The sequence below is a fragment of the Strix aluco genome, chromosome 2 (assembly GCF_031877795.1).
Source record: "Strix aluco isolate bStrAlu1 chromosome 2, bStrAlu1.hap1, whole genome shotgun sequence".
Classification (NCBI taxonomy): domain Eukaryota; kingdom Metazoa; phylum Chordata; class Aves; order Strigiformes; family Strigidae; genus Strix; species Strix aluco.
In genome coordinates, this window is record NC_133932.1 from 76,537,254 (window position 1) to 76,593,015 (window position 55,762).

Below are 55,762 nucleotides of genomic sequence, written 5' to 3' on the forward strand. Positions count from 1 at the left end.
GCAATTCATTAAGTCCCGGCAATGTAGCAATGTTCTTGGGAGAACTGCAGGGTGTAGGGCACCCCAGTGAGACTTGCCATTTTTGTTATACCTGGGGATTTTTCAACGTTATGCTAAGGACATCAGCACTCTCCAAAATAACATCAGTTTGAGGAACATGAGCTCTTCAGTGCCTTCAAAATTATGCAGAAATACTTTCCCCTTAAAAGTAAAGTAACATAGTAAAATAACTTGAATTTAACATGTGCTGACTTGCAAAGGCAACTACCACATATTGTCTGGTTTGCTATTGAACTCAGAAATTATTCTCTCTGTATCTGGAATATCTGGTGATCTGCATTTAGTTCTTCCACCTCAAACTCTCAAACATTAATGTATTGTTTTCATTACTAGAGGTAGGGTGCCCCATGACAAAGAAAAATGTCAACAAGACACTGGATGAGATCTGCTTGACACAAAGAAGATCAAAAATAGCATTCCTACCTTTACAAAGTCTATTGTAAAAGCAGGGATAATTGGTCATCCTTCCTGGGTGCCCCCTGAGCCAAAAGATAAAACAGTTAGATATTAAAAAGAGACTACATAAATCAGAATTTAATAAATCGTCATTTTGGGATGCAGTTGCTGACAGACTCCTACAGATGTAGAGCTCCTGTCTGGGGTAACCACCTGCCCCAGCCCCTCAAAAACAGAGCAGCAATGCATCACTTCTCCCCCCATTTGCCATCCCAGCAGCTCTGCCTCTCCTGCTCTGGAACTAGGTTTTTGGCAAGGAACCATGGATGATAAATTTACAGTAAAGTACTGGACTCTCGCGTTTGTCACAGTTAGCTTAATCTACAAACCATATATGACAGAGAGAACAAAAACAGTCATAGTAGTTAATGTGATTAATTACTATTTAAATCAGCAGGCCACCGGTAGTGGTCCTCCCAGTAGTGTACTAGTAATGGGTCAGAATCTTGTCACTAGAATGTGGCTAATGAACGTGATTAATGGCAGAAGGGAGTGACATACTAGGCATTCATTTTTCCTTTACTTCATAGTGTTAAGCAGTTTTACCCACATCCTCAAAATGATAGATACACTTAATCAGTAGTAGTGGAAGTCCCATTAAGTTCTCATTAAACTTCTATATCCTGTTGTATAACCTTGAACAATACATTAGACACTAATGAGTATATTCTCCTTTCACTGTGCACACAACTGTTATTAAAGCACTCCACTACCACGGCGATGAGTGTGGTGTAAATACCCAGACAGAGATTATTGGAGCAGGTTTTCTCTGCAAGCCTTGGAATAATTTCTTTTGACTAGTGGAAGAGAGACAATCTTAACACTGGCTGCACAGACAGTCTGTGTGTATCTATTTGCATTGCACTTGAGTCCTAAAGGCCGCCCAGGACCTCGCTGTATTACATGCTGTACAAACACACACAGAGGACACTGGAGCTAGGCATGATCTAAAAATAGCAATGTTGCAATACTCAGACTCCATCTCTATTCTTCCTTGATTAATAGGCTAGGTGCAAAGATAAAAGATGGCATGCAGGTGTCTTTTACACTATTCTTCTTAAAATTAGTTGGTACCACTGTTAAGGCTCTAATTAGATATACAGTGCAATTTTAAGCAACAACACTCCAGCAGGCAAATAAAAATAAGTATTTCACAAGCTGTTTCTCATACAAAAATGTTACTGTTAATGTTATAAAGCATCAAGAATGACTGAGAAATCTCAGTGCTTTCCAAAATAATGAGGTCAAGCTGATACCATAGGGATTTCAGCTGTGATCAGATGAGTTATGTGCTCAAAAGCTCACATAAAGCCTTACTGGTTTCATTAAGCCACTGAGTTGGATTTCACTGAGCCACTGAGTGCTTGGGAAAGCAGTAACATAGCTTTCTTATTTTATTCAATGCAGAATTTTATTTTCATGAAGGTAGGAAGAGACTGATTTTCTTTTCTTTTTCTTTGAAAATTTATCCCACAGTTTAAAAAATGTCAACAAGGAGGGAGTAACTTGTGTTAACACCTATCAGTTAACTCAGTTCAACAAAGCGTTAAGTGCATTCTTAGATCAAAATTTATCCTCTTTGGAGAAACATTTTGAAATCTAATCAAAGACTAACAATCTGCACTCTCTTCAGTCAATCCAGAGAGTCATGTGGTGATTCATATCATGTACTGGGTAACCTTTTTCTTTCTAGGGGATAAAAGGGGGCTTAGACCAATAGGTAAGTTAAGAAAATTGAAAAACTACTTCAACATAGATCTGGCAAGATCTGGAAAGCAGCTGAGGAAGGATCACAAAATCTCAAGTGCTTAAATTAAAAGTGCTAATTTAGATTAGGAAGGTGCTATTCTTTCAGCTATATTTAGAGTGCCTTCAAATGGGATATGAGTACTGGTCATGTTCATCTTCTAGCACTAAAAGTCAGAGCTTTAGAAAGTGAGGGTGACTTCTACAATTAGTTGTCACTTGAAATATTTTGAGTACTTTCAATAAGATATTTATCATTGCAGGACAAGAACTATATATAGTATATAGAACAGCACAAGAAATTACTGAGGAAGCAAGGAGCACCACTGCAGTATTAAACAAGTGGACAAAAGAACAGCGTCATATGGGAGTATATAATTATCTGCATTTCTTTTTCTGAAATACCTTTATTCCAGTTTGTCTTGAAACCTTATCTTCTAAAAGATTCCTTCAAAAGATGTCCTAAAAAAACCTCTCTTCTGTGACTTTTCAGCCACATTTACGTCTCTTGAAGATGATCCTTGTACATCAGAGATAAAAGCAGCCTATTACTTTTTCAAACCTAACGAGATAATGTATTGTTTAATACATTTTAATGTAACTTATCTGATTTTCACAGTGGATCATATGTACATTTTGACAACAAAAATTTATGATGATTTTCAATTTAATATAGCTATTCCATAAGATGACCTTCATTGAGTTAATAGAGAGTTAGGGGTAATTTCAGTTTGTATAATTCAATTTGCAATGCAGATTAAGAACTGAGAGTTTGCATGTTTTATATTTTTCTAATGATGCTGGTTTTCTACCAACATCTGTAATGTATTTCTATTTCCACCACAGAATCAATATAATACTTGGTATTATGCACAGTCCTGAAGTGTCATTATTAAGCAGCACATCTAGAAGGTACTAATATTTTCAGGCTGATTTTTAAATATTTTCAGCATTTTCAGTACTCCTATAGTATTTCTTGGGTACCTTCTCATGTTTTTTCAACATTGTTAGAGAAATATTTGTTTGCACTGTTCCACAGTTTATTGGAGAAATAACATAATTGTGCTTCTATGAAAAACATTGTCCTATTCACCTTTGAATAAACTTTATTCTGTGCAGATAGCTTCTGTTGCCTTAAACAGTCCGAATGCATCATAGAGATGTATACATTTCACATGAATTAATTCAGTTTAGAGCTATCCCTCTAACCAAGACCACAAGCTGAGGTTATCGAAGTGAGTCATATCAGTTCTTTTGCTTAAGCTTTGACATTCCTCAGGTGCCAGGCCATGGTATGTACTAGCCTTCAAAACTAGAGCGCAGCTGCAGACAAAAGTGATGCTGGTTCCTTTCTCCTCAAAAAAATTATAACTCAGAGACTTCTCGATTTAAAAAAATTAATTCATGTTTAAGATCCTAATAACTTTTACACAAGTAAGCTAAATTAAAGTTATGAACTCTATATACCAAATGACTTCTATCACAAAGATGTTTGCTGGGTGCAAGTTATCCCCAAAGTCATTCCAGACCTCACTTTCGTACAGTGTAGCCAATGCAGTTGCAGATAAAACAGCAGAACCTGAGCCACAAATCTCTAGTCTAAATGATATAAAAGGAGACCTTGCTTTCCTGAGGTGCTTCCCACCTAAACCCAGTTTCCTCCTCCTGCTGGCCAGGATGAGCAGTCTGATATAACACATGTGGTAACTGCAGAAAGAAATGGTTAGATCCTCTCCGTGAACAGTCTCCTAAAATTGTTACCTGACTTTGCTTTCAATAACTGTGAGTTCCTTCTCTTATATTATTATTGCCCACAGTGAAGGACAGATGAAAAACATGAATAACGACAGTCTGTTTCCATGTCTTAGACAGTCAATACAAAGCATCTGTTCTACTTTAATATAATATAGCCAGAGGAATGAAAAGGTGTGAATAATACATATTAATTGTGATTTGAAGTGGAAAATTAAAATAAGATGGGATTCATTTAACAAGGATGATTTCTCTCATTTGCACTTTTCTTTTACATCACATAATACTTTGCAATAAAGTCATAAAACACAAAGTATTGTGTTAATGGACTGCTTAGACACCTATAGGACAGACAGCTCATCTGTGCAATGTTAATCTCCCTTGTTTTGATTGCAGTGTTAGTTATGTTAATATTCAAGCATAAGAACCATTGCAGACATTAGTTTAAAGCTGTTTTAAATAGCTATTAGAAGAGTGCTACAGACATATTCAGGAACATCTGAGTTGAGATCTAATCCTGCTTCAGGACATTCAGGTAGGAGAGTCAATTAAATAGCAGCTGTGGCCTTCTAAGAACATGCTCAGTCTTAATCCTGTTACAGAGGGATCTTGGGAACAAATAAACCCTTTTCCAGGCAAAAGCATTGTCTAGTACTTATTTCATCCTGAAGTAAAGATCTAAAGAGATGAAATTAATCTTATTCTGAAATGACTTAATTTCTCTCTGTGTTTATGAATTAAGCTAATGATGGCTCATCACTCACAACTATGTAAAGGTCCTTATTGCACTGGCATCTGAATTCAGGCTAAATTAATCCTACACACGTTCAGGAAAAAGTGTATCAATAACAAACAGATAGAATGAAAAACAAATATCAGGGAACTCTGGCAGCAGGCCATGAGGTAACCTGGAGTCAAATGGAAATGTACTTTACTTTTAAAATACAGGAAAACAGTCTGTAAACCTGTAGGGGGAAAGAGAACAGAAGTTTAGCTGAGAAGCCATGAGCACAAACTTTAAACACACAACCACAGCAAGAGGTGCCTTGTATATATGAGCAGATTTGGGACAAATTAAGATCGTTTATAAGTATCTTCATCTCCAGTGAAATGCCATTGGTTTGGCTGCTTACGTGCTTATGGTGTTGCATAAATCATCTGAGATTAAAATCAATAGAGGTACATAAATGAAGATGCACTAGCAATTAAGTGGATGGTTGAATAGGTCTGCCTGGGATGGAGTCCAAAAAAGATTGCTTAGAGTTTCAGTTCACTCAGAAATTTAGCTGATTCATCCAGCAGCTAAGAAAAAGTTACCTAAAATCAAACCTAAATCCATCCTTATTAATTTTAAAAGCATATGCTCCATCAGAACCCCTCCCTTTTATTAGCTGGAAGGCATCCTGAAAGCCTGTGTGTTACTGGACTGTGTCAGGGAAGAAGGAAAAGTAGAGGTTGGGACATGGAGTTGTTTCTTGATCCTTTTGGTCGCCAGTTATCGAACTCCTCCACAGAGAGAGAACTTCAAAAGTTTTAGTAGCACATAGTGATTGTGCAAAATCCTGACAGGGTACCTAGAAAGAAGGCTGTTAATTTGAGGTTTTTCTAAATTACAATAAATCACAACAACAACAAAGGATTTCCCAGCATGTGAATGTATCAAAAAAAGCAGAGAGTTGTGAACAAATTTTCATAAAGATTCAGGTTACTTCCATGCCAAATCTAAACCATCTTTAGCAAACCCTCCCCAAGAATGTGGCCCCAGATTGTAGATGGGTGATGTAGATATAAGATTTGAAATAGTGCCAGACATGCCTCATGGTTGAGGGGAAGGAAGGTTAGTAACTAGTTCAATATAATTCATAGGCACTGCAATATATTTCACAGGCATTATAAAAATTTCTAGGCAGAAGTATATGTATTTTAACTCATACCAAAAGCTGTTGGAACAATGTCTGCACACATTTGAAGGAAAAAAAAATCTGAGCATCTAAGTTTCTAGCATTAGAAACCCATGTTAGAAAAATTTTAAAAACTTAAGCTGTACAAAATAGACACATTATTCAACATTAGTATTTTTCACCATTTCAAAGTCCTACAGTAAATCTCCATGCTGATTAATAAATAAAAGCTGAGCCTTTCTGGGAATATGGTGACCACTGGCCTATCACTTCCATGTATGACAATGTTACACATCTCTTTCAAAGCAACTGGTATCCAGTTCACTGTATACATTTGTGTGATAAAACAATTTCCCCCAAAGTACTTTTAAAAAAGGTCATAAACCAGCATGCCTTTCAGGTAGTAACTGCACAGAGAACTGCATCAAAATCCAATCCTCCTCTTTGTGAAATTTAGTATTAGAAGGAGCATCAGTATATTTCTTCTCAGCAAGCAGGTCTTAAAAGCCAATCATGTTGTCAAAGCCATTCCCAAGGTTTTTTGTTATGGGAGCTGGGTGTCACAAATGATTTGCAGATGGAAATCAGACAACATAATTTCTAAGTCGTCAAAAAAGAAATATAGCAGAAAAAAAAAGTGACCAAATAATCCCATATCCAGGGCAAATTTAAAAACAAAGAAGAAACTTTTTGCATTCCATCCTCTAATTTGTAACACAACATAGAGAAATTACAGTAGTGTTCCTGCATTTAGCAAATGAGAAATGTCAAAACAAGGAAGGCACTAAATCTATATAGGATCATGACAAATTGATTTTGAATTCCTGTTTTCTGCAATCAGATGCTGTTTCCATGATTGATTGTTTCAAAATTTTACGCAGATACAAAGACTTAGGCTTATGTTTTTGAGAGGAGAAAAGCAATTCAGCAATTCCAGAGAGCACTTGACATAAACTTGCATTAGTTTATCTTTTTGTCATCATTACCAAAAATATGATACTTCATGGAGCCCAACAGAATCATTAGTAAACCTAAATTTTTATATGCCAGGTTGCTTTATACTGTTGATTTCACTTGCAAATAAATTTATTTATTTATTTATTTATTTGTTTATTCCTACTGGCTATCTATTCCATAATAGATACCTTCGAGAGCAATACTGGTTTCTTCTTTTGTAATGACTAACAATTGTTTAACAATCTTTAAAAATTGTTGGATAATAGAATAGAAAGCAAAAAAGTAACACTTCTACATTCCATAAAACTAAGTTGCCTTGCATGTGTCCTCTAACTCTTAAATTAAATTTAGCCATTTTATATAAGGAGAAGATTCAAGATAAATGTGTAGGACTATCGTGTTAATTCTTCATTAATAAGAACTGTGAAAATATCCATAGAATATTTTTTAGCATCAGGCATTCCTCATCTATCATATAGAAAAATAAAAAATCTGTAACATAAATCACAGTGTAACAAAATTCAGGATCAAGTGTCTACTCTCTATACAGGTTTGGCACAATTAAATTTTTACAAAATTAGCATACTATGGCAAAAATTATGGAGTTCATAAATTGAACAACAGACTGAATAATTTCCCTGAAACTTTTTCATAACATTAGGAATCAAAACTATTATATGTAGAAACTATTGCCAGAAATTATATTGAAACACATTCTCCAGAAATCCCTATTTCATCTCAGTGTCCATAGAATAAGCATGTTTCTCTAACACTTTGGACTTCACCAGAAGCTAAGACAAAAGGACAGGATTGCCGAGAGGAGTAATATACTGCAGATAAAGTGGTGCAGAGAGAAGTAATATACTGCAGATAAAGTGGAAAGGTAGTGATGCCATTTTTTACTTGCATTTAGGACAGTCTTACAGTTTTACCCTTCATAATGAAATGCCGATTTGGTACTAGAAGTGACACAAACAACAAGCAGTTTGTGTAAAGATATATAACCCAGGTGATGAGGGGATTCTTGTTCCTGCTCATGGGAGGTGTCATTTTCCTCTGTTGCTGAAACCCTCTGGAGGGTCATCAAGGTGGGGCAGTCCAAAAGGTCTATCTCACTAATTTTCCATAAAACCATCATTTCTGGCAAGAAGGGTCTTTTATAACCAAAAAGCATGACCAATGCTGTTCATTCACTTTTACTCATTTCTTCCTTTCCTGAGCTAAAATTTTGATGCAACAGCTTAGAAGTCCCTGGTGAATAGGTAGAATCTTTGTGCTGTACCAAATGGGAGGGGAAAGGATCTAGACCAGAAGCTAGACAAAAAACAGTACTCCACATGAATTAAAAAATGTGTTAGGTGCTTAACTAACTAACTGTTAGGTTTATAACTAACATTAACATCACAAAATTTAAAAAAAAAAAAAAAAAAAAAGAGTGAACACCGACTGGGACAGGCCACAATAACCAACAGAGCTACAGGCTGAGCTATGTCAGTAGGCAAAATGCTCTATCAGGCTCAAGATAAAGTCCTTTTAGTCTGTTCTTTCTCCTTCTCCTCCTCCACTGCTCAGTGACATCAGTAGCCCAATGCTTTCGTACTGCATGGGGTGACAACAGTTCCCAAGATGAAAAAGGCTCCAGCCAAGCTTCCTAGTACTTTCCCTCTAGAAATTCCACTTCATAAAATACTTACCTTGAATTACCATGTTCTGTTTCCAAATTTCTCATGGCTACATACATCTTCATAGTTTGTCACATAAGGTTTTTTCTATCAAATCAGGGTCTGTGATGACAGGGAGCCTCTGACTCACAGGTGGACAAAAGCATTGCTGTAGAAGGAATAATTTCAAAATTCAAAATTTATAGTATGGAAAATAATGTAAGATATGTACTCACTGTATAATAAGATACTCTAAAATATACATTCAATGACATCTATATACACATTTGCTCCTACTGCCTCACATTTCCTATTAGTTTTCAGTGAAACTATCAAAAATATTGAAGATGTTCTGTTTAGCATCTTCCAAGTTTATCTACTGAGTGCCTCCTAGAAAAGCTCTCCCTGTCCTCACAAGCAGGAGAGGATTTGTACAGTTTATTGCATCTCAGTGGAGTGGGCCCTTGCAAAAGCTTTTTTGCACTCCTTCACACCTGAGGAGTGGGGAGGGGAACTTCATCATCCACAGTTGCAAAAATGTGAATTTGTGTTTCTCTCAGAAGGTAAAGTGCTTTGAGACCCAGATGACTTTGCTACAGATCAGCAGTTTTCAGCCTGCCGTTCTCAGACCCCAAAGAGTCCTTGAACTGCTTCAAAGGGCTTCAGAGAAGCTACTTTGAACCAAATGAACTAAGAGATAATGTCACCATTGCCTTTTTATGACGAGTGTGAAAGGTGGCTGGTCAAGTATTTAATGGTGATGTAGTCATTCTGCTTGATGTCTCCCTTCCTACTGCTGATAACTGTCTAAATTTTATTATAAACAAAACTGGTGGGCTACTTTTACTGTCAGTCACATCTCTTTTACCACAAGTTATGCACATGATATGTTCAAGTAGTCCCGACTTCCCAGTCACAGAAGATGGAGAACCACCATACAGATGTAACAAAATATTATTTTAAGTACATGCACACTACCTTGAAGACTGTAACACAATCTACAGGTTATACCTATGGATGTTTCCCCCACACTTATTACCAATGAACTTGGTGTTACTAAACTAAAACCTGGAATTTCTTCATGCTAGAAGTATCTGGATGGATGGACACAGAGTCCAGCCCCATGCCCCATGGGGTGTAAGCCTTCTGGGACAGTCAGAAGGTTTTGGGAATGAACAGTGTCTCTCATCACCACACTATTTGATCACTATTTGTGTTTCCAACATTTCTTGCTGTCCAGTGTTGTTCAATGTGAAAACCAAATGTCAAACTATTGCTGGTAATTGCCTGCACCCCCAGGTTTGATGGGCTGTTGCAGGCATGTCATAGAGCCTAATTCAAACATCATTTAGTCAAGACATTTGTGTCATTTACAGTGATTACAGGGGCCAATAATAATAATAAATATATATGAAAAAGCCAAAGAAGTGAGTTTGCCTTGCCTTAGAAATAATCAAGTACTATATTGCCCAGTTTTGAAATAGGTGATGGATAATTACCTATGGAAATGCTGTTTATTTATCTTTACCTACAATTTAGGAGATTAAGTTTGATTCTCCTAAACTTGACTGTGCTGATATATTAACAGATTTTTGTTTTCTTTCCCTCGGTTATGAATGTTTCCACTCTTCATATCACTTCCTTACACAGCTTTGGGCTAAATAGTTTCCCACACTGGGAAAGTCTGAGCATGCCCATGGTTTGAGCTGAACAGAGTAGTGGATCATTAACAGCTCTCCACAGTTACTGCTCATCCATGCACTCGATGTAACTTTCTGAGGAATTTAAAGTCTATTTCTTTAATTTCTTGTATGCTAATCAGGCTAGGTTGAAGGCACAAGGCCATCATGGTTCTGAAAGTGTATCAACAGTTTTCAAAAAGTAATAGAGCTGCAGGTCTGAACTTTGTTAAAAGGACTAATGTTACTCCAGAAATCAGACAAACACATACATTTCATTGGTCTGAATAAAGCATGTAAGTAAACAATAAGCATCAGAAGTTATGGATGATGACAGGTTAATAGATGGCTTTTCAGTATACTCCATTCTTTCACGTGAGGTAAAAATGACTCTCCATGGTGACATATCGCTGAAAAATGACAACATGAAGAGACATACCCATTTCAATTTAACTGCCAGTCAATGAATGTCGTATGAACTGGCTGTTCACACTTAAGTGTCTGGGGTGGAAAAGGCAGTCTCAAAACAAGGAATAGCTAACTGAACCAGATTTTTGATTAAAAAAAAAAAAAATCTGTTGTTACTTACACTTATGTAGAGTAAAAAGCATATTAAAAAGAAAATCCTTGGCATTATCAATTTATTTATGTGCTCACTGTTTATGCTCCTCCTCAAGCTCAAGAAAGCAAGCTTCCATGTCTCCCCAGAAAACCCTTCCACAATTACCCTCCCCTGATCAGTTTAATTTCACCAACATGTTTTCACTCCTAGCCCTCAGCCCTAGCTGAAGCTTACCCACTACACTCACAGCACATTGTTGCCAATGCCAGAGGTCCTCTTTTTATGCGAAAAAAAGAGTAAAAATAAAGGACAAAATGACTTGTCAGCTTTCTCATCAAACTGGCAAAACCAAAGGGTTAAATTCTCCTCCTTATGTAGTCTCCAGTAATGAACTGGAAAGGCTGTAGAGAAGAGGCAACTTCTAGTGCAGAGAGGTCCCTGTTCCTGCAGCGGAGTCCAGTTAACCCTTTGTGGAGTTGCAGCTACTCAGAGGGGTTTCATTTCTAGGGATCAGAAAGGGAAAATGTCTCATTCAGATGTGAAGTCATCTCTTCCTATCTCATCCCTCCTCTCACCACTGTGCAAAAATATCCTGGGCCAAAGACAACAGGTGACTTCACAGAGAGAAAGGGCTCAGAGGATGAGGCATTAATTATCATCTCTCTGTCTTTGTCACTATTGTTCCACAAAGGACGAACACAGAGGGCAACAGTAGGACCATTGGATTCCTGGAAAGTTCTGTCTATCAAACATCTCACCAAGACCCATTTACTCAGGTGTGTTCAGTGCTGATAACACAAGTGCAAGCAGCTCTGAAAACAAAAGACCTTCAGACTCATTCATTCATTCACTCATTCACAGAATCAGGAGAAAATTAATACCGCCTAAGAACCACTGATGACCTGTAGGAACTGAAGAAAGGACGCTTCCTTATTAGAAAGAGAGTATTTTGTCTTTCAGTTGAATAAAGATTTCCCGATTTCCACATAATGCTATTGCTATCAAGTCTGTGCTAGCAAGTCTGTTATTTGGCATGTTATGGTCTCTCTCTTACCTAGGCTTAGCTGAATATAGGTGATAACATTCATACAGAAACATTTTTCCCCTGAAGTTCTCAGCTCCTGTTGTTTACATTATCAGGATACACAAGATTTGGCAAGCACAGGTGTATCTAAAGCTTAGTTGCATTCACATCTTAGCACTGAAAATTCCAGATCATAAGGGTCCTTTTTTCCATGGTTCTATTTGTACTATATGTATAAACATGAATTTATCTATCTCCTACTTCAGACACTGCTTTTAAAATCTTGGTTCTAGGAATCTACAAAGTTAATAATGGGTTTTCTTCATTTTTGCCAGTGATCAGAGAAGGAGGAGTTCAATACCAAAGGAAACACATAAGATAAGGCAGGTTAAAGACATAAAGGTCTATCTCCCACACACACTCAGTGTATATCAAATCTCAAGCTCAGTACATAGCCAACAAAAAGTACATGCAGAAAGTCAGCCTACACCAAAGAAAAGCTTTGAGCTGCAAGACCTTGGTGATCTTCTCATTACTGTCCCTCTCAGTGCAGTCTGGTTCCCATCATCACTGCAGCCTGCAATACCCTCAAAATGTGTCACCAGCACCTAGCCTTGAGCATCTGTCCCTGCAGGGGTACCAGGGCAGGACATGTCCTCCAGGGAACACACACAGACAACATTAACAAACTGGTCACCTGACAGGACTGCTTATCCACATAAAAGCTACAGAAATAGCAGCTTTTTTGCAGAGAGAAAAAGTAAGAAGAGTTAGTTCAGATGCTGGCACTAAACCTGAGTTGTTCCTTTTTTTTTTTAACCATATTCTTGGGTGATCTAAAAAATTTAGACTTTTTGCTTTCATTTACAGTGGGGTTTTTTTTCCTATTTAAAAAAATATGTACTTCTGACAAATATTTTATAATGTAAATGGACTTCACCAGGTTGCGTGTCTAAGATGGAGCTGCTTTTTTATTTCAGCTTGTCCACTAATGGTATTACTTTAGTCTCCAAGGATCTACCTTGTACTCTTAAGTCTTCCTTTTTCAATATTTTTATTTCTACTGCAAGATACCTCCAGGTCACATTGGTTTAAAAAAAGAGGGGAAAGTTAAACCCACACATTTAGAGATGTAGATTAAAAATTTTTAGATCATAACTTTGTTATTTGACATAAAGTACACGAACTGCTTTAAAAGACGGTTAATAAAATTTTAAAATTTTAATACATTGGTTAGTATGGTGCCGTCCCATTTTTTCCTAATGAGTTCTACTCATCAATTTTATATTCCTGACTGTTGCAAAAGCCACATCTACATTAGTATTTTGTGCCCATGCACTTTTATTTAAAACTCATTTGAAAGGTTTTTACAGATAATACTGCAAACAGATAACTGGGTTTTGTCACCAACTTATGAATTTCATTGAAGTCCCACAGTAATGTTTTTTTCCATGCACGAGCATGTTAATTCTCATTTTAAGATAATTTCCAGACTTCATGAAGGAGAGTTCAAAACAGCACTAAAGCGTAGTCTAAGTGTCCAGGAATCAGAAGACAAAGAAAGCAAGTTCCTCCAGTTAATACCTGAAGCTTTTAAAAGCTTTCAAACATGTTTCAAACATTTTGAACTCGAATACTGCGTATGTAAATACATTTAGATTTGCAATCTGAGGCTTGGAGGACAAAGGGATATTTAAACTACACTGAATCACACAAGAATCATTAGGAGCATAAAAACCACAGTTTCGAGATTGCATGTCCCTATTTCTGATAAATGTATTCAAAATTACATGGGAGTTTTTTCCTAATTAATGCCACTTGACAGTAGGTCACCAGGTTTTTGACTGATCACAAAAATCCTCATGAAGAGAAAATAGATGTTACTGAAATATCTACAGAAGATCTCAATGTACAGAAATCTAAAACTGCCTATATGTATTTCAGCAACAGGAAAAAAAATTAATTTCTTAAGCATGTTGTTTACTGAAGGAGGCTAGGAAAGTTTTTAGAAGAATCATATCAGTAACATGGAAATTCTCAGAAAGCACAGGTGTTCTCTCCAAAAAAAATCAACACCTCCTTGCCTATATTTAATCATTATTCATGTTGCATATAATTTATATAGAAATGTATATATGTAGTGGTTTATATATGTTTATTTTTACATATTCATATAGAAATTCCTTTTGTTATAAGGATGGAATGAATCCACCTTTTTGATTCATCACACTCCAAATAGGAGACATTCAGCTGTGTTAGCAATAAAAACAGTGACACAATTTATACTTTCATGGAAATAATTTCAAGACAGAACTGATGGAAATAATTTTGCTAAGCATTTTCAAAACAGATATCCACACTAGCAAGCATGCATGTTTCAAGAAAAGCTGTGGGTACTGTACTAACAGGCTGTCACTGCAGGACCCTGACTTCAGGTGAGATCCTCGGGCTTTCACTGACCTGTCATTTATGCCTGACTGTGCCCCAGCTCCACTGACATTACCAACAGGCGTAAAGCACAGGCACGATGCACTACCATGAAAAAAACGTGTCTGGCATCTCTGCTCTTTTTTCTACCACAAGAATCACTGGTTAAAAGACTCACATGAGCTGAACAGGGAGCAGAATTAAAATTCCTGTCTGCCCAGAGAGACCTGAGCTTGCATCAGCCCGATCCCAGGCGAACCATCTGCAGAGTGCTCTGGGCACAGCCAGCGGGCTGCTCCGGGCCAGCGCTCCTTCAGCCCGCCTCAGTAACGATGCGGTATGATCAAATATTCACTAGGACAGAGAGGGGGCTTGAGCAAACAGGGCTCATGGGAAAAAGGATCTAGGCTCCAAGTCCTATTCCAGCTCTTGTATTTTAGGAGGCAGTGCAAAAGGGGAGTGGGTACAGGTCACAGACCTATCCCCTGGCGTTTTCAACTGACTGCTGTGCACAACTCCCACCCTGCTGTACTGCTTTTGTGGGATCGCCCATTTTGATGGATCTTGCACGAAGACACCAAGCCTCTAAGCATAGATTCTCCTACAGGTTCAATGGTGTTAAGCTTTTGCATCTTCAGCATTGTGCACCCAAATAGGAACTTAAATGGCTAACTGAAGGCCCAAAACATTATTCAGGTCTGATTAAATAATGAAACATCACCTCTGCCATCTATTCTATTTGTATAGATCCAAGGATCAATCAAGAATTACACCCATATTTCCACAAGCCCACGACACAGATACTCACGCAGAGACTGTACCATCATCATGTACCATCAACTGTGTCAGCATTACGGTACACCAGATCAAGGGCACCACATTCTCCATACTTTCACAACCAAAGAGCCGCCTGTCTGAATTTCCAAAAGTGCATTGTTAAAGTAAATATCCAATATCCAGGTGGGTGGCTTAAATTTCACAAGTGCTGAGAGTCCAGCAGCTCCCAGATAAAGTTGCATCTACATAGCATTCTTGAAGATTTTGTGACCATATTTGACCTTGTAGATACTGTTGAATCTTAAAGAACTCTTAAACAGTGCCTCCTGGTAATAAAAGGTATTCTGAAAACAAACAGCCAAGCAAGTCACTGAAATCAGTCTTATCAAGAGCAGAAAGTTTTAAAGGCCTAGAAACCTTATGCAGTCCAAGACAGTATTACCCACTATAATGAAGATGGGCATTCTAAGCAAATTAAAGTTCAGTTAAGAAGATGGGCACGAAGATAAAATTTTTCCCTGAGGAGAAGAGGGTAATGGTTTTAGACTAGGTTTTCAGAACAGCTGTCCTGTTATATGTTATCTATATATGCAATGGATACCCTTTTACATTTTGATTTTTCTTCATTTCTGCGCCTGTAGTGTTGGTGTTTTCCATATGTTGAAGGAAGATGAGAAATATTAGAAGAAAAACCAGAAGTGGTGGGATGTGGCACAGCATCTAGCGCAAGTGAGATCTTAAGCTTGTAACAACTACCATTATCTTATTTCCCTCCCTCACACCTCATCATATGCAATCAAAAAGCTCTAGAATCAGCATTAGTTAAATCTTACCACCTTTTACCTCAGATGGATCCAATACAGTTTTAATGAAGAAACTATTCTTTTATATTCATCAGAAAAATTTATTTCTACCTGACCCAGAACTTTCTATAAACCTGCAGGATGTGAGAATAGTCCCTGGTAATTAGGGTACCAACATAAGAGATGGCATATATGGGTCCCAGGTCTGCCCACCGAGCTGTACAGGTAAAGCTGCTTCCCTGAAGACAGCCTGAGGCCAGCACCTCCCAGAATGCTATGTGAAAGTCCTGAGTTCAAATATCTGCTATAAATCAGAAAAAGAAATGCTAAGGAGCTGCTTCTCCCATATTCACAGAGACCAGCACAGTTTTGAGAAGGGGGCATAGCCTCCTCAGTTAATGAATCTGTTGTGTTCATTAATAAAGCCTTAATTCAAAGCAAAACATCTGTTCAATAGGAAGAAAAATGAAACAAAACAAATTAACAAAAAACAACCAAACATAAAATTCCCCACAGCTTTACTTTTGCATTTCCTCTCCTCCACTTCTTTTTCCTATTCCCAGCAACACTCCTCAGTGTTTACATGAAGCAATTCCAGCTGCATGGCTTTCTGCTCCTATTCAACTCCCTGGGCAAACTAAAAGTAGGAACTTAGCAACCTCTCTTCTTTTCAAATTTCTTGTTTCTTTGTTCATTAAAAGATATGTTCTATAAAACCTGTCTCTCAGAATCCCCACTGTAGCTGTCTGCTTCAGAGATGTTCACACGAGACTTACCTTATTCTCAGCAGAGAGTCTCAGGCACATCAGGGCACAATTCACCTTCCTGAATTCAAATCTTTGCTGTAAACCAGAAAAAGAAATGCTAAGGAACTGCCTCTCCCATATTCACAGAGACCAGCCCAGTTTTGTAAAGGGAACATAGCCTCCTCAGTTAATGAACCTTTTTGCTTTCATTAAATTAAATATGTTACATTAATTAAATTTCATTAAAGCTACCCAGACTAGGATTCAGCTGTCTAAATGTAGATGTCTAATGGCATTTTCGATGCCCTAGGAAATTCCACCTGGCCAGTACCCCTGCAGGACACAAAACTCCCGTGGCCCATGACACATCAGCCAGCCAAGTGCAGATGACTGGGATACCCTAAAGCTCCACCCCCTTTGTTGTTTTGGCCTGAAGCACTATAGACCAGCGTTGAAGTAAATACCCAAAATGTTCCCATTTACTAAGTGTCAGATTGTTTTGTAGAGCAGTTTTGGTTATAACTAAGTCAAAAACTCACTTCACATTTGCAGATGCACTCCAATATTTAATAGGGACTTATGGATCCAAACCCATGACTGACCCTTCAGACAGTTTCAAGGGACACATGATAGGGACACCTAGACTGGGGACCAGACTGAACCTATTCTGAAGTAAAATACCCAGATTACATGTAGGAAAATTTTAAAGTCCTCAGCACCAGATGCTTTCATCTACAGATCTGCTTCTCTCATGCTGACTTAGTTTTTTGTTAGGCTGTGTCCTGTCCACTGACAAATAAATGAATGCATGGGCATTGTTCACTTACTATCAGTTTTATTCTACTTTAATTCTGTGCCTTCTGTGCTCTACCTTTACCTCTCAAAATAACAGATAGAACAACTAAAATATTTTATTATTATCATTATTTCAAAGACAGAATTATCAAATTCATTTATCAATTATCTAAATAAAAGCTTTAAAAGGTGTAGCTGAGTACCAGGCTTAGATGATGGTGGAAAAGGACATCAAAACTACAGGCAAAGACACCAATTTCCTGGTATGTGCCGGAAGATAAATGACATAAACCAACACAACAGCAAATGAGAAACAGTATAAGTCATTTCCCCTTCTGATGGAAATCAGAAGAGTCAGTTTTGGTCCCAAGAGAATAAAAATTCCTATAACAACTTCATTTTTCTTTAACCTTTCAGACTTTAAAATCAATCAGACCTTTGATTTAGAATTTAAACATCTAATTTTTTTGGCCACTTACCCCAAATTAAGCCTTACTACTAATTAAAATTACAACTTTGAAAGGACAGGTAATGGCACTGAGATATTTGTGTAGTATATTAGCCCTTGAAGTCTGAAGTCAATCCTTGCTGAGGAACATGAAAAACAAGCTTTCACTAAGAGATTCCACACAATAGAATCATTCAAAAACTTACACTTTCATAGGTGGTAGCATGAGTCTTTTATTTGATTTAGTATTAAATTATCTATCTTTCAGATTTTTAATCGATGTCAGAGGTCACCCTGACAGTTTGGCAGCTAAAAGGCTGGCTTACACTGCTGGCAGACTTTTGTTATTTGTCTCATAGCAGACAGTCCTTGCTAAACAGCATGGAAGTGCAGATTTTTCCTCATAGACGCATCAAAGAAGAGTAAAGTTCTTTAAAGTCTAAGGCTTTTACTTGCTCTTACCTGCAGTTGCATAGTAACTATGTGTTTTTGGGATAAGACATTCTGTTCTATCAAAAATGCTTGCATTTGGCTACTGAAGATGGGTACACTGAAAGATTACAGTTTCTGTCATGATTTAGATAAGCAGGGGTGAAATCTATCAGCAAATACATTGCACACACAATATTTAGAAATCTGACAAATCATAGCAGAACCATATCCCTCAAACCTAAGACAACTAGTGTGTGCAGGAGTTCAGCCATGGGTGTAAAGTGCGTCTCTCAGGGATAGTATACCAGCAAGTTAAATTTGCCTGTAATCCAAGTACGTAACACATCAGGTTTTTTTCCTAGCTGAGTTCATCAACAGCCAAATGCAAGAGCACCAGTGCCCTTATTGTTTCATTTGAGACTCAGCTCAAGAGTCTAACAGACAGAATGCAGACATATGCACCAGACAGTGAAATGTAAAAATGTAAATGTAAACACTCAGTAAGTCAGCTTTACAGCTGACTTTTCAGTATTCTTTAGGAAGCTATCCTGAGCTACATGTATTTTAATGTTATAAGTTTCTCCCCTGCTATTCCATGGAGATTTTCTTTTCTAAATGCCCTCTATAAACTTCCAATCGTGTAGTACAACTTTTTCCAAACAAACAACAACAACAAAAAATCTTCCATCTATAGTTATACTAAACTTTAAAGTTATAAACAAGGTCACCAATACTAGGTATAACCGCTGTCTCTCTTTTAAAGAGGGTGGTAAAAAGCAGGCAATTGCCTTTAGGAAATCAATTATCTGAAAGAAAAGATTCTTCTAACCAAGACATAAATATACTGAGAAACATCTCAGAGTCTGAATTAAGTAGACAAGGAAGATTCATAAGTCTCATTAAGAGAAATATCACAGAAATAAGCACCAGACAGCCATAAAAGACAAACTGTTAAATTGTCTCTCCCAGTGTAGGGCTCTGTATGCACTTACTGCTATTCATGTTTTATAACTGCTCGAGTTAATGGATAAATTAATTATCTAATTGTCGGCACAGGGACAGATCCTTACAGGTTTCATCTGCCTGGATTTGTTTGCTGAAGTGATGCTAAACTCACTTGCATAAGCTTGCAACCTCATCACCACCAAAATTCAAGAAGACAATTCAGAATATGGTAATTTGGTAGTTTTGGGACTTAAACATACAGTTAGGCTGGTATTTCTCTATTTAAGTATTGATTGTTCTCATTTTTGAAGTATGCTGACAGTGTCTAGAATCAGATTGGGGATGTTAATCATTACCAAAACACCACCAGGCTCACTGCCTCTTTCTTCTCTGAGTGTCAGTGACAAATGCTTAAAATCACACTGAATAACACGCGCATAGGCAAAAGATGCCAGCTGGGTTCACAGAGCAGTACATAGTCCATCTTGCCAGTCAAGCACCACAACCTGTGTGGAAAACAGGCAATAAAACAGAATCCATACAGTTCAGTGCCTCTGACTACCATCTCTGAACTGCTCCTTTCCTTGAGGATGTCAGGGAAACTTACAGAGAGCAGCCAAATTTGAAGTTGTTGATCTATTTTCTCCCACTAGTCTGCATGTGGATTAAATCCCAGCAGCACACTGTAAAAAACAAAACAGAAATCAGGACTCCTGAAAGAGCTGCCTCCTTACTTGATAATACTGTACCTCCTGCAACATGCCAAGTTCTTAACTGTGCCTGTTAATATTTCATTGTCTTAGATGTGGTTTTAGTTCCCTAACAACACATGAGGATTTCTTGACATAGATATTAGCATCTGTGATAACTTGTGGCATTGTCAGCTTAATAATAATTTGAATTTGGAAGGGCTCAGTTCTGTTTCCAGAGAGGATTTTTTGGGACCTAAGGTTTTATTCAGTTAGGTGATGAACTAATGACTTGGAACCATCCCTTTTACAATAGAGGAGAAAAAACAAAGGCAAACCGAGCAATAAGTACAGATTAAGTTTAAACAACCTGCTGACCCATAAGGCTATGCACTTGCATAGATCATGTCCCATTTGTCCTCAGTTGAGCCCAAAGCCTGAGCAGGAAGGTCTTTCCCTCCAGTCCATTTCCAGGAGTCGAACTCCAAAAAGAAAGCTGGACACTCTTATCTCTCAGCAGAGGCTGGAGACCAACATCAGGGACACTTCCTCTGTGCAGTTTCTGGAGGACAGCATCGAGCACCCCTTCACAGCTCAGACACGTGCTTAGCAGGGGGAGGGAGGAGGCGAAAGCCAGCCCCTCCATGAGGCTCTGCCTGAGAAACTGCTGATGTGAGTTGGAGATCCCTCACCTCCCCTCCCAAACCACTCACCCTGGGTTCCCACAGCATCAGACATTTACAGGCCTCAGAAAGTCATCTCTGGCACAAGGCTTGTTGGAGATCTCAAGATGCTCTAGTCAAAAATTTTAGTTTCAACAAGAAGCAAGTTCAAGTGTAAATCCAGACTCTGATACAGGTTTTATAGAAAATGTTAATACAGGCATGTTTTTAAAACCTAACTAGCCCTTTAAAAGACTTGGATTGAAAAATAAAAGCTCCTAAAACATTCTGTTTGAAAGGAAGCGTAATAAGGAAAATAAGTTTTCTGACAGACTGAGATCTTGTAGCCTTCTCTTCCTTTCATCTACTCCTTATTACCTTGCTTGTTGTTCTACTAGACATATCACACTCACACAGATGTGGCACTAATCACAGGGTAGGAGTTGCCAGCTGCCTGGGAGGATAAAGCTACTCTGACATTATCCCATCAGGCACCCAACAGTGACTTAGGAGATATAACCATTTAGCTGACCCCTTTGTAAGGAAGCAGGTGCCATCTGAGCATGCTGGGAAATCCTTTCTAATGCAGTCAGCTCCCCCTCAGTAGTTCACGGTTTAAAGTAAAAATAAAATAGCAACGCCTATCATTTTGCACACTGAAGTTAGGCACAAATTGCTGAGGTTTTCAGTGGGAGTATCACTTGCTGAAGATAATTACAGCTTAGCATGTTACTCTAGTAAAAAATATTTCGATATTGAAAATGAAAGATGTTTGGGGGGCATCAATTGCACTTTATATTTTGGACTTGATTTTAGTCTAAGATCTACACTTGAAGCTACTTCTGTCCCAAAGCTTGGGTACAGGTAAAGAAGCACCAAAATTCTTCCCTTGAAATCATTTCCAATTTTGGAATTCCCCTCCCCTGAGGGGAAACCTTTGACCAATCAAAAAACCCAATGACTTTGGTAGGTTTTTGAAAACTTGAGGCTGAAATTCAAGTATGCTTTATAGTCAAAATTATTCCAACTTTCTAGTGTTTTGTTGGTGTTGCTGTGGCTGCTGTTGTTTTGGCTTGAAGAACTCATCTGGCTGCTCTCGTACCTTCTTTTGCTCTTACAGAATAGCAGTGGCACAAAGTTATTTTGATATCAAATGCATGAATATTGGCACTGCATCCACTAGTAGGGCAATAACCACAGTAAAGTTATCTAAGCACTGAATGACATATGATGTTTTTCCACAGGAAAGCACACGTGAGAGGAGGACGTGAATGAAGACAGGGAAGGGAGAACAGGGACATGCAGCAGGAGAGAAATACACTGAGGATGCTATGAAGTTCTTCTGGTCTGGTGCAAAAAAGGTGTTAGCCACATCATACAGCATGTCCAGTGCTCATCCTAGAGCTGTAAGAAGATATCCCAGGGAAGCTGCTCTGCCTCAGTCTCTAATCCCTTTTCAGCCATGGGGATAACAGATAACAATGAGCCACACCAAAGCCAGGCACAAGGAACCTGTCTCTTAACTTTCATGCCACACCAGGTAAACAAAGGTGACCTGCACCCATGCCACCAATGTGGATGCTGAACATGTTGCCGTGCTGAATGGGATGTGGTCAGCTTTGACTGGGTACCATGGGTACACAGCAGCATGCCAACCCCTGCTCCCCATGCTTGGCTCAGAAAAAGCACCTCCTTCCTCCTCCACCCTCGTCACTCCACACTCCTCCTCTCACTGCCTGCCATTTCCAGACTAAGCTGGAGCAAAGCATGACTGCACCAGCTGCACCTGGCAGAGGTGCCAGGATGACCGTAAATCTGCACGCCACCCAAATATGCACAGCCCATGCCTACTTGCCCCTCTCTTTCCCTTCCCCTCCTCTCTCTTCTCCGGCTGATGACCTCAGTGTGGAAGTGGACGTGGCCAGGAGCAATGCCACACGAGCAGGGAAGAGCAGTCACCAGGTGGTCACCCAGTCCCCAGGCTGGAGAGATGTGAAGATGTCAGGGCAGCAGCGGTTGTCCTTGGGGCAAAGGCAAAAACACAGGAGACGTTTCAGCAGACGACATCATGGGAAACTTTGCAGCCAGGGATCTTCACCATCTTCAGGATTATGTGGAAGCTGAGAAAGAATCAGAAAGATTACCTAAAAGTTGCACTTAGAAGCCAGAACTGACACAAATGTGCATGCAGTCCCGTGGTACAATTTTAACTGTACACCAGTTATAACTCCTATTATACTAGAAATACACCCAAATGAGGATCTCACCACATTCAGATGAGCCTGTGTGTTCACTTAGCAAGAGTTGCAGCTTCAAATCCTATCTCAAGACCTCTACTCGTGGTTTCTTGCGTCTCAGTCGCTCACCCCACAGACCCCTGTAATGCCAGTGATAATGCATGCATGAGCAGCTCTCCCGAAGACATACAAGAAATCCAAAGAATGAAGTCCAAACTTTCTCTTCTCATTTCATGTGCTCAGCTACACCACAAGCTTCCTTTACACCCTTAAATATTAACACAGCTATTCTCTTGATGTGACTTCTCATTATCATATGAATAAATGATTAATTGTCACTGTACCGAGCGAGTGCAACTTTTATAACTATATGAATCAGCACTGTGCCAAACCCTTCAAGAATAGTAAGAGTGTTCAAGTATTTATTGCACTTTATTGCTTCCTGGATCATTTAAAAGGAGTCACTGACAAACAGCCATTTACACAGGCTTGAAAGTTTGCCTCGGATGTACTGAGCGGTTCTGTATTTCAAAATGCAGACATACCTTCTTTCCCAGCAATTTAACACTAGGTCTTTTGCAGAAAACTCCACAGCTTGTCCAGCAAATGCTACTATTTGCAATGGCACATCTTGTGTGTTACCAGAAGATAATTTTAATGAAACTTTGAGCATAATTTTAAGTACTGTTCTAACAGTCATGCTGGCTTTGGTGATGTTTTCCATGGGCTGCAATGTGGAACTTAAGAAATTCTGGGGCCATGTGAAGAGACCCTGGGGTATATTTGTGGGTTTCCTTTGCCAGTTTGGAATTATGCCTCTCACAGCCTTCTTGCTGTCCTTGGCCTTTAATGTGCTTCCTATTCAAGCTGTTGTGGTGCTTATCATGGGATGCTGTCCAGGGGGAACAGCCTCTAATGTCATCGCTTACTGGGTGGATGGAGACATGGACCTAAGGTAAGAGCAGCCATTCTCTAAGTAGTTCATGTGGCTTTTTACGTTGTAAACTTTATATTGAAAAGGACTGTCTGATTTTTTTCTTAGCTTCCTGGCCTATGCATGGTGGAGCTTTTTTCTTGTAAAGATGTTTGGTTACTGTAATAGTAGTAAATATAGCCAGAATATCAAATATCCTTGGTTCACTGAGAATTCATGTAGAAGATAGCACAACAGAATTGTGCATATGAGAAAATGTCTTTACTATAAATCTTCAGATCCTGAAAAAAATATAATTTATGAAGACCGCTAAGATACTAAGGATTATGAAATCTTTGTCCAAGTTAGAACTATTTTTGTGATTTTGTTTCTCCCAAGATCTTGGGCAGTAAAAAAAAAAAAAAGACTAACAAAGGATTTTAGGATCTGAATCCTCTGTACAAAATAGTGGCTATGCAATAGTTCTTGAAATAATGTTTCTTGAAAAAGACCACCTGTGGAAAAATTTTTTCCTTCCTTTTGTGTTCTATACAATGAATAGACAGGCATAGATTTTCTCTTTGGGAACTAATACGAATGAAAATCATTTGTGGTAATTCTATCTGCTCCTGGAACCTTCTGCAAAGTCTTCAAACTGAGGGAAAATTTTACAGGCTAGAAGCCACTGACTAAGGCAGTCCTGTATATTGGGGGCAATGAAAAAATTCCTTTGTGGCGTAGTGTGATGGTCTCGGTGACAGGGTGCTCTGAACTCAGAAACAGATAGTAAGGCACCTGGCATGGCCTAGGACATCAAACATGCAGGACAAGTGAACCCTACTCTTGATGCAAATTCCATGGGAGTTTCATTAACTCTAACAGCCTTTAAAAATAAGCCATCTTTTTATTTTTAAATCCTGATTACTTTAAAATAAACAGGATCATTTCTGTTTCCCAGAGACTAACAAATTGGAGCATTCATCCAATTTATAATATGCTAGTCTGAACTAGAAATGGAAAAAATAATAGAAGAAAGAAAGATGTAGAGCTAGGATGAATAGACTAAGAGTGTTAATATTTGTAGCTTTAATAAGATATTTTTTCTACCCTTTGAAAATAGTGAACTTTTCTGTCAGAGACAGGTGTTAAAGTAATACCAGCTTTCGAATTATGCATGAGGTCAGCTCTGCTAATCACCAATTTCCTCACTGTGGAGGAAAGACCTAAGATATTAGGAACTGTAAGACACTTAATTTCAATAAATACAGGTCTAAGAAACCTCAGATGGAAAGATATCTAGCACAAGTCTGAAATTCTGTCCTAATCTTTCCTTGGAAGAATGCACTGAGCTAAACTCTGCTTTCTCAGCTCCTTAGGTTCAGAGTTGAGCCACTGAAATCAATAGTAAAAATCCAAATGATGATGCTATAAATATGAGTAGGGTTTATATCCCATGATGCTGGCAGAGGGTGAATTGAAAATACCTATAAAAGGTTATAAAGACCTTTACCTTAAGAAGCCAAAGGCTTTTGATGAGTACCTTTGTGACAATAATGCAGGGACCAGAGGATATGGGATGTACAGCAGAGACTGCAATACAAGCATCTTCAGTTGTTGATAGAAGAATAACAGTATAAGTAGGTTGGCTGGAGCCAGCACAGTATTGTAGAAAACCTGCCCATCATATCAGACAAGGTTTTGGTTTTAACTCATAATATTTTATATTTATACATAACAACCTATCACCATTATCTACAGTCCTGCTTCAAAATGTTGCAGTGCAAATAGACCACAAGTTAGAGCAAGAATTAATTTTCTACTGCTCATATAATCACAGAGATTAAGTATGAGGTTTTATACCTTTCTTAGTAACTCAGACCCAGATGATATCCTCTAAAGCTTCCCATAGGGACATTTGTTTTTGACATCTCTTGACGTTTCACAAGAACAACTGCTTCTGAAACACCATCTCCTCTTCTCCACAGCTCCCCGAGGAGCTTCTGTGAGCACAGGGACTGGGGTTAGAGAGAGTGCAGACTTTGGAGCAGGATGCAGATACAGAGACAGTACAAAGATGTAGAAAATATAGAGGTAGGAAAAATAAGCTCTTTCATCCATTTGGGTTTAACTTGACCTTAGTTGTAGCCCATGGCTCTTTTTAGTCTGTGTTTAGGAACTCTCTTGCCAGAGGGTCCTACAAAGTTTCATCCAAAGAGTGTGAAGAAGAGAGTGACAGGAACCAAAATTAATGCAGAAATTCCTGTGATTTCTGTATTAATTGTTCCAGATTTCTCTGGATCTGCCCAGTATTTGGGATGGGGTCAGTAGCCCCTTTTCTGAGGGAAAGAGACACAAAAGAGAAATCAGAAGTGAAGCTCATAAGGAATTTTCCAAAGAACACTGTCTCATTTTTATGTCAGAAGAGTGTGATTTGTAGGTGTAATTTTATCTATTCTAATCAGATTCTGAGAATTTTCTCCTTATTTTAGCTGTATTGTCTTTTCCTCCTTCTTCATTCCTCTAGCAGAATGCATCTTTTAGTATAAGGTGTATCAGGCCTGATGGTTTTAAGACTTTATATTTTAAAACAGAAATGTCTTTGCACAAATCAAGGAATAAACAAAACTTATGCTCAGCTTCACTGAGTAATTCTCAGCACCTACTCTTTGGCCTAGAGCAAAACAAGCAAGAAAAGGGAATTTTATTACTTCACACATCCTAGACAATGAATTTTTTTGGTCTGTGCTGTGGACTTTGGAGTGAAATTTTAACACTCTAGAACTGCTGGTATAATGGAAGGTTCCACTTGATGTCCATCTGACCCTGTCCAGCTTGTCACCCTTTCAGAAGGCAGACAGACAGACAGCATGCAGACAGACTTGCCAACAGACCTTCCTGATGGCCACCTGTCTGACTGCCTCGTTTGCACCGAAAGTTATTGTTCTGCAGCTGCAGAACACATTGATATTTATGTTCCTTTCTTTTCAGCAGAAGGCATTCCTTCCATTTAATTTTTTCTAACCTGATATACAGGAAAAATTGACCATAGCCAGCAGCATTTCTTGACCAACTTTTCATAAGCTCTGAAGTTGTATTAAGAAGATGAGAAAGACTATACGTTAGCATGAGATGAACTGTCACTCTAACCAATTTCTTTGCAGCATCAGCATGACAACTTGCTCCACGCTGCTTGCAATGGGAATGATGCCACTTTGCCTCTTTGTTTATACCAAGATGTGGACTGACTCTAATGCAATTGTACTCCCCTATGACAGCATTGGTGAGTCCAGTGAACCAGTACTTTCCCTTCTGACTGTCTCCTTTATCCTCCCTCTAGTAACAACCACCTTTATACCATCATCCTGCAGAGTCAGGATGTCATGAAGAGTTATGAAGAAATGACCCCAGATTTTTAAAAATATTCATCCTTCTACTTTCCAATAACTTCCATGGGAAATAGGTACCTAGATCACTTCATGTCATCCACAGCTCTGCAGAACAGACTTGAAGTCACTATAAATAATGTGCAGATACTTATGAGAAGATTGTGCATGTTTTTCTTTCCAAATGATTTGGAGACCTGTGTGGTACTGGGATAAGAATATAGAATAATTCACAGAGGAATAGCTGTTTCCCCTGGATGAAAGTGTTTGTAACAGCTTTAAGGCACAATCCTGCAAAGTGCTAAGTGCGGAGGCCATAATCTGGCAAAGTACTTAAGCACACGTGGATAATTATGCAAGTGATTAAAACTGCTGAGTCTCTTTGAAAAGCCACAATCTGCACCACCAGGAGTGGCTTCATTTGACTTCCTGTCAAAAATCTCATCCAGCTACAAAGAGAAAATAGTCAAAGTATTTGGAAATACATGCTCCAGTGCTTTGCAGAGCTGTAGCCCTAGTGCTTATCAAGTGCGGTTCCATGTTGTGCTAATCTTGAAAGCCAGCAGAGTCACTTTCATATTCTTCAATTTAATTTCCCATTGTCCTGAGGAAAAAAAATCACATACATCGCTTGTGCTTTCAAAATAAATACTGGAGGGGGGAGGCCAAAACAAAAGAAGCTCTAAACCGGTTTTTGATATGGTACAGTAGCAAAACACCTGCAGACAAAATGAACATTTAATATAGCTACTCACATCACAGGATAGTGATGATTAGCACACTCAAATTTCTGTCTGCCTTTCTGATGCAGGTGAATGAGCATGTAGCTCAGCAGAATGGCAATTACTTCAACAGGCTGCCAAAGATAACAGACTTTATAGAAAAGCAAATGGGCAGGTGTGTGTAGAGCACGCATGCGTACTCTGGGGTGTGCATATCAGAAACATCCTCTGAAGGTTTGCTCTGTACCCCCAGCCACTTTACTCCGTGTCTGTCCTCCTGTCGTGAACTTCTGCACAATACATGGGTTTAAATTCTCTTCTCCTTTTTTACAGGAATTTCACTGGTGGCTCTTATAATTCCTGTTTCGTTTGGAATGTATGTTAACCACAGATGGCCTAGTAAAGCAAAAATCATACTTAAGGTAGGATATATAAGGCTGAAGCATTAGTAATTATGGATAAATTATAGAAACAGCGGCATCACTGAAGCAGTACATTGCTATTCATAGTATTAATATCTGACTTCATAAGAGCTGGGAAGTTTTCAGCAGAAAACAAATAAGACACTGTGGAAATGTACTGCTTTTCCCCTGCACAAAAGTGCATGAGTTGCATACATTATTAGAAACCATCATTATCCAAAGAGCCTACTTTTGTCTTTCACTACAGCTATGTTAGTAATTGAGTTCAGTTTATAATGTAAGCTGAAATTGGAAGGAAAATCATTCAGGTCAGCAGGAAGCAGTTTTTCTCTGCAAAATAATAAAAAATGAAAACATTCCGGATCAAGAAAAACCTTTCTGCAATTTTGAGTGTAGAGTCAATTTTTATTAAAAAAAATTTTGAAAATGTTCTAACTTTAAAAAATCTAACAAAACTATTTTCAAAATTCAACTATCTTTACAAGATAGTTTCAGATGTATCAAAAATACTGTTTTTTTTGGCAAAAACTATTCTCACCAAAATAATAATAATAATAACAACAACAACAACATCAATTTACCTGCATTTAGTGTTAACAGCAAATTGATCATTCTGAACATTAGGTTTAGGTTCAAAGTGATTGTCAGACGTGCTGAGTAGCCTTGGCCTTTGTTAACCATTCTTAGTTAACACATATATTTTCTAAATTTTCTTTAAAAAACACTAATCTGGCAACTTGTTCTTCTACCTATACTTTGTTATCATTTCAGCTCAGGAAGCATAGAATACAAATAAGGTCCTTTTATGTCAATTCATTTTCTTAAACTGTTAGCTTAGTGTGTTGTATTTTTAAAGGCACTCACAGATTACTTATGAACTTGGATACTATTGAGTGCTGGTTTCAAAATCATATTATTCCTGTTTAATCAGTTAAGGGAAAAACATGGACTTGAACTCACATGAAAAGAAACTCTACTTGCTCTTTCAACAAAACACTGTTTCATCCTCTTTCTTACCGAGTGGGTGAGCAACCCACAGTAGAGTCCATTGACAGCTTGCTTTATGTAGGACGACGAAGCAACAAGTGAAGATTGAGCCGTAGCTGTCAGATTAAGTCTATATAGAGAGAAATGGAGAAAAGAGCACAAAGACAGTGTGTCAGGTGAAATAGAAGATCTTGTCATGGCCAGACCATGTTTCTTCTTCCTAGGTGCATGTGGTTAATAGGTCAGTCAAACAAAAGTACTTGTTCACTCAGTGCTCTTAAAAAGGCTTCAGTCAAAGACCGATGAAGCCAGTTCAATGGGAATACACATTTTAGCTGAGAAATGGATTGTCCTAAGCTTAGCCCTAGAAGACTGCTGGTGAGATCCCTGGCAATATATGCCATAAGGGCAGACATGTCACTTGGATATTGAGAAGAGAGTGAGTTATCACTTTTTTTGGCAAGCAGTAGTGAAGATCTCAATACATTCAGCCACAGGGAATAAAATCAACTCAGTGACTATATCTATGTAGAAATGCTATAGGAGCTAATTTTCAAACACAAATTTTCAGCCACATTAAAGATTTACTCCTCCACTTGGCAAATAATTTCCTATCACTAACAATCTATCGTCTAGTTAACATATGTTATACTAAGCTCCAGAGTATGACTGTTCAAGTGGGGAGGAAAAGTGCATTATACTACCTATTAGGCTGTCAGTTTCCCAGCAACTCTGGGGATATTTTTCTAATGTGTGCACCATTACTCGTTCACATCACACCTGTGAAATTATTTTTAATCTCCAGTTCTAAGTACAATTATAGCCAAGACTTCAAGAGACTAGTTTTACAGGTATCTGCTACTGATACCTATTATAGCTGTGCCTTGATCTATATCTGTAGTCACACGTTAAAGTACATCATACATCTCCTGTTTGGGAAAAATGGCAGCTATCTAATCTGTCTGCCAGCTGTGAATTACATTGCCGTCAATTTTAGGTTTTATGTTTAAGATGTTTCGGTGACTCAGAGACACTCACAGGCATGTTTGACATTACGTTTGATGCCATTACATTTTATTGGGGTCTCTTATTCACACAGTTCTTCTTCTTTCCCTTCACAGATCGGTTCCATCGTGGGAGCGATCCTCATTGTGCTCATTGCTGTGGTTGGGGGAATACTCTACAAAGGCTCCTGGATTATCTCACCCAAATTGTGGTACATTGGCACCATATTTCCAGCAGCTGGCTATTCTCTGGGATTCTTTCTGGCCCGCGTAGCTGGTCTGTCTTGGAACAGGTATGGAATTCTCTGTGACAAAGACCTGTAGCCTTTTTTCAGCTGTAAAAAAAGTTTTTATTTAATGATTAATCAATGTTGAGAATGCTCTCTAAACATTAGATATGCTACAGAGTCACTCATTCCCCAACACAGGTTTTGGGATAAAAATGTGTGGATAAAAATTTTCTTGTGCATATTCTTACTTACAGATTCTGACTATATTATACTGACTATACTGATTATACTCCAATCTTTCATATGCCTTCCCCTTGTGTGCCCATGTCCTACACTTAAAATGAGTGAAACAGACCTGACTTATAAGTGGGTTAGTACTGCAGTAGAATTTCTCATGAAGATGCAGCATCCTACAATTTAGAACATCGTTACAAGAGAATGAGATAGTGAGTGCCACATACATGGCTTGAAGGTGGATCACAGTCATTTACAATTGTTGAACTGCCATAAATTTTGTGTGTTCTGGTGGTAACCGCCATATGACTTGTGGAGTGTTTTGGTGACTATGTGATCTGAAGGATACCATTTTCTTAGTTATTCATTACTGTATGTTTCTTACTTATCCAGATTACTAAAAAGCATAAGGACCCAGGGCTGCTATTTCACAATATTCTTTGTATTTTTCCCTTTAGATGTCGTACAGTGTCTCTGGAAACAGGCATGCAAAACACTCAGCTGTGTTCAACTATAGTACAGCTCTCATTCACTCCTGAACAACTTGAAGTGATGTTTACTTTCCCACTCATCTACAGCATTTTCCAGCTGTTGTTTGCACTACTAATTTTAGGAGGTAAAGTATATATATTTTTTCTATCACAGCATTATAATTATCATTTTATTATTATAAGTCTCATTTTCATGGATATGGAAAAAACAAGAAGGGATAAAAATAATCAAATGAAAAATAGTTAAGTAATGACCCAAATAATTACTAAGCATAGCTACTGTGCTGTGCCCTGTACATAACTCAGAATATACATGGCTCAGTTCAAGATTTGGAAGAGCCCTTTTTTTCAACACAAGGGAGGGGATCTCCACCACCTACAACTGGGCACGTGAGAATACATTGAGCACAGGATTGTTATTACCCTTGGGTGAGGAAGGGCAAATACATCTTCCTGCACCACTCTGGGGTGCCTGGGCTTACAGCTGCCCCGCAGGGCCAGTCCCACAAACATGAACAAACTCCCTCTCCTACCAGCTGTTGAGAGAACAGGCATTAGCTTCATGGCTGATGTGAGAAAATATCATCCATTAGAGGTAAATGTCCCTTTTTCCTCCCTCATACACCTCTCATGAGTTACACTGCTGCTACTACAACTAACCTACCGAGGGTCAGAACCTTATACCTGTTGCTCACACCTAAAATCAGCTGTGACTGTTGAGCTCCCACTCCCAAACCAGCTGTCTTACCCGACACCAGAGCACTGCCCTAGGGACACAGCCTGCAAGGTGCAGCCCCAACTCCGACCTCTCTGTCAGGCAATGGTGTGGGGACAGACAAGCCACTTTATCCCAGCTCCTGCCAAACAGAACACAAGTAGAAGTAAGGGTCAGAACCACAGACCCAGCCAAGAGCCAAAAGGCTTCCCCAGGGAAACAGGCAATACTTTTAAAAGTCTCTGCACACCATAGGAACACAAAGCAGTCAAACACCAAATGCAGAATTTAAAATGTTTTCCTTGTTATTTTCTAAATGTACTTTTCCAGTGACGAGTGTTGTTGACATAAAATAATTAAACATAGCTTTAAAGAAACTGTCTGGAGGTGTTGAAATGTTTTAGCAATATAAGGAAGGAAAATGTTGCATGGTTACATATTATTACAGTGTCTTTTTCAGGTAATTGTTATAAGTTCTTTATATAATACTAAATATATATTGATTTCCAGGCTACCGTGTTTACAGAAGACACCGGGTCAAACAAAAGACAGATGTCGAGAAAACAGAGGAAAAAGAGGATTCAAAATCAACGTCATCACATGCTAAAACAAATGGAGGATTTATATCAAATGACACCAAATAGACAGTTACCTCTGTTCCCACCAGCTGGAAAGATATAAGATATACAGTTTTCTTAAAACTTTTTTTTCACATGCCATTGCTTTATGGAAATATTTAACAAAAGGAGAAGTTCTGCTGATATTGTACAGTAAGACTTTAAAATTATTAACTTATGAAAGATTTCTACTTTGATTTTGAACACAGTTTCTGCCACAATTGTAGAATCTGCTTTTGAAACTAATTCCCTAAAAATATTTAATGTTTTTTTATGGCTTAAAGAAAGGCAGAATAAAGGTGGGCTATTGCTAAAAAAACAAGCAGATATTTGCATTACCGGCTCCAGCCCATGATCCTGCAAATCTGTCTGCTGGTGTCAGCCCACACACCAAACAAAGAGAAATCTTGTAAAAGCACTTAAACAACAACAAACGTTGATGTGGAAGCTCTGACAAGGCTGGAGGACTTTCACTGAACATGAATCAGCCATCAAATTGGAACAAGCTAATAACGAAACCAAGTTGAATTTAGGTCAGTCTGAGCAGACTGAAGCCATTGCACTGTACTAGTTGCTTGAAACATTAATTTATTCTAAAGCTATAATTCTAACAAGTGCAAGGTACCTTATAACTCTCTTTTTTTTTTTTTGTTCAGAGTAATAGAAAGTAACAGCTTTGCATCTTCAGTCTGGGTCTTTTAGGTGCTAGAAACATGAACAGAGAGACAAAGCTGAGGGCATAAGCCTAGAGCAATTTTAGTGTGACAGCTGCAGACAAAGGAGCAGGCAAAGATTTTGGAAGTGTAAGAAATTATCAACTTCTGCACTGAAAGGGAGGCATTTGAAAGTGGAACAAAATTGTCCCTGATTCATCCAGGACTACTTTCACCACTGTTAACATGAGACAATAATGCTTGTAGAGAGTTATATATTTTTGTTATTTTATGAACTTAATACAGGTGTCTGTGACATGTAGACACTGATGTAGTTGATAACTTTAAGACACAAATAATTGAATGTACATATACATTATTTATCTCCAAAAATTCAGGAGTACATATGGAAATCAGTCCTAAGTGTATGGAGAAAAAGAGTATAATTCTAAGAGAAACAGTGCAGTAAATTTTTTGCAGCTGTAATTTTTTATGGACACATTCAGTAACATTAGTCCTGTAGCTCTTATGTAAAGAAAACATCCAGAGAACTTCAGATGAAATGAGTGAGATTTGCTGACCAAAAAATTCAAGAATGAGCCAACTATCAACACATGGAAACTATACACCTCTTTGTCATATTCAAGTGGACCTTCCAAGGTGTTGTGAGTTAATGTGGCAGGTTTTTTACAAACACAACTGAAATTGTGGAATTTAAGTTCCCGACATGTAGCTTTCCACTGCTGCAGAAATGTGCCCAGTGTTAAAGAATAAATTATTTCTATCTACCATATGTTGGGGAAAGGGTCTCAAAATGTTCCTGGGTTCTGGGAGGCTTGAAGCTGCTTCAATTTCTGGGGGGAGTTCAGAGTGGTCATAACCTCCAGGGAGGAGTTTAACACTTAGCAGGAGTTAGAACATAACGAGGCATGCTATGTTTTATAGAACGAAGATTAAAAAGAAAAATGTAGTGAAGTCTGTTATGGAGGAATCATAAATGTGAAACAACACATGCATCAAGAAAAGGATAAGCTGCTATTTATAACAGCTGTAGTAAAAAGGCTATTTTCTCTCTCATGCGCTCATCAAAAAATGGGCAGCAGAATTTAGTTAGAATCATGCCTTTCTTACACACCAAGCTGCTACTATTTCCCCATGCTAAACTTCAATGCTTCCGTGCATATTTTAAGAAGATTTTGAAAATGTATTGAAGAATAATAGTTTGTCTTGCTTATACTATGTGTGTGTGTGTATTTAAAACAACTGTATAAACACTGAACTGAATAAAGTCTGAAACTATTTATAATTTTGCCCACTGGAGTCATTTAAGGTGGAATTGAGACTGAAGCCTAACATGCAGATGAAGTTTATGGCTTTGAGAGGTAACAAAAACACCTCAGACTATGTGTAAAATGAATATGTTTAATAATCATAGAATCATAGAATAGTTTGAGTTGGAAGGGACCTTTAAAGGTCATCCAGTCCAACCTCCCTGCAATGAGCAGGGAAGTCAACTAGATAGGGTTGTTCAGAGCCCCATTCAACCTGACCTTGAATGTTTCCAGGGATGAGGCATCTACCACCTCTCTGGGTAACCTGATGAAGATTAAATGTAAATGGGATGTCTGATGCCATATCTGATATACATTTTTTAATGTATATGTGCACTTAAGGTACCAGATGAAGGCTGCAATACCTGCAGCCATTACAATTACATCTAGCAAGGGTCATATGTCCCAAGCTTTATGTGAAGCAAAGCCAGCTCAAAGGTCTTAACCAACATATGCCTCTAGAGCACACCAAACCTAAAATAAGACCCCAGGGCTTCTTAATGTTGCTAGAAGCAGGCTTATGCTTACATGACAGCTTCTACATCTCCCGCTGTAGAAGTTTGGGCAACATCAATGTCCATCCATCACTGCTGAAGCTGGGGTGGGCTACCTCGCAGCAGCGTAAGGGACTTTTGGGGAAGCTGTGTCCTCTCCCCAAAGGTCTCCTGAAAGATGTTACATGTCTTTGGCTGTCAGACATATAAATGCCGAGACACAGGGCTCTCAGTTGAAGGAGGTTGGTGGCCTTCAGCCTTGCAGTTATAGTTGTCTTGGTATTGTCAAAAGAAAAACCCCAGCCTGCTGAGATCAGCTGGTTTAACCTGCTCAGCGACATCTCCTCACATGTTTTTCAGTACGAAAATCCTTTCAAAGAAAGGTAGTATCATTTAGCCACAAATGCTTTTTAAGCAGTCTTCTATCCATTGAAACAACCTGTGTACGAGACATCGCAGGATGTGTGATTTAAAAGCATCATGCAGTGATGTTCAGGCTAAGAGATACCCAATCTAATTAACTTACACGTACTTGTAATCATGGATATATCAGTTCAGGCTAAGAAGCCATAGAGATGCCTTAGCAGGTTCTAGATTAACACAGCTAGTCTACTTTTAGATAGTCATTCATGTCCAGAGAGCCTGGATAGTCCCTGAGTCTTAATGCTGCTGCACTCCTGGTTCTCAAGCTGTTGCAGGCAAAAGTATGTCTAAGGCTAGATATACCCTAAAAGTTGAAATGACAGCTGAATTTATGTCTACTTCACCCTAAGGTCTGTAGTGTAAGGGCTGCAAGGATGTGACAATCACACTTGCCTATCCAAAGTCTGCAGCCATAAATCTGAGTATAAAGATGTGGTCCCTAGTCAGCAAAGAGAAAGAGACACACAGAGTTAATCATGCCCATTGTCTCAGACTCCTGTTACAGGATGAGTTGTCCACTGGAATTTTCTGTCTCTATAAAGTAGATTTAGATGGCCTGACTTAGACAAAATAGCTATTTTTTTTACTCTCAGACAGAAAAAAAACCCAAACCACCTAGTTGAAATTAAATACCTTTTTGTCTTCATTTCTTTTTCTGCATAAAGTGTCTGAGCACCCAGTATGTTTCCTTTAACCAGGAAGATAAGTCTTTATAATTGAGAAAAAGGACCTAGGGGTAAAAAGGTCTGTATGGTGATTCTAATCTTTTATGAATTTATAAGTAATTTCTCATCTGACCAAAAGACAGGTAGAAGAACTGGTTCTGTCATATAGTGTGCTGTGTTAGTCAGAAGAGAGTGCAATTTGAATGGAATTAACAAGTAAATTGATTTGCAGTTTATGTTAAATGAGTTTCTTGTTTCAGACTAATCAGGTTATGATGTTCAAAAACCACTGTTATAATCTCTGCCAATCAGTATTATTTTTGTCATCCTCAGAAAGGAGAAATGAACTTTTTTTTGTGGTCTAACCAATTAACATACTGTACACTTGATGCAAATCTAAAACAATAATCAGTATTCTCTATCTCCCAAGGCACAGACCTTCACTGGTTGGCATTTGAGAATAATGGTCCTGCTCTCGCCAGATTAACTGTGTCGCTTGCTCACATCCAGAATTAAAGCAAATATAGTATTGTAGTGCTAGGGCCTGAATAATAGGCTCTGAAACAAAGTTGACCTCTAGATGAAACTCACAACCAAATGTTATCCATTATTAGTATCTGCTAATTAGTAAAATCTGTATTACCATTACCGTAAATTATTAGTATCTGATCATTAATGAAATATGTATGCTCACTAGTGAAAGATGTAGTTTAGGCAGAATATAAACAGTACTGAGGATGAAATGCTGTGAGAATGTATCCAACTTCAGCCTTGTTCAAGGCTGAGAACCCAAGTGTTTGGCCTTGTTAGAAACTCCCTTGGTTCTCCCCCCCGAGCTCTGGCCAGGCTTTGGGTGGAATCCAACAGGAGGATGAAACCAAATGTTTCTGCTCAAAACAAAGGTGCCAGTTATTCTGGCTTGCTGATTTTTGGTATATAAGGCTGGACCCGCTTGCCACAACTTTGGAAGCCTCACCTACGGATGGACACACCGCGTAGGATTTCCCACTTGCCGGGACAGGCTCTCCAAATCCTCGCTGTAACCGGGGCTCCCCAGCATCTGAGGATCTGGATGATGGTAACATATGCAAATGGTGATGTATCTTTCTTAACCACTATTCTCCCTGTCATGTAGTAATGATTAAGTGCATTGCCTTGCTTAACTGTATGTAGTAATAAGCAAGTGTACTATTCTGTATTCTTCTTACTGCTTATTTTCTGTAGTACTTAGTTATATCCTTTGATTATTAACAGTAAAATCAGCCTACTCTTTTCACTCTGGTGTCTGAGTTTAATTGGCATCCTTGATCAGCAGAACAAGCGTAAAAGTACCACAACCAAATCACAACCAAGCAAACCTGACTGGATTTTCTAAGCCACGACTGATGGGCAGTAGAAGTAAATATTTACTTCTGTTTCCTAAGGAATATTCATTCTGCTCCAGAAGCACTGACACCTCAGTTAAACTGAACACTAAATTAACTTAAAATGTCAAATGTAAAAATAACTGTTTCTTTCCAGGATATTTGCCAGTCTTCAAGGTGGAATTGCAGGTGATGGATAATTGAAAGCCTTGAAGGAGTCCTTCTATGTTTTCATTAAAATATATGTGCTGTGGAATGATAATACTGTCTCATTTAATTTCCCTTAAATTTAACCATCTACAAGTAAGTTTCCAGCATCGACCTTCATCCTTCCCTAAAAACAAGCAGTCAATACTGTCAGTAGGAAAAGGTAGATATCTCTGGAGAACAACCCATCACACCCCTCAGACACCTGGTCTAGGTCAGGAGGATTTCTGGAAGGAGACAAAGAGATTATGCAGAATCAGATGTGAAATTCAGTTGCCCGAACATAAGCACCTAGTGTAATGTGACACACCCTGGGGAATCCTGCCAGTCCAGAAAGTCCCAGGTATTCTGTACATCCTGAGCCCTGCCTATGCCTACCTTGGCTCTGCAGCATCTAAAATGACACCAGACACATACTTAGGCAGTTGAATCCTCCTTGTGACTTCTGTGCAAGTCATCTGTATTTGCAGGGTTTCCCCTGATCTATACGAATCCCTCCACAGTCAGATGAAGGGTCAGCACTTTGCATGAATAATTGCAAACCCATAATAAAAGCCTTACAATATATCACAGAATATTTCAGAATTTAGAAAAATGAACAAACAAAAAAGTGTTACTTCCAGCTGCCTCTTGGAACTGACCAAAAGTATGCCTCCTTAATAAATTTCTTCCAGTCATGCATCTCTCCACAGAATTACATGGGACTTTGAAAGGACTAGGAATAAAATTCAGTGAGGACATTCCAAACTATGTCTATGTAAACAAAGAGCATATAAAAAGTATTAGTGATATGTCTACTTGCTCATAATGGACTTAATGTTAAATTAATCAATCAATTGCCAGTAACGCTTGAAAGATCATAAATCAGCCCCCTCCCTCAGATAAGGATTGATTTAAGAAAGCATGAGACTTTAAAAATAATAAGTTGAAATAAAGATTATTGTCTTTTGGACTTCAATTATTTGGGGATTCAGCCACGAGGACTAGACTTTTGACTTTCTAATAACCCACCAGTTGAGAAATCTTTTGCAACCACAGCAAATATTTTAAAACTCTAAAGAGAGCGAAAAGAAACCTCAACACTGAAGAAACTCTTATTGACCACTACAGGGAGTTGATCAGTTCCTTTAAGTGGTATATCCCCTGGATACTACATATCTTCAGTATTGTTATGAAAAGGAATAATTTCTCTTCCAGGCAAACAGAATCTAATTGGTTTCCTTAGAGCACACAAAGCTCATACACAGTTTCTCATTTACTGCAATTGTTCCTCACCATGAAAAATATTAGCAATTACACATCCAGTGTTTCCATCTCACACAAATTTAACATTGCTTCATATTTTATAGATGTAACTTAATTGCTTCAGATATGCTGATTAGATATGCTGATCAGATATCATTAAGGTAATCTGATACATTCTTTTAAATATCACTGCAGACCTTCTGTCTCCTTCTTCTGCAATGAGTTTATGTATTACTCATTTGGGAGATTTCATCAGTTTTTAAAAGCCACTTTCCCCCATCTGAATTCAAAATAGATGTAAGGAGGTCATATTGAGACGGTAAGGCCCTGTTTAAATAATTTGGTGGTACAATTAATTCCCCACAAGTGGAATTAACTGCAAGGGATTAATGAAAATGTCAGGGTTACAGGTTGTGCTGGTGATGTGTTTCTAATGTCAGTAGTAAATCTGCTGTAGGTAGAACACAAATTCTTTCCATGTAAGTCTCTTTCTTTAAAAATATACCCTGAACTCATAAAATAACCCACAGCTGATAAGTAGCAATTTTCCATAAAAGTACACCTACTGAGGAAACATAACAAAACATACAGCTTACATAGATGAACACATACTTCAGGTTTAAGATATCCAATGAACGGATAAAAAAAAAAAAAAAAAAAAAAGGATAAAATTAATGCACATAAGTATAAAAGTGGGTTTAACAAAGAGGTGAAACAAACCTAATTCATAAATTTATTGCTGGCAATTTAATATGATGCTCAAGGTACAAGTTTTGGCTCAGAAAGTCCTTTAATAGTTGTTCGCTGGAAGCTGCAGAGATATGTGCCCAGGCCTCTTACACCCTTTCCTTAAGCACCTGTTTCTGTCATTGCTAAGTTAAATGGAGCTCTGAGGTTCTGTGTCTGTTTGGGCAGTCATTTCCAGTAATCATTAAATCTACAGAAAAACACATGCTACTGTCAAATATTTTGCCTGTTGAAAGGGAAATAACAGCTGAGTGGAAGGACAGAACCGAAGTGAACAATGTGGAGATAGGGGGGACAGGAGAAAATTCAGAGAAAATTATTTTATGAAGACATACTTAGCTGTTCATAGAGGGACCAGTCATCACATTGATTACTTTTTTTCTATTCTATACCGTTTCACCCATTCTGTTGTGTTTTTCAGAATTTTTCCACAGAAACCATTTGGTACACAAAATAAAACCTCCCACTATCAGAAAACATAAAACAGCTGGGCTGTTTACAACACCAAAATTACTTATGGTATTTGGAGCATCACTGGAATATGGTCAGGCTAGTCATTGCAATTCATTCACCCAGAGATAGCAAATCCTTCTCGAGGTCTTTGCAGACACCTACCCAGAAACACTGCAGCGCTACTAAATGTGTAGGGGGTTCAACTGCATGAGTTGGGTGGTGAGGAGTCAGAGATGGCTAGGAGAGGAAGTTGAGGTCATAAAGTGGTGAGCAGAGAGCACCATTTTACCCTTGTTCTCCACCCAGCTGGACTGCACCAGTGGTGCTCGTACCATCCACTATGGCAGAGCAGGAGGTTAAGCCAGTCCCACTCTCTGTGCTTAGTTTTCCCCACTTGGCCCCCTCCAGACCACAGCCAGACCAAAAGCACCACTTAGACTTGTGTGGACAACAGAATAGGCTAGGCTCAAGCACAAGTCCAAGCTAACATGGCAGCAGAGATGCAAGTTTAGGCTACATCTTTGTTAATAAATAAAATACAACAGGGAGCAGTCTGACCCCAAAGCCAAGTGGCATTGTCTATCTCATATGCAGAAAGCTCAGCTCTCTTTCCTCTCAAGCAGGAGGGAAACATTTCAGGCTCCCTTCTGGAAATAGTTCCCCTCATCAACCCTAGCCTGGTGCCACTCAAGAGTGCCAGGTCATAAGAGCTGAAGCTGTGCCAGGAAGGGTGCAAATGGTCATGAGACAGTCCTCAAGCCCATGCACTCTTCTTGGCTTATTTACCGGTATAGATGTAATGGTACATACCAAACCTGTTTTTTCTTTAAACGCTCAAAACTGTCTGGCTTTGGTAGGACCAGAGAATTCAGGGTAAAGACCATGTATTTTCCTCTATTGTTTCCTTGTAGACCTAAGGCAGCTCTGACTCATACTGTTAATGATAAATTAAGCTTTAACAAAGCAGATACTTCAGTTAGAGCAATATCAAATTCTGTGAAACAGAGCTTCCTTTTATACAAAAAATGAGCATGTTCATCCCAAAAGAATACTATATCTTTGTAATGTACTTTTTTTTTTGCAATTTGATCTTGGCATCATTTATACTGCACTTTGAACATTATACATTTTTATTATTAAATAAGTTAATGGCTATGAGACAGAATTAAAGTGATCCCTGAGATTAAGTTTTTAAATCAGAATTTCTACTTTTTACTATGTTATGAAGGCTAATTGTATTGCATGAGTTATTTGTGTTTAACTGCAGAGAACCACAGGGCCAGGTTCAGAGGTGATGTGCTGCCTTTAGGCACACTTGTCAAAAATCTGTGACTCAAATGTATATGGTGATACAGAGTCACTTCTCATTTTCTACATGATAAGAAAGGACATCTTGACAGGGTAGCAGGAGGAGGTTTAGTGCTGAGAGGATACTCCGATCCATAAACACCTTTGCAAATGCGCAAAACTGTTGTTTGTACTTAGTGTTAAACTGTTCAGCAAAGGTGTCTGAAGTCCAGAGACATCTTACAGTTTTATCTAGGAGTTCCTCCGATGGTCTAAGTAATACATGCATGCAGTCTCTGAAAGTGCCTTATAATACCATTCAGGTCAGAAACAATTTTACCCCAAAGCTCAGCCAGGCCCTAGAAATAAGGAGTTTCCACACCAGGTTCTCCTCAGGGGCTCAGTCTAACAGTCATGTTCTGAGCAACCCTTCTCAAGTCCTAGAGCAACAGGGGGTTTCAGCTGCTTTTTTTACATGCAGCTGGTTTTGATGACCCCTTTTCTATTCCTTTGTCCTCTCCCTCTCAGTGTACATTAGCCAAATCACCTTTGCTGTGGGGAGTGGGCCAGAGTTCAATTTCCTCTTCTATCTAAGGAGATTTAAATCACATTTCCCAATTCCCTGAAGAAAGCTTAACCACTTAATTCTTTTTATTACACCTTGTGCTGAGCATCCTTAGCACACAACCTGTGCACCAAGCTGTCCTTGTATTTGGCTTCCACCATGTCCCATCTTTGAGGGACTGGCCATTCTCAAAAGCAAAAGTCCTGTCCTCCAAGCAACATGACTACTTTCCCTGGAGGCAATACAACTGCTTACATTCTTGCTTTTTGGTTGAAGATTGAAATAAAAGTGATCCAAGAGCACAGAGAATAGTGTGTCGACATCAGGGGGACCGTACAAAGCACCATATAGTAGAGTACTGTTTCCAAATTCCCCACCAAAATAAATGAATTAAGCCAGCAGAATATGTGGATTTTGACTTTAATCAAAAATTTAATATGAAGGCGTGTGTTTTATCCCCTTAGAAGAGCACTTTGACATCAACTGTGCAGTAACAGGACCACAAGATGCCTAAGAGACAGAACAGACACCATCACCTGCCCCTGGGGCTGTCCACAGGAGAAGATCTTTAGCCAGAGGGAAGGTGATCATGAACACAGCTCAACTGGTGGATTGGAGGAGAGGGTCACACAGGCAACGAGCTACTGACACAGCTGCATCGCAGAGAGATGTGCATCAGCAACAACCAGTGTCAGCCCTGACGCTTCAACTTGTTACATGCTCCAGTTTGTCAGTGGAAGTTAGTTACCCTGTGCACAAGGGTATGTTGCTAAATGACAAGGTGACCAGAAAGCAGTTCTGACCACGGGATTGCAGTTCATCCATGTTGCTATTTGTTTCTCTGGTACCCATCGGTAATGGCAGAGGCCAGCTGTCAACTGTATGGGCATGAATAAGGCCCTGGCCCTCTTTCCTTTAGCAGTATTTCTATAATGAAGCAATCTTCCTTCTGGCCGTGTAGAGGCACCTCTGCCTCAGGCTGAGATGTGCCTGAGCATGTGATAGTCCCATCACGGAGAGCACTTGCTCTGGTTTCTGCAGGAGGTAAGCCCTACATCCAGAAAGGCACCATCATACACAACAGCCTTTTGTTGGTGTTTGGGAGATACACCAGGTATTGCGTGACACTTAACAACAGATGATAAATCTAGACACAGCCAGAGAGGTGCAGTCTTCTCCCAGGAGAGCTCCTCTGTCCTACTACATACAGATTGGCTAGATCACTAGCAGAGAGATGGAAAAAAAAAGGTTTTATTTATTCCAGGAATACACATATGAATGCATGAGTAGGCATATGCATAGAGGACATTATAAGGAAAGAAAAGAAATTAAGAAAACAGGTAATGGAACAAGGGTGGGTAAAAGCTGAGCAACTACATTAGCTATTGACTGGAGCAAGAGCCTGAGCAGATAGAAGCAGAAGTGGGTATAACACAAGAAAACCCAGAAATGTCGATTGCAGCACTGCAATCCAACAGAGAAGAGCTCTGAAATAAAACTAAGAAGGATCATAATTAGTAGGAACAGTTTTTGGAGAAAAAGAGTTTGTGGTGCCTTTCTGACTGCCAAAGAACATTTTTCAATATTCCTCCTCTTCTTTCTGAAAATGTACCTTCAAAATTTAGAGATCAAAACAGTTGACTAAGTAACAGCTCCAAGATTTCCCATCAGAACACAAAGTTTTATGTTCCTTCTGTCTTTAACTACATGATGAATCAAAGAGGGTGTGCCACACACTGTTACCAGTGAGTCTCATCTTTACAACTTCAAAGATAGAAATGGCTTTTCTTATCAGATAAATTTCAGGAGATATGAGACAGGAGTTCAACTAAAAGATATGCACTTTGGATTAGCAAGTGGGCAATGGACAACTGCTGAACTGCAAAGAATAAAACAAAAATAATTTATTTTCCCCTTCAACCTGTACCCTGGTAAACACACAGAGATTTGCCTAATTTTGTTCTTTTAAACATACATTTCAGTCAGGTTTGCTCTCTAATGTTCAAGTAGACTTTAGTTTTACTGTCTGCAGTACAGGCCCTGTCTTCTCAGTCTGCATTAATTTGATTGGTTAGTTTGAGTCAGAAAAAGAGAGATATACATTAAACAGTTTCATGTAATACACTCCACTGAATTTATGCCACAGAGTGAGCTTCCACAGAAATCAACTTGTCAAAATAGCTAAACAGTATTGTTCTCCACCATCATTGTGTCATTAGGTAGTGTAGTGGTGTACTATAATTGATGAAAATATAATCTATGTATTCTTAGGGCAAAGCTTGGAAAGCAGCCTAAGCAAATATAAAATATTTTAACATCATTTTACTGTGCTCTCATTAAGTAGTAGCCTGCACAAATTGATTCTCTCTTTCATCCCTAACTATGATATTGCCCATGCAGGTAGACCTTACTTTTGTGTGGAGAAAGACTCTGCATAGATTATTGGTATAATACTTTTAAAAAACCCAGGGAACTGTGGACTTAAACTCACAGATCATCTCAGATCTGTCACTTACTATTTCAACAGAAAAAGAATTACCATCCTACTGCATTTGTTCTTCCTCCTCCCAACTAGCCTAAATTATTTTGTCTCGTCTCTTATTTTTCGCTCTATGTCCTGAAGCTAAGCTTCTGAAGTCATGTGAAATATTTACACAGAAATGTGAAAATATCAGCATTTAATGTGACATATGATGGGAGCAGGAGAGCTGAGCTCCAGAGTTTCATTTTGCATAATCAGTCCCTGAGATCAGACAGTTTCCCTGCACAGCAGCACATGCCATCACAACGTGTTCAAATAAAAAGAACAGAAGACCATAAACATTATCTACTTCAAAATGTGTGAAGAAGTTATTGCTTCTTTGCATATCTTGTTCTTGAAAACTGACACCAGAGATATGAGATACCAAGGTGGAGTATAAAACCAGATCTTAATTGGTTTAATTTTTAGCTCTGAACAACATAGATATAGGGTACAGTGATTGCATACCTTCGAGCTGCATGTGCTTCTATTAAAGGTTCTTTATTTATCCAACTTATTGAAAACACCAACCCAGAGACCAAGAGAAAACAAATATTCAGTGTGTTACTAGCCTCCTGAATATGTCCTTGGCCAGTCTGCTTTGGCCCATTGGTTGATTTGGACAAAAATGTCCTCAATCCCTGCCTTTGCACACGCTGCAAGATGTCACCCTGCTTGTTCACAGAGCCCAGGGATGCTCACCCCACATGGCCAAGAGTCCTGCAGAGCGGCTATGTCCTGGGCACTGGGAAAGGTCTTCCTCATTTTTTTGTGGGAGATACCACTTCCTTGGGCATAGCTGGAAACAGGACCATAGCCTGACTGTATAGTATTAAATAAAATGGTACAGGGCCAATTTTCAGACCCTTATATGTAGCACGTCACAACTCACACTCACACTGCTAACATTTTTGTCCTCTGAAACATAGAGGGCAGGTCCTAAATACTTGTCTGTGCACTTAAACACTTCTATTTCAAACCTGAAGCCCAGGTTTCAGGCTTACACCCCGTCATTAAAATGGCAGATCAGTAGCTGGCACACATATAGCAGGGTGGAGAGAAAACCCCTCTGCTAGCATTGCCCAGTGGGACCAGCTCCCCCCGTCCCACCACACAGCCACAGATGCTGAGTTCTCTCTCGCTCAGTTCGCAGGTGGGAGCCACCCTCTCTGATGTGCTGCAACCTCAGAGTCAAAACTATTATAAAGGCAGGTCCTGTCCAGACAAGGGATACCTCAGCTGTCCTCTACACTCTACATCCTTGCAGCATGTGGCCATCCAACCTTCTCATCATTCTCTTCTCACTTCTCAGAGAGCTGTGCAAGCCACCTTCACAGACTGAAGCTCTTCAAAGACAGAACCATACCTTGTTAATTCCTGATGGTATTGATCTCATGTACCTGTTTGGTACATTTGCAGAGCTAAAGATTTGGTGACAGCAGAAATATTTCTTTCTCCTCCCCAGGTAAGATTGGAAGGAGCTGCTGGACTTTTTGCCTGCTACCTCGCAGTCCAGCATTAAGACCAGCCGCTAGGTAGATCTGACAGTTTGCTTAAATAAACTTCCTCTATTACAGGGACTTATGCCATTAGTAGTATTCTCATCTTTTCTGCTCACTGCCAGTGATGTATGATATGTGTAATAAAGCATAGTGACATTTCAGGTTGTTGTTTTATAAGAGCTTCACAAAGCACCTCTTTTTAGAATGCAAGGCAGGCGTTAATCAAATCATAGTTGCTTCCAGTCCTATGCTCTTATAACTTGTCAGCCAACAAATTCTTTCTTAGGGAAGAAAACAGAAGAGGATAAGAGGAGATAGAGGTGAATTAGTACAAGAGTATTATTAAGTGGTTTTTCCTATTATAATGCTCATTAATTTTAATAATGTTTTGAACTATAACTAGTCATTATAAAGCTTTTAGGTGGAAAAAAGGAATAAAATTTTGCCACAAATTCCACACATGTTTAAGAAGCATTAATAGCCCTTGAGACCTTAGGCCCATGGCTCATTTCACAGCAGGACAAGCCACATGTAATCAAGGCCTAAATTAGTATGAGAGGCTTGGAGAAGGCACGAATATGAAGCATCACTTCAGTTCATTCTAAATTGCATCTCCTGGGTAGCAAATCTTACTGTACATTCCTTTTTCCACTCACCCATGTGCAAAGTGATCTCTCATGAGACCCCAACCTGGAGTACTGTGTCCAGCTCTGGGGCCCCCAACATAAAAAGGACACTGATCTGTTCAAGCGGGTCCAGAGGAGGCCACAAAGATCAGGGGGACTTGAGCACCTTCCTTATGAGGACAAACTGTGAGAGTTGAGGTGGTTCATCCTGGAGAAGAGAAGGCTCTGGGGAGACCTTATAGAAGCCTTCCAGAACTTGAAGGGGGCTGACAGGAAAGATGGGGAGGGACTCTTTTATCAGGGACTGTAATGATAGGACAAGGGGTAACAGTTTTAAACTAAAAGAGGGTAGATTTAGATTAGATATAAGGAAGAAATTCTTTACTGCGAGAGTGGTGAGACACTGGAACAGGTTGCCCAGAAAAGCTGTGGCTGCCCCCTCCCTGGAAGTGTTCAAGGCCAGGTTGGACGGGGCTTTGAGCAACCTGATCTAGTGGAAGGTGTCCCTGCCCATGGCAGGGGGGTTGGAACTAGAAGATCTTTAAGGTCCCTTCCAACCCAAACCATTCCATGATTTTACGTTTCTATGAAATTGTGTTATTGAGGGCTAGGTGCTGGCAGAACAGCATAAAGGGTGCTGTGTTGCACTGTCGCTACCACCAAGAAGATGGGTGACACACTCATTTCCTTCTCCTCCCACCAATAAACCCACCTTTATCCATCCCAGCATTCTTAAGGGCCATATATGACCTCTTTTCCTTTGCTCTTCCTGCAGCTCCATCCACACATCACCTTGAATGGAGAAGTTATATAGCATAGATAGAATTTCATGCTAGATCAGAAGATGGTATGATACCATGTATGCGACGACGTATGCACCTCAGGGAAGTCATTTTGTGTTCTTTCTATCTAATCTTTCTAAGCCTTTATACTGCTGTCATTACTATGACTCCTAAGCGTTTCATTATCATAGGTAATAATCCACAAACATTGCAACACAATATTCTGTCAGATTCCATTGTCATTGATTCTGATTTTGCTGACTCAAATGATAGAAGTTTACCTGGAAGTGTCTTTAAATATGCATGATCTGAGATCTGAAGAAGTTCAGTTTCCCATGCCCTATATGGCAACATTTTGATGCTAAATTTCTTTATTTATTTAATTCTTCTTTCTTCATTGTGCTAGTCACAACTGACACTTTTCACAGGATACCCATATTCTAATTTAGTCTCTTTCAGGCGTGTATTTACCAGAAGAAGCAAGACCTGAAACTCTTTGCCCTTTTAACAATACCATCTGGCTCTGCTACATGCATGCCCTGACATATGACAGCAAAAGTCTTCAGTAACACACCGGCTTCCCTCTCCCTCTCTCTTTCTCTTTATAATTGTGTCCAACACATTTCCTCTCCCAAAGCAGGGAAAAGATGCTTCTTTTAGTGTGGTGTATGAGCCCTGCACAAGAGCATAGAAGGTTCAGCTATCAGGCTTTGGGGAAAGCTCCTTGTAGGGTGGCACAGACAGCAGGCAAAAACAGGCGACTAGCACTTAACACTCGCACACTGAGCTAAGGCAAAAAGAATGTGAACAGGTTCATTTCCATCCAATTATATTTTATGTTTGCAGACCTGTCCATTAGAGATTTTGTTTTTGTCTTTCACACTAATTGGCCAAAATAACATAAATCAGATCTGATCAAAAACATTCAGCGTGTACTAAACGAGGGAAAGTTGAGAGGAGAAGGTCAATCATGTAAAGGTGTGATATGGTCAGTGTGAGCCAAGTTGCTAACGGGTTAGCCCTTTAAATGGCCAAGTTAAATAAGATACAATTGGTGTTAAGTTAGCTTCCAAGAGCTCCCAAGTGTAGGCTTATGAATGCCTGGAGGGACATGTTTGCTTCAATTGTGCCGTATTTAACTTGGCAATTTAAATGGCAAAAGTCCTTTCTAACTTGGCTCTTGATATATATATCACACCTTTATATGGTTTAACATCTTTTCTAAAGAGGATTTTTTTCTTCATGTTAATTAGATATTGCCATATGTGTGTACATAATATTCAGATATATAGACACACACATACATAAAATATATGCATCTATTAGATGTCACTGAAAATTCACATGGGGTAGGTAAAACTTTCCTACTTCTGGCATGTAACCTATACTCATATTTTTAGTCCTTAGGGAACAGGTTTTCTTAAAGCAAGATCCTAATGTCCCAGGTAGTCCAGGGAAAGAGGGAAGTGCAATGAAGGCTTCTAGAAAGACATCCTGTTTGACTTGCTACTTTTGTTATCTGGTAATTCGTTTGGGTTTTGCCACTTAAGGATTGAATGAATCAACAAATAAAGAGAACCAGTGATACTCCTTTTCCTGATATCTCAATTACAGGTTGATGGGAGTGTGCTAAAGACTGGTTGAGGTCAGACTGTAGGGCTAAGGTGGGTATTGTACTGTTCTCCACCATAAGAACTAAACCCAAATGATTGAGAGCTAAAAAAAGAGTGGTGGGATTAAATCCTTCTTAGTAAATCCATCTCTAGCACTGGCATGACTGAGACCAGAAGTTCTCTCTTTCTTAGTTTATCTCTTAATTTTTGCTGTGATATGCAATGAAACTCCACTACTATTTGCTATTTTGTAACCCAGATGTTCTTCTCTAGGATAGCAGTAAGAAAATAATTGGACCTGAGCTGATCTGTATTGAGTATTTCTAGAATGTCAGCCTCATTTACCCTCAAATTTTAAACTGTACATCCTTAATCATGAGAGCTGAAATTAAAGCACTTCAACCCTCTGATTTCTAAAGGACCACTTTTCTCTCCTAACAGGCATCCTTTTTAGATAATACAAAGAAAAATAAATATTTTTTTTGTTTGTTTGCATTGATTTAAATGAAGGAGATACAGGAAAGCAGAAATGGATTAAAGGGCTGAGAAGATATGTGTTTTCTGGGAGAAACAAGAAATTGTTTGGGCACCTCTAGTGTGGAAAGTATTCATTCCCAGGATGGACTATTCCTTTCTTATAAATCGGATTAGAAAGTTAAATTTCACTTCCGCACCTTCTCCTAACAAAAACATTGAAGTTAGAAGGCAAATTACACATTGATGACACTGCTGCTGCCTGTAAAAGAAAATGCTTTGAAATGAGCTGCCTCCCAACTTTCTCCCTCTTTAATCACTTTTATTTAAACATTGCATTCTTCAAAATAAGCTATGAAATCATCATCTCAAAATGGGTTTTCTCCACTCCACAATATCAGTGACATGTTTTAGGGTTGGGGTAGTATTCTTCTGCCTGTTTGACAGGCATGTCATGTTTGGGTGATATCAGTACCTACAAACAGTAGACTGGGCAGTCTGAACTTCTAGTACTGTTGAAGACATCAAAAGAAAGTAAGAGAGTGAATCTACTAAGACAAAGTGCAGGATTTCATTACCTTTCATCATGTTTTATTGCATTGTCCATATCATCACTTCAATCCTTACTATCAGTAGCATGTCCAATTACAGGAAGCTTCAGATATCAATTATTTGTTTAGGTGGGCTGTTGTCTAATGCACAGTATTTCAAGTAGAAATGTATATTTCAAAGAAGAACACATATCTCTAGTTGATGCATGTACAGCCACCACCATCTCAAAGCCATTACTTCTTTGCAAAAAGGCTGATGTGGCAAAGTGGTCTGCCTGGATATTTTATGCAAAGACAAATAACCATCAGGAAAATGGTTTGAAGGACAGTTTAGGAGCTGGGTTCAATTTAGTGCTTACTCAACGTTTCTTAGAACAACATGGCAAATCATTTAGGACTACACCCACAAACGATGCCTGGCTCAGGAAGATGAACATGCCAAGGTCACTGCCTGAACTCGAGAGGAAGGCAGCAGAGAAAGGGATTCACAGCAACAGCTTCTGGAGGAGGAAGTGGCAGATTAACATAAGCTAACAAGCTGCAAAGCAGTGGAGAAAGGAGTACACCCGAAAATGTTGGAATGTGGAAATAAGACTCCCAGACAAAAATACCAGCCTACATTTACAGTTCAAAGTTATGTAATTGGCTCTTAATGTACTCTACTTTTAAAATATAGCTGAAAGAGAAGGAGACAGTAATAGTACTGCCATTCATTTTTTGCAGAATAGCTGAAATAGTTGTTTCCTTTAGTATTTCCTTCAGTTGTCCATGAAGTCAGTGAAGGAAGAAAGGTCACTGGAGGAAAAGAAATAATAAGCATTACAAATAGGCTTAGTGCTTTTTTTTTTCTGCAGCTCAAAACCATAATGATGACTTATAAAGATTCTGCCTTTGTTTTCTAAGGTTTTATATGTAACAGTATGTGGCTGGTGAGGATCTCTATGTGTTGTATTTATGAATCACTTTCATACTAATTCTTTTTCTGACTTAAGATACTGAATGTTACCATTTAAGATACCATTAAGGCTCTAATTGACTTCAGTGTGGAAAGCCAGTAGCATAAGCTTCCTTGAAAACAGTTGGGGAAATTTTACTATATCATATTAACTTAAAACTGAGGAAATTTTTCTATGCATCCTTCATTTTTTAAAATCTTACTCTATAATCTTTAGAAAACCAGAATTCACCGCTGAAAATAATTAGGTATAGAAAGTATTATTTACACTGCTCAAGATCTTTTAATGAATGTCCCTCATTCATTAAGAAGCTCCGAAATTAGTAATCCACAGTTTGGAACACAAGTAAGTAGTAAAGAAATGACAGATCCAAAAGTAAAAAAAAAAAACTCCATGAAGTTTCTTAGGTTCATGAGTCCAACATTGATTGTTTGAAACTCTCTGAAAGTTTTTCTTTCAGACTAAATTGTGCTCTTACACAATTCATCAAAAATGGAAACTTTATATAGGCAAGCTAAGTTATCTGGAGCTATCCAGAGAAAAATCTGGTTCTCCTATATGATTTTGCTCTGGCTAGCAGAAGGGGTCATGAACCTGGATGGTGCTCTGATCTGTTCAATTGTGTAAGAGAGGTGAAATAGAGATGGTTCTTCCTTTTTGACAGTCAGTTTTCATGAATGGGTAGCCAGGCAATACAGATGTGTAACTCGCCTGAGGCACAGTATTCTCCATAATAGTGATTGGACATTTTTTTTCTCTTACAGCAACTACACTATAGTGTTAGCCTAAGGAACTGCTCAGAACTGGTGTCTCGTAACATCCCTATATATCTTCAAGATATGGAAGATGTGTTAAAGCAGAGAGCAGTGCCCTTGCATGTGTCAAATTCAAACACTGAAGATACTTCACATCAAGTGGTAACAGTCATGAAGCATGGAGAGAGCCATCTGTTTCCCATATTTGAAAGAGGTATTGAAAAGGAAGTATTTTTTTCCATTTAGCTAAGAACATGATTTTCATTAAACCAGAGTGTATGCCCAAAACAAATGAAAACAAGACCCACTGTCCTGAGGATGATGGTCACTTGAACTCAAATATTCCTCTAATATGACTGGAGGCAAAACAATATAAGTAGGTGAAACAAAACATCTGAGTGCTATAGTTTTATATCAGAAAATTAGGTGTGGGCCCTCTCATTAATCCTTAGATCCCCACCATCCGGTGTTTGTGGGAAACGCGCAGCTTGGAGCACTGCCACGGTCCTGTGGTGACAGTGAGAGACTGCTGATGCTAGGCCGCAAAGGAGTGCTAGAAATAACACCTGCTCTCCTTCAGATGGAGATAACTCTGTGAGAAAACTGTGACAGCTGTTAGAGATATGGGACATGGCTCTGATGGATAAGAGCATTCAGAGGGCAAATTTTGCTCTAGCAGCTCTGAGAACACTTGATAACTTCCATAGCACAGTATGGCAGGAGATCAAAGGCAAGTATATTCTGGAAATCCCTTTCTGTCAACAACACACTTGGTTTCAGCTTTCTGTGAAGAAATTAAAAATAAAACAGAACCTAAATTATCTGTTCCCATTGCTTGGCAAGATCTTCATGGGAGATTCCCACAGATCTGAAGTGAATGTTTGCTATACACCATTCTGCCTTCCTAACAGAAAGGCACCGAGTCAGCACTGGTGGGTTTCTTGTTACTGTAGAAATACTTTATTTTAAAGTATATTACAATAAAATACTCACAAAGGAAGTTAAAGGAAAAAACATAAGCAGATCTTTCGGGGCACTAATTCCACAATCAGAGATACTTGTATATACTTAAAAAACAGGTCTTACGCAGCTTCCAGATGGAAAATAGGTACTGCTTTCATGAGCTTTGCAGCCTTTTCACTTATCCAGGACAAAGTCAACATGCTATTAGTATCTATATGTTTTTGTACAGTTACTTTTCCCAAAGTGTTATACAGAGAGAAAAGTTTGTTGTCTTTAGCAAACCCTGAAGACCTTTCTGTCTTTAAACTACGCAGTGGATGAGGCAGTACTTCTATGCAACATTGTCTCAATTTCTGAGAGAAACAATATTTTTCAAAGTTTCATACTCTAGTAATGATGTAAAAGTAACAGCTAATAGTACCTTTGCAATTTCCTAAGTAATGACAGATCATGCCTTAATGCGAATCTCTGTAGGCTAATCTTAGAGTATACTCCTAACATCAGCCAGGCAAATTTTCCTTTTCTTTTCCCCCCTTGTAGGGAACAAATATCTAATCTGATAACCTCTAAGATAAAGGACATCAGAAAGCATGTTAAACATTAAGCAGCTGACGGCATTTGAAAATCATCGTCACTAGTAAGAGCTGTAAAAAGATTCCATAAAACTACATTTAAAATTAAACTAGAGCTGGAGTCAGGTGAAAAATAGAAGGATCCTGTAATTATTGCTAATTAAAACAAGATCTGATTTCAAAAGAAAAATGTATTTAACATTAAGGCCCTACATTTCCACACTAATTTCATACCTAATAGTCCAATGTCATGCAGCTTGGAGAACTGTTTTTACCTGTAACTTCCCATGTGCTTGTGAAACATAGATATCCCACTGCATGCTATAACATCACTACCCTAATGAGCTGCAACACAACCACTTGCATTATTTCAGACATGCTGAACTGAAAAATCATATAAAGATGATGATGTTAATGTCTTAAGACCACACAGAGCCCATCCGATACCCAGGACTAAGCTCAAGCAGCAGTGAATGCAAGAAGCAAAGCCTGGGTAGGACCAGCCTTGAGGCATAGGGACATGAGTCACTCATTGTACACCACATGGCATGGAACCTGGATCACCCTACAGGGCTGGTGCAGATGTAACTACAAAGCACAATGCTGGCCCTCTATGTATCTCTGTAAATATAATGCTTGGAATTTATTACCCAATAAACTCTGACCAAAAGGTTGCTATTTGAAGGACAGCTTTGCAGAAAGAATACTTGCATCTGATACAGAAGTTGAAACTTTTATTTACAAGAGTTTAATCTTGTTGATATTACAGGATTTTATGAAGTAATGTTTTCATTTAATGTTCTCAGCATTGCTTCTAGCATAAAAATAACCAGCTTTACAGAATTCCTCCACAGCTTGTATGAACTTCCACCCCTGTTTTGTTTGAAACTGTACTAGTTAGTTCATTGCACTGATGGTCATTGCTCCCAGTTTATGCCTCTTATGTTGAAGACAGAATTAAGGCAAGCAGGCTGCAGAGACCCTGCTGTGGTAGTTGTTCACCACCTAAAGAGTTTTCTGTGCTGAGAGAATCCCAGATATCTTTAGGTGTGATTCACTATATCCTATAGCAAATCAGCTATGTGGTTGGGTTTTGTCTTGGTGTTTCTTCTCTGTGAATAGTGCATGGGACAAAAAAGATTCAGGGTCTGGTCATTATGTAGAAAATCTGGATAGAAGATCCTCAGGGAAAAAAAGAAAAAAATAAAAGGCATCAAGAAAGGTTTCTGTAAACAGAGAAGTAACAAGAGGAAGGCTAAAGAGACTGACAGGTAAGAGAGAAAAGCCTGAGGTCCTCAATTCCTTTACTGCTTCAGTTTTCACTGATAAGGATCCAGGAACTACAGTCCACTCAGCCTTACCTCAGCCCCTGGGAAGATGATGGGCCAAATCCTCTTAGAAACCTTTTCCAGTCATATGAAGGATAGGTGATTGCAAACAGCTAACATGAATTTACCAAGGGCAGATTACACCTGGTCAACCTGATTGATTGTTTTCTGTGATGGTGCTGTGGATAAGGGAGAGGGCAAGTGATGTCACATACCTTGACTTTAGCAAGGCCTTTGACACAGTCTTCACGCTCTCTGTATCACCAAATTGGTAAGATATGGGCCGGGTGAGTGAACAATAATGCAGGTGGGAAATTGTCTGGACTGCTGGGCTCAAAGAGTTGCAATCAGTGGTGCAAAGTCCAGCTGGCAGCCAGTTAATAGTAACATCCCTCAGGAATGAAAACCAGGACCAACACTGTTTAGTGCCTTCTTTAACAATGTGGATAACGGTGTATTCTCTCTAAGTTCGCAGATGACAACAAATTGGAGGAGCAGTCAATATATTGGTATACAGAGGGACCTAGACAAGCTGGAGAAACAGGCTGACAGGAATCTTATGAAGTTTAGCAAAACTTTTAATGTTTTTATAAATGATCTGGATGCAACTCAAATGTACATTAAGTTTGCTGATGATACTAAATAAGGAGGAGCTGTGGACTCCCACAAGGGTAGAGAAGCCTTACAGAGATATCTGGATAGGCTAGAGAGCTGGGGAATGGCAGGTTGAATATGAGTCAACAGTGTGCCCTGGCAGCCAAAAGGGTCGACCATGTCCTGGGGTGCATCAAACACAGCTTCTCTGGCCAGTCAAGGGAGGTGATTGTCCCACTGGTGCGGCCCCACCTGTACTGTGTGCAGTTTTGGGTGCCCCAATACAAGAATGACATCAAAATATTAGAGTGTGTCCAGAGGAGGGCAACTAAGAGGGTGAAAGGCCTTGAGGGCAGGACTTAGGAGGAGCGGCTGAGGCCACTTGGTTAGTTCAGCTTGGCAAAGAGAAGGCTGAGGAATGACCTCATTGCAGTCCACAATTCCCTCAAGGTGGGCAGCAGAAGGGGAGGTGCTGATCTCCTCTCTGTGGCGACCAGCAACAGGACACGAGGAAATGGTATGAAGCTGCGTCAGAGGAAGTTCAGACTGGACATGAGGAAAACGCTCTTCACTGAGAGGGTGGTCAGTCACTGGAACAGGGTCCCCAGGGAAGT

General features: G+C 39.0%; 1 protein-coding gene across 1 annotated transcript; it reads left to right on the forward strand.

The window, feature by feature from the left end:
• Positions 1-23,292: 23,292 nt before the first annotated feature.
• Positions 23,293-32,504, forward strand: SLC10A2 (solute carrier family 10 member 2). The gene is made up of 6 exons (XM_074816928.1): positions 23,293-23,714; positions 26,834-26,952; positions 28,111-28,199; positions 30,308-30,483; positions 31,113-31,270; positions 32,371-32,504. Exons 1-6 carry the CDS (start codon positions 23,293-23,295, stop codon positions 32,502-32,504), a joined length of 1,098 nt encoding a protein of 365 aa, XP_074673029.1.
• The last annotated feature ends 23,258 nt before the right edge of the window (positions 32,505-55,762 follow it).

Bases quoted from the DNA above. Each gene is read 5' to 3' on its own strand.
- SLC10A2 (XM_074816928.1), top strand. From the start codon at position 23,293: ATGCAGACATACCTTCTTTCCCAGCAATTTAACACTAGGTCTTTTGCA. The intron at 30,484-31,112 runs GTATGGAATTCT...TTTTCCCTTTAG, and splicing joins GCTGGTCTGTCTTGGAACAG to ATGTCGTACAGTGTCTCTGG. The intron at 31,271-32,370 runs GTAAAGTATATA...ATTGATTTCCAG, and splicing joins TGCACTACTAATTTTAGGAG to GCTACCGTGTTTACAGAAGA.